General features: G+C 43.8%; 3 protein-coding genes across 3 annotated transcripts; 2 read left to right on the top strand and 1 right to left on the bottom strand.

Moving 5' to 3' along the window:
- The first annotated feature begins 10,519 nt into the window (after positions 1-10,519).
- On the top strand, positions 10,520-19,640 carry LOC108922308 (ATP-dependent RNA helicase DDX18-like). The gene is made up of 14 exons (XM_018732363.2): positions 10,520-10,661; positions 10,898-11,089; positions 11,255-11,488; positions 11,973-12,108; positions 13,401-13,501; positions 14,410-14,609; positions 14,706-14,820; positions 15,116-15,255; positions 16,486-16,647; positions 16,812-16,964; positions 17,601-17,714; positions 17,853-17,909; positions 18,079-18,256; positions 18,773-19,640. Exons 1-14 carry the CDS (start codon positions 10,550-10,552, stop codon positions 18,916-18,918), a joined length of 2,040 nt encoding a protein of 679 aa, XP_018587879.1. The 5' UTR covers positions 10,520-10,549; the 3' UTR covers positions 18,919-19,640.
- An 81-nt stretch (positions 19,641-19,721) lies between these two features.
- Positions 19,722-41,816, bottom strand: LOC114910930 (coiled-coil domain-containing protein 93-like). The gene is made up of 23 exons (XM_029253470.1): positions 41,721-41,816; positions 40,925-41,038; positions 40,669-40,763; positions 40,140-40,251; positions 38,769-38,867; positions 38,621-38,677; positions 37,671-37,771; positions 33,802-33,838; positions 33,629-33,718; positions 33,322-33,372; positions 33,080-33,166; positions 32,827-32,943; positions 32,344-32,406; positions 31,440-31,513; positions 28,441-28,522; positions 28,163-28,237; positions 27,999-28,070; positions 26,110-26,218; positions 25,788-25,870; positions 25,249-25,286; positions 20,696-20,780; positions 20,027-20,140; positions 19,722-19,832 (listed from the first exon to the last, which is right to left on the bottom strand). Exons 1-23 carry the CDS (start codon positions 41,802-41,804, stop codon positions 19,776-19,778), a joined length of 1,896 nt encoding a protein of 631 aa, XP_029109303.1. The 5' UTR covers positions 41,805-41,816; the 3' UTR covers positions 19,722-19,775.
- Positions 41,817-55,564: 13,748 nt separating this feature from the next.
- Positions 55,565-58,857, top strand: LOC114910195 (insulin-induced gene 2 protein-like). The gene is made up of 4 exons (XM_029250289.1): positions 55,565-56,507; positions 56,661-56,827; positions 57,049-57,148; positions 57,686-58,857. Exons 1-4 carry the CDS (start codon positions 56,373-56,375, stop codon positions 57,725-57,727), a joined length of 444 nt encoding a protein of 147 aa, XP_029106122.1. The 5' UTR covers positions 55,565-56,372; the 3' UTR covers positions 57,728-58,857.
- The last annotated feature ends 7,443 nt before the right edge of the window (positions 58,858-66,300 follow it).

The raw sequence follows: 66,300 nt of genomic DNA, 5'->3' as shown, positions 1-66,300 counted from the left end.
CGTTTCGGAGAAGATTAATAAATGTCAAGCGGTCCATCACTTGTGGAGTGCAGTTAGTGCTATAACCTTTCTGGAACCAAACTTTCTCTGCTCGCTCATTACTAATCACGTATCTCCCAGGTCTCACAAGTCACCGTTTCCCCAGCTCGGTCTACAGGGCACGTATTTCAGAGCTGTAGCACAAGGACACTTGAACTTCTCTTTAAAGCCTTCCTCTGTCACACACGCGCACCAAAGCAAGTCGCGGCTCTACATGGGAGCAGACAAAAAAACTGAAGGTGTAAGTCGCAGGGTCCCCAGCACAACGAGCCCTGTTTCAGCCCGCTGCTCCTACCTTTGCTTCGCCTGTAGATCTTCTTCTGCACGGCTGCGACGCGCCGGCGGTCTGGTTCATCTTTCAGCACCTGGACAGCGACCCGTCGGCGCGCTTCTGAGGGCGGAGGCGCGCTGAGCGCGCGGTCCCTCTCTTTCTCTCTCTCCGTTGTGGGCCGGTCTCTCTCGGGGTGGGTGGTCTCTCCGCGGGAGCAGTACGGGATCTGGAGTCGAGTCTCAGTACTTGTTTCTACTCGCTCAGCCCTGAGCAACTTACAACTTTTCATCATAAGCCTGTTTGCCTTTGGGTTTTTTTTTATGACATACACACTTTGTTTGTCACTAAATCTGTGCCCAACTGGAAATGAACGGGTGACACTAAACTAAAGTAAAAAGTATCAAATGAAACATTCACAGAGCTACAGACACAAACACACGAATCGAATGGTATCATTTCGTGTAAATAAGGTCTTTAGTACTTAAATTCCTTGGATAAGTGTACAACTCATGGTAATGACTCGAAATGTTGGATAAATTTGACTACGAAAGTTTACATGTAATGTTTGATTAAAAAATAACACATGATGTATATTTTATTAACAATAGCGCACCGAAGTTTAGATGGAAACACGGAAAATGGGATGTTTTCAAATACAGCCCCAGGGTTAAGCCTCGTTTCTCAAGCAGGAGCACACTGATGTGCCTTTATTAATATTTCTTTATGTTTTCGTTTATTATTCACAACTGGACTGCAGTAATGTTAACAAACACCCGCAATTCCACAATTTTTAAGTGGCACTTTTTCAATCCTGGTTTTGTTTTGTTAATATTTTATCTGATTTTTATACGAAGAAAATGGTAGGTTTAATCGCGCACACACACACACACACACACACACACACACACACACACACACACACCGTCTTAAGCCGCGTGTCCCGGGTGGGGTCGCGGCGAGCGGGAGCCTAACACGGCAACACAGGGTGCAAGGCTGGAGGGGGAAGGGACATAACCAGGACGGGACGCCAGTGCGTCGCAAGGCACTCCAAGCGGGACTCGAACCCCAAATCCACCGGAGGGCAGGCAGAAGTCACCGCGCCCCCCAGGTTTATTTATGTTATATAACTTGTGAAAATCAGGGATCTGCTCTCAGTGCACTTCAGTAGCTTGCATTAAAGTGACATTTAAGTCCATTGGCCATATATGATCAGTGGGGTTTTATCTTGTCACCTTGTGCAGTTTAGCCTTTTAAAGAATTATGTCTCTTTGCGAATACAGTACAGTTTTGGTTTCCCACCATGTGGAGCTCGATACTAAGGGAAAGACAAATTTAGTGAGAGTTTTCTACCATGAATGGATTGAAAGTACTGATCCGTGTCAACAGGTGACACTGTAGTAACCACAGATGAATAAGGAACTCTGAAGTCACTGAGAGGCAATAAATACACACACATTGACTGAAACCACTTGTCCCGAGCAGGATCGCGGCGAACCGGAGCCTAACCCGGCAATACAGGGCGTAAGGCTGGAGGGGGAGGGGACACACCCAGGACGGGACGCCAGTCCGTCACAAGGCACCCCAAGTGGGACTCGAACCCCAGACCCGCCAGAAACCAGGACTTGGCTAAACTCACTGTGCCATTGTGCCCCCTTGGAATAAATAAATAAATTAAATTAAAAACAATTCAGCTATATCAATTAGGGGTGTGTCCCTCCAGCCTTGCCCCTGTGTCGCCGGGTTGGGCTCCGGTTCGCCGCGACCCTGCTCGGGACAAGCGGTTTCACACAGTGTGTATGTAAAATGAATTTATTTTTTATGCAGAAGTAAAGGGCAAAACTCGTCCAGAAATGTGAAAGTAGAAATGCATCCGGTTACATGAAGACAGTTTCTCCAGGGTGTCGGCAGCACTGTTTTATTTGTGTTGTCTCCCCTTTGCTCTTCACACTTCTCAGTGAACATTTAACTGAAGTTTTTCAGAGCAGTTGTGAGACACCCAGCAGATGTCACGTCCACGCCCACAACTCATCCGACAACACCTGACTCTGCTCCAGCACCTGATTAACCGCTCACCCTTTAAAAGACCCTCCTCAGCTCCCATACCTTTGCAGAATCTTGTCAGGGACAACCGCCCTTCCTTGTGACTCCTCGCTTATACGTATCTCCAGTTCTCAGTTCACCTTCTCCGGTTTTGACCCCTAGCTTTGGTTCTCAACCACGTCCACGGATCTTCGTTTCAACTCTGGTCGCCGTTCAACCGACTCTTTGCTTCATCTCCTGACCACACCCATGGATTCCCGCTCTGACCCCGACCGCTGATCAACCGACCCTCCGCCTGCCCCGATACCGAGAACTTGCCTGATCCTCTGACTCCAGACAAATAACGCCGCGCTTGGGTCTTTCCATCCCAGTTTTCTCGGCCTGTTGTGACAGTAGAAGGGTGAAGAGTTATACTACAGACCTGAAGTTCATATCCCACTATAGTACAATTCCAGCTCATAACCTTCATTTCTGTAAATTGTTCACCGTGCAGCTGAATATCACTCTTAATCCCACTTGTTGTATCCCCTTTACAACTGACAATCTGTGGTTTTAGATACCTAGGAATTTTTGTTTCTCCTAATCTTTATCACCTACCACAACAACTATTTGCCTCTGAATAAGAGGAAACAAACAGAATGAATATGCCTGAACTCCCACAGGACATCAGTGATCTCGAGCAACCCACCACACTCACAATACACTATTGGGCCATTGTGTTATTGTAAAATTGTGCTGCATTTGCAAAAATCTTTACTTGCTGGTGGGGAGGCGTAGTGGTGCAGTGGGTTTTGCCAGGTCCTGCTCTCTGGCGAGTCTAGGTTCGAGTCCTGCTTGGGGTGCCTTGCGACGGACTGGCGTCCCATCCTGGGTGTGTCTCCCCCCCCTCCAGCCCTGTTCCCTGTGCTGGCGGGTTAGGCTTCGGTTCGCTGCGACCCCGCTTGGGACAAGCGGTTTCGGACTGTGTGTGTGTATGTAGTTTGCTTGCTCTCAGTTTCCACACATCTTGTCATTTTTATGCCTCTTACTTGAAGCTGAAAATACCCAAATATTATGTCCACCTGTAATGTCAGATATACTCTTTTATTGCCTTGTCTTTGCACTGCTGTATTGTCCTATATTGTCTTATGTCTGTATTTTGTCTTATTTCTTTCTTGTTTGTTTTATATTTCTCCACTGACCCACCCCCACCACCACCAATGTATTTTACTGTAGGAAAGGACTGTACAAGCACAAGAATTTCATTGTATGTCAAATTTACATGACAATAAAATTTCAACTGAAGACGTGAAATTTGATTAAAAACTAATCTCACGGCAGAGGATTTAAGCATTCTTTATGCAAGTGCTTGTTATTGTAAGGCTTTGTACTTGTACAGTACAGACACTAAATTTACAATACAGTAGAGACACAATCCAATCATATGAGCTTCACTATGGACTTCACTGTGATACAGTATAATGCAACTGAGTAGTTTGTATACTCAATGAAATTTACACCCAAACCAAGGCTTTCCATTTATTTCTCCCAAAGCATCAATAACAAATCTCAGGTAATTAAAACACATTACACAACGCAACAAAGTTTTTCAAATTTCTTAGTAACATCAATTTTTGCATTGATTTTATAAGTTAAAGTTTACTGATTTCAAAAATACCACTAGTTCTTCTAGAGTGTCAGTTTTACTTTGGTACTTTACAGTCACTGGAAGATTCCAGAAGGCATCAGAACATTCTAGAATGTTTTAGTACTTTGTAGAAAGCATCAGACCCTAAAAGGTATTAAAATATTAGGTGCTTGAGACCCCGGTTTGAGAATGTGAAATATTTTTGTAAAAACTGACATACAGGTGATCCCTGATTTGCAATGGTTCAACTTGCGATTTTTTTCGACTTTACGATGGTGAGCTGGAGATAGATATTCAGTAGAAACCATACTTCAAGTTTTGAATTTTAATTTTTCCCTGGGCAAGCGATATGCTGTGTGATACTCTCTCACGATTCTGGGCAGCAGCAGCAATCAGCATCTCCCAGTCTGTCACGCAGAGGTGTGTATTAGGTGTATTAAATGCATTTTCTACTCACGATATTTTCGACTTATGATGGGTTTCGTGGAACGTAACCCCATTGTAAATCAGGGACCACTTGTATAGTACAAACCAATACCTAAAGTATGCTTAATCTAAGAAAACTGAATGGAAGATGCAATAAATAAATAAATAAGACATAAAGTTGTTGCATTGTGTTATTGAATATGTTATTAGTTAAATGTTATTTGTCGGTTTTAAGTGAGCTGCATAAGTGAGTAATAATCTGCATTGAAACATATCTGTGGATCCTACATCCGTACATTAAGAAAATTACTTTCCATTCTTGAACCAGCACACCTAAAAGCGAGCAAATGACAGCGAAAGAAAGATGAAAGAGTTCTAATGTTCACATACTGTTCCTAAAAATATTCATTCATAATTATTCATCATGTAATTTTGAGCTTCGGTTCACTGCAGTTTCCTTTAATTTATCCTGGTGAAGGTCACACTGGTAACAGACTGAGCAGGAAGGCCCAAATCATCTTTTTCCTAGCTTTAGTTTTCAGCTCCTCCGGGGGGTTCTCCAGGTCTTCCCATGCAAGCTGTGAGATATAATCTTTCTAAAGGTTCCTGGGTCGTCTCCCAGTGAGACATGGCTGGAATCACTCCAGCTGGAGCCTACCGTGGAGCCTTCTTACTAAATGTCTGTGTCAAGTCACACTTCTTCATACAAAGGACTACTCCAAGGCTTTTCCACATGCTGGAACTTCTGTCTCTGCTATGGACAGTAATCCCAGTGTTCCTGCGGAAAAACATCATTTTGGCCAGTTGTGTCTCACTCTTCTTTTGGTCATTAACCAAAGGTCATGATAACAGGTGAGGGGGATGTGGACTGAGTGGTAAACTATGTGTCTTTTTATTTATTTATTTATGTATTTATTTATTGCATTTTCCATTCAGTTTTCTTAGATTAAGCATACTTTTGGTGTTGGTTTGTACTATACAGGTGGTCCCTGATTTACAATGGGGTTACGTTCCACAAAACCCATCATAATTCGGAAATATCGTAAGTAGAAAATGCATTTAATACACCTAATACACACCTCTGCGTGACACTATGAGCTTTGTCCGAAGACTCAGCTCCCGCTTCACCACCACAGATTGATAGAGCACCCACAAAACTGCTGATGGTGCACCAGACTATCTTTCAATCTTCTGTTACTCGAGCACAAGACTCCGTCATACTTGAACTCCTTCAGTCAAGTGTGTCTAACTGTTGACTGGCACTCCATGTAAACCCATCGGGTCGATCCCAGAATAATCGACGTGAAGCCATCTTGTGAGCTCGTCATCAGCAAGGAGAAGTATTGTATTTGGATGCCATGCCAGCCAACTGACAGGCATGAGCAACACAGACCTATATGGACTAGGCCCTGGCAATGTAATATTTATCATGTTAAAAACAGGCAGGCTGTGTGCTGGAGACAATGCAAATTTATACTGCTAAAGTGCTATTTTACAGCAAAGGGAAAGAGTAATGTCAAAAATAAGTATATGACTCAAGTATCTGACTGTTACTCCTAGTGGGGTTTGCCATCTGCTTTACTGCGTCAAGCACTTACAATGTAATTGTGTTAAGAGCAATATCCCTGACCCACATGGTCGTACATTTTTTATGTATTATTTCCTCGAATTCTTGCATATTCCAAAGACTAGGTGAAAGAATGCTTTTAATATCTTTCTGTGCTATAAATGTGCCAGTGTTCTGTGAGCTTTCTTTTAAATAGAAATGCTTCTGCTATTGAGGTTGCATATAAACCGATATGAAATAATTGGAACACAGAAACAGAATGTGCGAAAATTCTGATAGCATTTTTAAACAAGGTTGAGTTCGGTGATAATCTTAACAACACATGACTTGGTAAACTCTCTTCAGAGAACAACACACAACTAATTAGTATCTGGGGAAATGTACCGATGCACAGGCTTCACTTCACTCCAGAAGCATGGGACACCAGAACTCCCAGAGGAAATTCCTAGACTAATCCGCAGAGGCACCATCGGAAGCTATTTTTGTTCACATACCTCAGGAAATCATATCCTTCCCCACAGCTCATTGCTCCCCCAGTGATATCAGCTGCTGGACACCAATCACAAAGCATCTATTGACCTCAAAAATCACCCAATTAAGTTGGAAAAAAATAACTGTCACATCAACACAAGTTAATAGTCTCCGGGGGGGCAAGGGCTGGCAAGAGAAAAATATCTTTAATATTTGCTGTTGGAATGTGGATGTTTAAAGTGAAAGTTAATTGTTTTATAACCATTTTGGCCTCATTTCATTATTAAAGTTGCAGGAACACTAAGGAAGTCATACTGCGCAAAGAGAATGAACCGTTTCATTGGTTTGATCAATAACATGCCCATCAAATGATACCTCAGTAACTATGACTGTTTTTCCCGGTACTAGTGCCAGTAAAGCAGTTATACTGTAATGCCCCAAAATTGTGCAGCCATCATGTAGTGTCATGAAAGCCAATTTAATCAATACACTTAAATCATCACTTAAGGTCAAAAGTTGTTTTCCTAGATCAGCTTTAGGAGTTTTGTTCATCTTTCTTGCTTTTCCCCTCACATTTTTAAATGTGCATTATTAATCTTATTGCTTATCCCAATTATTGCACTGTTTTATGCCTGTGTTGTTGGGTTGGCTACTAAAAAAATAAATAGAATTATGTTCAACTGAACTGACACCAGTGCATCTTTACAAGTGGCTCTACTGACTTTTCAAATGCAGGATTTGAGCAGTGGTTTCACTGAACCGAATGAAACAGGACAGGCAGAAATCAGAACAATAAGGATTATCCAGCTTTGTCTCATGCTATTCAGTTCTGTGTCCTGCTGCGTTCCTTCATCATTCAGTCTTAATCAGACCTGAGATTCAGTCCCAGGGCCCTGCACTGTCATCTAGTTCCTATTTTATCCAGACCCATAAATGCATTATGCAATAAATCACCAGGCTCAATTAATCCTACATGCCCAAGGTATTCAATAATGAATGCTCATGAGATACTGAGATTGTGCGGCAAGCCAGCTTTCCAGATTCACTTTGTCCGGAAGACTGCACCTCTGCCAGACAGGGAAACCCACCTCCTCATCTCTGCACTACAAATGAACTAAGCCCTACAGACATTCGCAAATACAACACTCACACACACCCTAATAATAAAGTTACAAAGGTGGGCCAAGTGGGAGTGACGCCAGCTGCATATTAAGTGTAGGCACCATAAAACAAATGCATCAAGACCTACATTTGTAATAATTTCCATAAATCTCGCTTCGCTCTGTATGTTGTGGAGGTGGAGTCGGCCTTCCTTTCAATAATGGACTACAAATAGCATTTACTGTACATAGTTCATAACCACAGAGCACAGTACATTAATATAAATGCATTGTGACAACCCCAGGGGGAAATAGCCTGCGAGGGGTGCAGGTCTGACCTCTGACCTTTGACCACATTTAGGCTCGTTGTACAAACCAGTGCTGCGTTTTAAAACAATATAAGGAGATGAGCTTCGACGACAAACAAATTGCGGAATCTCTTGGAGACCACGCGCCCTTCGAACTGTGACATTTGGATCCCCTTGTTGTTTGGATAAAGACCCTTCAGACCTTGACCCTCACTTCCTTCGGATCACAATCACCGGACTTCGACCCTCGAAATCGGGGCCCCAACCTAGATCACAACTCGGACCTGTGTCCACAGAATCAGACCCTACCCGGACCATGTTCTCCTCTGTGACGGACCCGCGCAGGCCTGCATGTCTTTGCGCTACTGCTTTGGGATTTGTGCACCTGGGATGATGAAGTGATGACATGTAAAAACAATGTGTGCGTTATGAACACTTCTCAGTTGAACTATGTATAAATCTTTAAATATTCTCTGCTATACATGCGCAACATATTTACAGCTGAGCTGTGTTGAGCACTTAGCTGCTCCCGTATGACTCACACACACTGTCTGAACCGCTCGTCCCATACGGGGTCGCGGGGAGCCGGAGCCTAACCTGGCAACACAAGGCGTAAGGCAGGAGGGGGAGGGGACACACCCGGGACAGGACAGGAGAGGACACCAGTCCGTTGCAAGGCACCCCAAAAAGGCATCCCAGTCAGTCGCATCACGAACCCCAGACCCACCAGAAAGCAGGACCGGGTCCAATCCATTGCGCCACCGCATCCCCCACTCCTGTATGACTTCCATGTGCAATTTATTTATTTTTTTTACAGAAATTCTATTTTACTTTTTTGAACTTTTATTCACTTTATTGCCAAAAAATAGCAATTACAAAACTTAGTTTCATGAATAGAAGAAGGAATCAGATCAAAATATTACAACAAATGATGCCAGATAGAATATAACAAAAAGAAAATAAAAGGATAAATACAGTAAGTAGAAAATTTTAAAAAATACACACACACACACACACACACTTTCCGAACCGCTTGTCCCATACGGGGTCGCGAGAAACTGGAGCCTAACCTGGCAACACAGGGTGTAAGGCTGGAGGGGGAAGGGACACACACAGGACAGAATGCCAGTCTGTCGCAAGGCACCCCAAGCAGGATTCGAACCCCAGACCCACTGGAAAGCAGGACCCGGTCCAACCCACTGCACCACCGCACCCCCTAAAAAAAAATATTCAGCACAAAAAGGGTTTTTACAATTTACAATAGTGTTCTTTCTTCTCCCATCTGGCAGGCACTACAGATCACTGTGCACTAAAACAACCAAATACAAGAAGCTTCTTTCCCCATGGTGTTATGGCCATGAACAGCTGATTGCTGTTGGTCTGTGCAATACTTTCTCCCTCTTACGTATTCCCTCTCTCATTATTTATTCCTTCCCATCCCTGCACTTGTTGTATGTATGTATCTTTATTTGTGTGTGTATATGTTGTGTTTTTTTTTTTTGGTTTGTTTGTCTACTCTACACTACAAACCATTGTGAACAGAAGCCGAATTGCTTGTATGTGTATGCATACCTGACCAAACAAATCAGATTCGGATCTGATTCTTTCTTTCGTAAACGGGAAAGAAAGGGTTTGAATTACCGAATTTATACTTATGTATGTAATATTTGGCTAATAAGGTTAATTGTGTGGCACCTATTGTGTCTCTCATATTTGTAAAATCCAAGTAATACATGCTTGATAGAGAAATCGAAGAAGAATCAAGTTTCCACTACATTAAGGTCTGACCACAATTTGTCTGTCTCTTCGGAACCAAAATATGTGAAGAGCTTTTTCTGGCAGATGTCGTGTCAATGTCTTTAAGTCTTTGGATGAAACATTTACTTGAGGGAAGCGCTTCGTACGCCTGAGGGCGAACTGGCACGGCGGCACGGCGCACGAGTGCTGTGAGGGGACGTGGGTTCCATCCCCGCTCAGTCAGTGTGGAGTTCACATCACCCTGTGTCTGCGTGGGTTTCCTCTGGGTGCTCTGGTTTCCTCCGGGTGCTCTGGTTTCCTCCCACAGTCCAAAGTGATGCTGTTCAGGTGGACTGGTGCCACCAAGAATCACCCACAGTGTGTGTGTGTGTGTGTGTGTGTGTGTGTGTGTGTGTGAGATAGACAGAGTGTGTTTCACTGGTGTTATGTTATCTGGCATTCGTAAGTCTCCTTACGAAAAACTTAAGAAGTATTTGCTAAACGAGTCCAGTCCACCAGAATTACAGTACAAAGCTGCCATACTGATAGAATGTAATTTTAACCCACTTCTCAAGAAATATTGACTTTTTTATATAGAGTGTACCTGTTGTTCCAAATAACAGAGACGTTATGTTTATTCGGCCGAAAATTAATAACAGCAATTGACTCATTTCGTTCTTCACGCTCGTACACAACGCCACACGTACATGTAGTGTACGCACCGGAAGCAGGACAGAGCATTACCGTGCCGTAATATATGTTTAAATATATAATACTTTTAACGTGTTTTTTTTTTGATACTGTATTTTTGTTTTTTGACGTCCTCGTTGAAAACGTGTCGGTCGTAAAAATTTTCCGTCAGGCAAAAGGAGAGACACCCTGTTTCATTTTCCTTCAGGCGGTCAAATGGGTCCTACTCTACAGAGGGGTCCTAGCGCCCGCACGTGCACGTGTCTCGCAAACATGGCAGACCTACAGATGAAACTCCTTCGGAAGAAAATTCAAAAAAGAACTGAAAAAAACAAGAAACGGAAGTTGTTAGAGAAACAGACTGAAGAAGTGAATGCCGACAACGGTAATTATTCTAACTCTATTACTGCAGTTTTAAATGAAATAAATGGTTTACTTGTAAACTAAGCGCGCCGGCCCGGTCGTGACACGACGGACGTCGAATGTGACGAGCAGCCGAGGAGTTCCGCCGTTCGTTTCTGTGCCTGGCCACGTTCTTCCAATTGAACTCGATAAAAAAGTATTTTAAATGCTAACATTTATGAAAGATGTAAGTGTCTTTTCTGCTTCTCTTCTGTTCAGGAGGATGTGCCTGCGATTTAACGGAAGAACTTGTTGTTGAAACGAGGAGGGAGCTGCAATCAGTGGCCCAGAAGCTCTCAGAAACAAGGAAGGAATGTGAAGAAGCTGCAGCTGAGCGCCAAAAAGCGGCCAGTGGGTCTCCCGTGAAGAGTAAGAAGAAAAGGAAAATAAAGCGGGTGGATGAGGCTGCAGGTTTGTCTTCACTGTTGTGTTACCAGCCCACATCCCTTTTTCACCAAGGTGACTTACACTGTCTGCTACATTACTTACTACTCATCCATACAGCAGCGGAACACACACTCACATGCTGTGGGTGATCCTGAACTGTATAACTCCATTTTTCAAATTGTTTTTAAGGGATTAAAAAGGCTAAAAAGGAGGAGTATGAACTGCAGGAGAATGGAGACATGATGGAGCAAGAGGAGGAAGATGGTTCTCACAGAAGTCCCAGAGGTGCAGAACAATCTGGACCGGGGTCCAGGAGCAGAGAGGTTCACAGCGTGGAAGGGGAATCGGAGACTGAAGAGGAGATGAGCAAGAATGATGACAAAGAGGAAGAAGAAGAGCAGCAGCTTCCACTAGGACTTACTGGTATGCATCTATAGAATGAAGCCCAGAGTGCAGTGCTGAATGTGCTGTATGTTGCACCAAATGATTTGTAAATGGAGTCCAGGAATGTTATGTGATTGTAGCTTGCGTATGATGGTATGTAGCCAGTAATACAAGGTAAACGTGCCAATACTAGTGTGAGGAAAGAATCCAGCTTGGAGCGTTGTAAAGCAAATCATTTCTGTGTACCTGTCCGTTCCTCCATGCATGTACTGTATGCGACAATAGATGAAATGAGTTTCGAACTGAGGTGTTGATGGAGTACTTTGGTAATTGTTTGACAGAGCTAATTCATGATGCAGTTGCTGTAAGTTTTCCAAGCATCACTTAAATGCACATTGCAATGTGTGCACTTACTCGTAGCTTTGACTCATGGTTCAAGTGGTGTTTGTATATTGCCATAAGTGTTCCAGATTTTCTGTGTAGTTGCCACAGCCAAATGTTTTCTTCTCCCTGTGATGCCCAGGTGCTTTTGAGGACACGTCCTTTGAATCTCTGGCTGGGATGGTGAGTGAGAACACCCTGAAGGGAGTGAAGGACATGGGTTTCCAGCACATGACAGAGATTCAGCACAAGACCATCCGGCCCTTGCTGGAGGGCAGGTGAGTTTGCAACAGACTTTGCAACAGTCACTACTTCATTAGTTGCTGCAGGTAATGAGGAAGCTCAGCAACTGAGGCTATGCCAATCCATTTCCTGTTCTTTTTCCATTAGACTTGCACTTTCCACAGTGCATCTGTACTTTCGGAACAAAAAAAGATAGTATTTGAAATAATCTGTGTAGGTGTCTCATCTGGATGGGCCATGGAGCCACACCCATCACATTTACCGGTGAATCATTGAGTGTAGGTGGCACAGCAAGTAACGCTGCTGTCTCAAAGTGCCTGGGTGGTGCGAGAGGACATGGGTTTGATCGCCACTCAGTCTGTGTGGAGATTGTGTGTTCTCTCTGTGTTTGCGTGGATTTCCTCTGGGTGCTCCGGTTTCCTCCCACAGTTCAAAGACATGCTGTTCAGATTCCCCATAATGTGTGAGTGACAGAGAGAGTGGGTTTCACTATGTATGAATGAGTGACCCATTGTAAGTAGTGTATCTGGCAGTGTAAGTCACCTTGGTGAATGAGGTGTGTGGGCTGATAACACTACATAAAGTTCATTGGAAGTTGCTTTGGAGAAAAGCATCTGCTAAATAAATGTACATGATTTCTGTTTTTTAAAAGCTTCAGTTTGGGAGAAATCTTCTTGTGTGACAGCTCACTTTCCACTCACAAGGACATGGGGAGTATATGGTGCCAGATGTCAGAGAAAGCCATAATCTTGTCATTAAGCTCATAATATCGACATGAGCCACTAGTCACAATGGTGCTTTTAATAGATATTTGATGTTTTTGTGCTGTTATTTGAAAAAGGCATTATAACTATTATTATACTTGAGACAGCAGCGCTACGTGGTTTAAAACGTACAGTTTGCCGGAAAAGATGCATAAAGTGAAAGTTTAGGCTTTTCTGTGACTTTGAATGTCTTCTTCAAAATCTAGTTTTTCCTCAGTTGTGTTCTTTTTTTCAGCAGTTTAATTGCTTCTGTGTTTTTTTCCTTTGCATTATCAAATTATTGTACCTCCTTTCTTTTTACTAAAGTCTCCAGCAGCCAAGAGGCACTTATGGACATCTAATGGGTTGTCTCCTCCAGTCAGTGACTTTTTTAGCCAATTGTCCCTCCTGACTTTAGCTGTAGAGATGATAAGGCTGTATTTCAAAGTGTATGGGAAGCTGAAACAGACTTTTCCTTTCTTATATAACCTCAGTTCCACACAGGAAGCTCCAGTGGATTACGTGTTAGACTCAGCCCAAAGAGATCTAGACTGCTTTGTGACTGCATGTTTTCTGTTGCACAGGGATGTCTTGGCGGCTGCTAAAACTGGAAGTGGGAAAACGCTGGCCTTCCTCATTCCGTCAATTGAGCTCATTTACAAGCTGAAGTTCATGCCCAGAAATGGTAAGACTCAGTTTTGACTAAATGTCTCACTCATCAGAACACCAATGAGAACATGTTTGAATGTGTCAATGTAGAGTTCCAAAAGTACAGCTCTAAGGACACTCCCACGCAATAGTATGCAACACCTTGACCAGTTTTCCAAATCTACTGAATCACGCGCACAATATATTTACATTATAAGTGATCATTTAAAAACACCAAAAGTGTCCCATCCATTTGTTATGTTTTAGCAACATGCTCATGGGAAACAGTACAGAGCTGCCGCCACTTGCTTCGCAGTAGGATTGGTGGTTCTTTAGCCATGGAACATGGGCTGTGTTGCTTGAGATTTGCGCCACACATAGCATTTTGAATATTGCCTAAAGCTCTTGCTTGAGCCCACACGAACATAACACCTCTGCCCCACATTGCAGCCGGCTCGTTCTCATGCTTTCTGTCAAACTTACGATGTGTTTAAAGCTGTCTTTCTGGAGAGTTAGGGTTTGGCTTCTTTTGTGCCACTCTGCTACCAAACTGTGTGGTTCCTTCAAAGTGGCAAAGTTGCTTTCTCTCAAGTCTTGTGCTTTTTCCATGCTGAGTTTTAAAAGTCTTTTCTAAGCACTACCTGGATTGTGTGCGCTGTAGTTTCCCATGATGGCAGGAGTGAAAGCTCGAATAATGGAGAATGTTTAAATACCCTTTACCTGTGGTCACATTCTGTTTGCTGACAGCTTAATATAAGAGTGTATACTGTGTGCTTCTTGTCTTAGTTCTGGGCATCCTAAATGGAGCAAGGCTGCACTAAGCTTACTGTATACACGAGTCTTGTTTTATTTCCTTGTTGTACACTTACAGTTGATCTCTGTGTCACTTGGTTTTAAAAGTTGTGTGTTTTTGGACATTTTTAATTTGTCTACCTTTGGTTTCAGGCACGGGGGTGATCATTCTGTCACCCACCCGAGAGCTGGCCATGCAGACGTATGGGGTGATGAAGGAACTGATGGCTCACCATGTGCACACTTATGGCCTCATCATGGGTGGCAGCAACCGCTCTGCAGAGGCTCAGAAGTTGGCCAATGGCATCAACATTCTTGTAGCCACCCCAGGGAGGCTGCTAGACCACTTGCAGGTACTGTACAGTTGTTTTGTTTTTCCACTGGTTCTTAATAATAAGGTTCTCTGCTACAGGTGAAATTTGCTAAACACTGTACTCTGTGTCTTGAAGAACACACCTGGGTTCATGTACAAGAACCTCCAGTGCCTGATCATCGATGAAGCTGACCGCATTCTGGAAGTGGGATTTGAAGAGGAGCTCAAGCAGATCATTAAACTTTTGCCAAGTATGTAATACTAATCGGATGCATGCACTGAAAGTTTTGTGAATTCTGCAATTATTTATTTTATAATCTTCATCATAGTAAAGAATTCATTAAAAATCAATTGTCAGTGTAAAAAAACTGTGTAGGTATGAGTAGATTTTTTTTCTTTGTTTGTAAGTACAAAGAACTAGTCAGCAGTGATATTTAATCCAGTATGCTCCTCTTCCGTACTATTTTTGATAGTTGGCTGTCTGCCGTGGTATTACACGTTATTGAAGAAACTCTGAACAGCTGTTTCTCCATCCCCTACCCTCAGAGCGAAGGCAGACTATGCTGTTCTCTGCCACGCAAACCCGCAAAGTGGAAGATCTGGCCAGGATCTCTCTGAAAAAAGAGCCTTTGTATGTAGGTGTGGATGACAACAAAGAAAAGGCAACAGTGGATGGCCTGGAGCAGGTAACGGTTGTTGGGGTTCTGTGTTTGCGTTTTCATTCCTGTGGATTTCCCATTGAACAGTGTGTTAAATATAATCCTTTGGAGACTTCTCCATTGTTGCATAATAGAGGTTTTGAGCAGCCAAGTACCTGTGTCCTTCGACTTACAGTGCTGTGAGAAAGTATTTTCACTCTTTCCAGTTTTGTGTTTTTGCACCTTCTTGACAGTGAAGATGATCAGATCTTTGTCAGTTCTGCACCACTGTGCTTTAATTTTCAAATTATTAATTTCTTCAAATGTGACACATAGTCTTCCTCTTCCTCATGACAGTTCACACACAACATCACTAAACTGCTGTGCTTCTGCTATGCTAGTATTTGTAAGCGCTGCAACCCTAGCACAGCTCAGTTGGACAAATGTAGGAAACTCTGACCTTGAAGTGCGTTCAAGCCTAATTGAAGATCTTCATTTTGTAGGTTTTGGGGTTTATTTAACCCTACCTGGAGTTTCATTCAATAAAAGTTTTGCGTTTATTCATGTAGCCGAAGTTTTTTTCTCTATAAAGTGTCTCCACCGTTTAACCAGCATACGTTACAGGGGTACCTGCATATAGAATCGGTAGAGTGCAGTTTATTTTAAACAGATAATGAAGTGCAAATTGATGCAATAGATAGCAGATGATGGAAGAAGTGAGGCTGAAAGATGTTTTGAGTGGGATTCAACAGGGAGAGAGGGAGCTAATTCCTCTTTTGGTATTGGACCTTGTGTGTGTGTATGTGTGTGAGAGAGAACTGTCATGAGCAAGAGGAAGGATATATTTCACATTTAAATAAATGAGTAATTTGAAAACTAAAGCACAGTGGTGCAGAACAGAAGATGCAAATGGAAACATGTATGTATGTGACACCATACAATGCTAGGCTGTAGCTGAGAGCGTTGGTACATAGTTCCCACAGTGCATTGTGCCTCGCAGTCTCTCACTCTCTGGGTGCAATTTCCAAATCCGATCTTGATTTATGGCACCGGACCAAATGTCACATCCTGGAGCAGGTGTGGCTGACAAGATGAATAAAAATTCAGACTGATTAACAATAAGTGGTATAATAACTGCAGACCAGAACTGGATATCAGAGGATGAGTCCTGGAAAAAAAAAGCATAATAGGATAATATCTTCACTGCATGAAATTAAGTTGGATCTAGATTGTCTTTCAGAACTTACATGTTGCACCAAAAAATATGTGCCATTTCAGGGCTATGTGGTGTGTTCTTCCGAGAAGAGGTTCTTGTTGCTCTTCACCTTCCTGAAGAAGAACCGCAAGAAGAAGCTCATGGTTTTCTTCTCTTCCTGCATGTCAGTCAAGTTCCACTATGAGCTGCTAAATTACATTGACCTCCCTGTCATGGCCATTCATGTAAGTGACTGTGTTCCTTGTGTCATCAGTTCAGTGGTAGTATAGAATCTATGGTCTATGGGTGTATGACCTACAAATTGGCACTGGAGATACTAGAGCATCTTTGTCTCTTAATTAATACTTTTAAGAGTGTTTCACAGTATAATGGAATTGTTGTCTAACAGGGTAAGCAGAAGCAGACAAAGCGAACCACCACCTTCTTCCAGTTCTGCAACGCAGACTCTGGTATCCTGCTCTGCACTGATGTGGCAGCCAGGGGCTTGGACATCCCAGAGGTTGATTGGATCGTTCAGTATGACCCTCCAGATGACCCCAAGGTAAGCACAGGGCACATATGATGTGTGTGCTACTGAGGTCCTCAGTGGGAGAAGATGATTCACTGCTGTGTTCTTTGGGTAGGGTTTCTCAGCTTGCTCAAGAAAAATCCAGCTAGTGGTTTGAATTAGTGGGCCAGTTGTTTTGACTACATGTAGTGTGTATTTATCTGTGCCTTTCTTGTCTGGTCAGTGAATACATTAAAAGGCTCTATAATGGAGTACTTGGAAAGTCACTGCAGTGATTTTGTGTGCCAGTTGTGCTGTGGTTGGTGATGATTTTAAATTGTTGTTAAATGTCCATATTTGTGAAAACCAAAGTAGCTCAAAACAAGTGATTCTTCATGGGTAAATTTTAGACAAGGAGTTGTATTATTTCTACACAATACTTAGTGTTTTCTTTTTATTTTACTTTTGTTTTCATGTATGCATAAATGAGAACAGTTTATAGTAGTTTCATTTTGGTAGGGGCCTCCTAGGGGCATCTCATGGTGGAGCTCCAAGTGGGAGGATAACTGGGTCTTTTCAGTGTAACCCAGTGGGTTTTACTGAAATAGACTGAGAAGGTCTAATGATAAGGCATTAAACATTTATATAACTATGTATTATATAACATTTATGTAACGTTTCTCTTGTTAGGAATACATTCACCGCGTTGGTAGGACAGCTCGTGGGATTAATGGAAGAGGCCACGCCCTCCTAATCCTCAGGCCTGAGGAACTGGGCTTCCTTCGGTTTCTGAAACAAGCGAAGGTAACTCTCAGGATTCCATATTCAAGTTCTGCACACCATACTTATCTAAAGACTAAATACTGTTAGGTAATTTCAAAGTTATTTTTTTATTCTTTTATGCATTTTATAAAAATGCATTCTGATTTATCCTCATTTCAGGTTCCACTGAGTGAGTTTGAATTCTCCTGGAGCAAAATATCAGATATTCAGTCCCAGGTAGGCTCTTTCACCCAGCTTGTGCAGTAATACAGGTGGAAATGAACCACTTTTGGGGCCCTCTGGCAAGTATGACATTAAATCTGGAGGCTGTGGAAGAACAATGGTCTGAAGTAGATCATGAACTTGAGATAAACGGACTCAAGTGCACTGATTGTGTCCCTTGCAGCTGGAGAAGCTCATCGAGAAGAACTACTATCTGCACAAGTCAGCACAGGAGGCATATAAGTCGTATGTGCGAGCGTATGACTCTCACTCCTTGAAGCAGATCTACAGTGTCAACACCCTGGACCTCCAGAAGGTGGCGCTGTCTTTTGGCTTTAAAGTTCCTCCTTATGTTGACCTCAGTATCCTTTCCAAACATTTCAGCATTGCTTATTCTTTGTGTATATTTTTACACTGCTCTCGGAAGTGCTTTTTATTCGTTTTCCCAGGAATTACAACTGGCACAGCATATTTGTGCCCTTGTTTTCATGAGTCACTTGGTTGGATTCTTTCTTTTTTAAAGGAAGGCCCTTACAGGCATGCTAGTTTAGTCAAACAGCACAGTGCTGTTTAAGGTATAAAGGAGGTGCATCACCTGCATTTCTGTCAGTCTTATTGTTCATGTAGCAGACACATTCAAAGAGACCTGAAAGCCTTCGGGTTGCAGGGCAGTTAAAATAATGTTCATTTGGTCTTTCCGTCATTAGAACATGACTGTTCATGTGTTCTCATTGACCTGGAACCAATTAATTTACAGTACAGGATGAAAATTTGAGTACGCCTGCCAGAAACGGAATGGAAAGTGGTGGTAAATTGATTTAATGAGTCTTGGCAGAATTGTTGCATGCACAATTCTCCTTAACTGGCGTTCCTCCAAGATGTGAACAGCAGCAAGGGAATAAAGCTACAGAAGAGAGGTGGAGGCGGTGGCTTTGGCTACCAGAAGTCCAAGAATGTGCACAAATCCAAGATCTTCAAGCATGTGAGCAAAGGCAAGAGTGACAAAAGACAATTTTCCCGCTAAGTGTAGGAGGAGCGCCTCAGTGTCATCCAGGACCAATATGGAGATGTAATGCTTATGGCAGCCCACTGCTGCAGGCTTCTTTCAGACATGTTTGCATTCTGTTTGTCAGTGACAGCTGTATGTCTTTATTGTGGCTTTCTTTCCCTTCCTGTTGTTCTGCTGGTTTAGGAAACATGCAGTAATTTCTCCTGCATTTGTATTCATGAACTGTAAACAGATTGTAATAAAAAAAAAAACTGCCACCTGTTGGATACCTGGGCCTCAAATCATTGCAACAGCAGAAACAACAGATTCAGAACCTCATGTATACCACCTTGTTTGATAGTGGGGGAAGGGGAAAGAGGCTTCCAATTTCTGGTCATAGCACCCTTATCTAGAGGGAGTGTTTCAAGCTTCGAGATCCATAAGATGACAGTGGCAATTTTTTTCCTTTTTGCTTGCTATGCCACCACGATAGACTGGACGTGACACGTTTGTTGCTATGAGGTATTGTATTGGCATTGTTTTCAAAATAATTACGTAGCTAGGGGAACATAAGGGGTTTAGTTATAAGTTCTCACAGATTGTATGCAATTACTTTGAACTTTTAATTTTAAAGTTGTAACACAGGCAGAGTTAAAACAACTCAAGGCAATGTGTATTTTCATATATGTCACAAGGTCTTCTCTTCAAAATATTAATGTAGCTCTCAAAACCTAAATTAGGTCACATTGAGATGTAGGAATGAAATTAGGGGGAGAATAGATATACTGGTGAAGGCAAGATGTGATTGAGGAACCAGGCAGTGAGAGAACACAAATGGCTGACACTAAGGCATTTTACATGTAAAAGCATGATTCGCAGCTTGCAGTCAAGTACTACGAGGCACCCTTGGCTCGCAGCTTAGAAAGCAGCATTTCATTCTTCCTGCATTCCTGTGGGTGAAAAGGCAGACAGCTATGGTTACACAGTAATATTGAAAAGTGTCCTCTATTCACTGGAGGAGAATATCTGCCATATTTTAACTAAAATGACCTCTGCACTAGACTCCGGTAGCAAGAGGAGTTTGCAAACAGGTTGGTTCTGGAACATCTTTGACAGTGACTGTTGTACATTCATGAAAGCTCACCTCCTTGAAGTCCTTGATGGTCTTAAAGTAAAGCCTCTGCTTCTCCAGTAGCTCCAGATACTCATCATTCAGCTGGTCTCTCCTCATCTTGTTCTCCTGTTTCTTCTTCTCCATCTGAGAGGAAAAATTAAAAGTTACATGGTCCATTTCCAAGGTGTGGCACTTCCTTCAGGTATGTAAACTGCTCCAGTGGAACAGCCAGCATCATAAGTCGATAAAAATGTTACTTTAGGTAGCTATTAGCAAGGCAACAGGTTAACCTCAAAGACATGAAACTAGAGTTTTTCCATTTTATATTTAGGGGCTGTCAACAGTGTTGTAAACTTTTTCTCTTAATGTACCTCTAGGTCTCACTGTCATTTGTGCAGTAAGAGGCTTCATTTCCATACAAATATGAACCATATGACCCTAAAAATGAGTTTCTAACTGAGTGAAGTTTCAGGTAACCTTTGGGGTGCATGCAGCACCACTTAACACAACACCTGAAGTGCTAATGATTGTATTACTTATGTGGGTAAAAGAAATAGGTTCCTGTGAGCAAATGTGTTCACGTGTGTAACCGCAGCACGACAGATACAGGAGGGACTGGTCTTCCATCATGCATCAGCATTTATGCCGCATTAACTGGCAAAAAAGTGACTGAAGAAAATATCCACTGGAGAAGCATACCTTCATTCTGTTCTGTTTGATTCCCTCCACAATCTGCTCCATCTGCCTGAGGAACTGCTCTTTGGCTCCGGAAGATGCCATGGCTCTGGGGGGGGGGTAGTAAATATTGCCTAAATAACAGCGGGCTCTTGAATGTGGGATGGATCCCACTCATAGACTGACTCGTGTTCCACCAGGCAAAGTGTAGTTTCTCATTCTGCGTTTGACCATCTTGCGGTGTTTACTGCTGCCCACCTGACTGTCCAACACCTTCACGCCACAAGAAGTGTAACTGTGTCTTCGCAAAAGTTACAAAGAACTTTCTCTGGCATGTCCATCTTGTGAATGTACTCACCCAGCACACAGGCCACACTTCTATAGTCATGTCTGATCTTGACTGTTACTATCGGACCTAACTGATTCCATCGAAATTATTTATTTTTATTTTTTTTAAATCGTCCCATCTATCTCTTTCATTCGCACATCTCTGCTAAAATTCTTGCAGCCATTTTTGGCGGGAAGAGAATGACAGGTATGAACTCACTCATGGCTGCTCTCGTAAGTCTGGTTTGCTGCTGCACTTGTTGAACTAATCAATTGCAGAATATGGAAGATTGACGCACATGGCTGTTTTGGATTGCGCAACGTCACAAACCGCTCCCTGTACGAGTGACGCGTTTATCTCTCACTCAACTGTCAAATACAGGGAGCTTAGATCTTTTCACATGCTTTTCTCAGTTCACGCTATCCGTGTACATATACAGTGCCGTGAAAAAGTATTTCTTCTGTTTTTGTATATAGTTTTAGATCTTCAAATGAAATACAACATAAAACAAAGAAAATATGAGTAAACAGAACAGTTTGATTTTTTTTTTAACTGAAGCAAAAAAAAAAAAAAAAAAAAAGTTATCCAACACCTATCACGCATGTGAAAAACTAACCCCCCCCTTAAACTTAAAATCTGATTGTGCCACCTTCAGTAGCAATAACTGCAACCAAATGCTTCCGATAACTGGAGATCAGTCTTTCATAGCACTATGGTAGAATTTTGGCCCATTCCTTTTTGCAGAACTGCTTTAGTTCAGCCACATTGGAGGGTTTGAGAATGAACTGCCCGTTTAAGGTCCTGCCACAGCATCTCAATTGTATTCAAGTCAGGACTTTGACTAGTCCACTCCAAAACTTTAATTTTGCTTTCTTTGAGCCATTCAGAGGTGGAGTTATTCCTATGCTTTGGATCATTGTCTTGCTGTATAATCCAGTTGCGCTTGAGTTTCAACTTACGGACTGAAAACCGGACATTCTCCTTTAGGATTTTATGGTAGAGAGCAGAATTCATATTTTCCTCTATTAATGCAAGTTGTCCAGGCCCTGAAGCAGATAAGCATCCCCATGCCATCACACTGCCACCACCATGCTTGACCGTAGGCATGATGTTCTTTTTGTGGAATTTGTGTTTGGTTTATGCCAGATGTCACGGGACCCCTGTCTTCCAAACAGTTCCACTTTCGACTCATCAGTCCACAGAACATTTTCCCAAAAGGGTTGAGGATCATCAAGATGTGTTTTGGCAAAATTCAGATGAGCCTTAATGTTCTTCTGGGCGAATTTCAAAGTTGGTCACTCCACTGAGACCACCCTTCTGGCAGTATCTGATGCTCTCCCAGCTGCTAGAGCTGCCTCCCTCTCCTCAGTCCTCATCCTCCTCGATCTGTCTGCAGCATTCAACACTGTCAATCACTGGATTCTACTCTCCTCTCTTAACCAGCTTGGGATCAAAGGTGCGGCACTAAGATGGTTTGAGTCCTACCTATCTGACAGATCCTATCAAGTGGTCTGGCGGAGCTCTCGATCTTCTCCTCTGCCTCTCTCAACTGGTGTTCCGCAGGGCTCGGTATTGGGTCCCCTTTTCTCCATCTACACCTCCTCCCTCGGTCCGGCCATAGCCTCCCATGGATTCAAATACCACTGCTACGCTGACAATACCCAGCTCTTCCTCTCCTTTCCACCTGGTGCGTCACATCTCCGTACGCATTGCTGCCTGCCTGTCGGACATCTCTTCATGGATGTACGATCACCACCTCCAACTCAACCTCTCCAAAACAGAGATTCTTTACCTCCCAACTGGCCTGTCCTCTTGTCAAGACCTCTCGATCAAACTGGACAACTCACTCATTTCGCCTAGCTCCTTTGCTAAGAGTCTGGGAGTTATGATTGATGCGAGTCTGTCATTCTCTCAACATACTGAAGCCACAACCCTGTCCTGCAGATACATCCTGCATAATATTCGTAGGATCCGTCCCTACCTCACTACTGACTCCGCCCAACTACTTGTCCAGGCCATGGTGATTTCCCGTTTGGACTACTGCAACTCTCTTCTGGGTGGCCTTCCTGCTAATGCCATCAAACCTCTGCAGCTTCTACAGAATGCTGCTGCACGAGTTGTTTGATTTGCCAAAGCGCTCCCATGTATCTCCTCTACTCATCTCTCTGCACTGGCTTCCTATAGCTGCCTGTATCAAATTCAAAACCCTAGTTACTGTGTACAAATGCATCAACAGAACTGCTCCCGGCTATTTACAGGACTTGATCAGCCAGTACACCCCAACCAGGCCCCTTCGCTCATCTACTTCTGCTCGCTTGGTGGTCCCGCGCACGAAAGGCAAAGCTTGGAGGTTCTTGGTTCTGGGTCCGTTGTGGTGGAATGACCTTCCCCAGTCACTCAGAAGTGCGGAAACTCTGTTTTCAAGAAGGGTCTGAAAACCCACCTCTTCCAGATCCACTTTGCCCAAGATCTCCTCAGATCATCTATGGTGTAACTTTTCACGCATTCTAACTCCAGAAGCATCCCCAAATTCAACCTTTCTTCAGCCATTACTCTGGTACTGTACTGTTCATTTGTGTATAATATTTAATTTAAAAAAAAAAAAAAAAGTAAAAATTGGTGTGGGTATTGGGATTTGTCTGCGTCTTATGCACCTACTTGAACGACGACCCTCGGCGTAGCAACTGGTAGGGAACAAACTAGGTTTGCTTGAGACTTTCACGTCTGCAGCTATGTCTCCTTCTCTCAATGTAATGCATAAATTTTACTTTTGCTGAGATGTACGTCGCTTTGGACAAAAGCGTCTGCTAAATGAATAAATGTAAATGTAGTGGTTTTCGCCCCTCCACTCTTCCATGGATGCCATTTTTGCCCAGTGTCTTTCTGACAGTGGAGTCATGAACAGTGACCTTCATTGATGCAAGAGAGGCCTGTAGTTCTTGGCTCTTTTGTGACCTCCTGTATGAGTCGTCGCTGTGCTCTTGGTGGAAATTTGAAAGGTCAGCCACTTCTGGGAAGGTTCACTACTGTGCTGGGTTTTTTACATTTGGCTCTCACTATGGTTCTTTGGAGTCCCAGAGCCTTTGAAATAGCTTTGTAACCTTCCCAGACTGAAATATTTCAATCACCTTCTTCCTCAGCATTTCTGGAATTTCTTTCAACTTTGGCATAGTGTGTTACTAGGGAAGACCTTTTAACCAAATTCATGCTGTTTTGAAAAACGTTCTATTTAAGTATTAATTTGATTGAACAAGGCTGGCAGTAATCAGGCCTGGTTGCATCTAGTCCAGCTGAACCCCATTTTGAATGCAGTTTCATGGATTTGGAGAAATCTAATATGGGGGCAAATACTTTTTCCACACAGGCCCAGTTGGTATTAGATAATATTTATTGAAGCAAAAAAGTTATCATTTAAAAACTATATTTTGTTTACACTCAGGTTGCCTTTGTTTTATGTCAGATTTTCTTTTAACTTCGAAATAAATTATGAGATATACACAAAAACAAAAAAAAAAAAAAAAAAAAATCACGATGGGGCAAATACTTTTTCACAGCACCGTAGATACACACACACTAAATTTTCTTACGCTGATGTCAAAAATGACCCAGGTGGCAGAGAAAGAAGCGGAAATCCACCAAAAAGCGGAACACTTTTCATCCCTGATGGTGGTATTAAGGAACACGCAGATGGCTGGAGTGGAAACAGGTGGGTTATCAGTGAAAATATTTTGAAAAACTGTATGTCTATGTGGCAGGCAGGAGCCTGAAAACACCCACTTCCTGCCTCACCTGACAGCCACACCTGGAAGGGACTCTATATCAAGGAAGGAGCAGCAGGTGCAGCCAGTTAAGGGATTCTGTTAAAAACCAGCTGGTGGGAGGGTGCTGAGCACACTTTACTAAAGAAGAGTTTATTTTGGTTTAAGCCATCATGGTGGTTTTCTCTGTTCATTAGTTTGAGCAAAATGGCCCTTTCTGTTGATTGTGCTTTAATAAATTTGGTGACAGTGGCCGCTAAGAGGGAAGAGAAGAACGAAAAGAACTGCCAATCATCCCACCACCAATGTCCCCTTCCTGTTCACTCCCAGTTTTGGAAACCCAGGATGCTACAGTCTACAAGGTTAATGGTACACTGACTGTGCCCTTTATTTTTCACTTTTATTTTCTAAAAGGGAACATGTTCTGGAAACATCAGATACTGTACTTCTACCATGATGATGTGTAGTGACACACAACCAGACATACTCACTGCTGAAAGTTGTCATGGATGGAGTTCAGCAAGTTCACCTAAGGGAGAGTGCAAAAGTTGGACAATAATTAATAATAAATAAGCCTCACACGCAGTTCTCTACTCAATTTGTTTTAATACTGACATATACTGCATTACAAACACAACGTGAGAACTTCTGAATCGTACCAGTGCAAGTGAACTCATTCCAAAGGTGTCAATCCAAGCTGAAGCTCACAATCTGAATAACTGTCATGGCTGCAACCCCTTCAACAGCTGTTCACATGACATAATGTTAAGGGGGTTTGAGAAAAACTGATATTCCTCTCGAAGTTATTACCCATCTGCAGACACCTGCAAATATGCCTTTGACATTGACAACAGCTCGTTAAAGGTTAGCGGGCAAATATTTCCGCTGCACCATGCAGGGGTGCAATTTCATGACAGCCCAGGGGTGTTTGTCTCCTGACAGTCTGTCTCGCTCCACCGTCATCAACGAAAGGCATTTATCCATCAACAGTGAAATGCACTGGAGAGACAAGGAGCCCAACTCAGCTCACCTCTTTCTCCAAGAACACCTTCTTGTCATCCAGTGTGTTGTAGAGAGTGAAGAACTGTTTGGTCTCCTTGTGAGTTGCTGAAACTATGAAAGAAAACATGCTTATTTAAACATGTGCAGGGAGACTGCTGGGAGCAGTCTTTGGTTAGCATTTTAAAAGATTTAAAAGACTTCAGCCGGACAATGATGGCGAACCCTGCACCGCAGATAAATGTGTGCACGTTGCAAAGCAGGTAACACAGGAGAGGGCAACGAGGAGCTTGTGCCCTGACACTTGGGCTTTACAAATAAGTATGACACAAAGCAGATGACTGTGTACGTACCCTGCCCGTAGAGTTCAATAAATCTCTTCTGATACTGGGTGAGCTCCGCCCGACTCGGCACTTCATCAATCTTCCTCTGCAGGATGGCAATTTCCCTGTTCCTCCGGGCCTGCAGTCGAGATCAGGCTTAGGGGCGAATGCCTTCAACACCAAACCGGACTGTGCTGGCAAGAGCGAACTTGGTGGAACAGTGCTAGTTAGGGGAAACACCCAACCCGGTTTATAGAGGTATAACTGTATGCTGAAAAGGCATTCTCCTGTTTACATGTTTAATTCCAAAACATCACAGTGCCTGGTAGGCAACTTTGGTAGTGTGTAAACTTGTCACTGAAATGCATTGTTTAAATTTTTTTCTGCGCATTAGCATTTGCAGGCAAAAGCGTAAGTCCCAGAGGAACTGAGGGATTCTTTCTGAGGTCTCGTATTCATAACCAGTTTCAGATGAGAGATGTCTCTTTTGCTCCCAGTCTTTCTCGTGCTATGAAACATATGGACTTTGCAGAAAAGCAACAATACAAGATTAAAATGAGTTAATGATGTAAGACTGGTTTTCATTCTGTGGTTGTTCAGAAGTTCTTGAAGGTTCATGCGACATTTTTTTTGCAGCCTGTGGTTCAAAGTAACCAGATTGTGGTTAGTATGTCCCATTTTTTTATTTCATATTACCTTGGTATAGATACAACTGAACCATAAAATTAGTCTCCACTTCAATCTGGCAATTTGATTTTGTGATATTCTTTGGAATAATAGAGGGGAAAACACAGCCATAACTGACGCTGGGAGGGACCACTCACTATACTGCAATCTTTTGAAAGAGGTGTAGCATCTGGCAGAATTCCAAATTAATAATGCATTTGTTTGTCAAGGAAGCTAATATTATGACACCTTTATTATTTATTTATTTATGTGATACTGAGTAGTTACTAACAATTACCCATTTAGAAATCTGCATAATTTTTACAGGAACAATACAGGTGAACTATAAGCTGTTCTGCTATAACATACTTTATGTAATTTTGATGTAACAAATTGGATATAACACAATGATCAAAGAGAAAAAAAAAACTATTTACTTAACATTTGCAAATTATGATGTGAAAACACCTGATCCCATTTGGAAAACTGTAGATGGGGCCCGCATATCTGAGGCGAGGGATGTTCTGTTTGACACAGCGCACATTTTATGCTCTTTCTTTTATTTAATTCTAATCTACTATGTTACAGTTAAACACGACTTCCTAAAGTGTTGAACTTATAAAACTGTTTTGGTGGTTCAAGTACCGAAAGGCTGGAACAGAAGCTGGATGTTTTTAAGACGCATTCAAAGAAATTAAAGTGCCACAATCTGCATATTCTTTCACTGTCGTCATGAGTTTTATCATATATTTCAGACAGATTGCGTTTTCTGCTACGTTTGCATCCTTTTTGATGCGATATGAGGTTTTTTTGCTGGTGATAATTATTTTGTGCGCTATTTAATGTACTCTGTCCTTAACGGCATTTAGAAATTTTACACACTACCTGAATCAGAGCGCTCGGTGTGTTCGCAGGCCGTGCAGAAGAAATGAAAACAGTGCTACACTGCCCACGGCACACTGTGCCACTCTGTGTTCAATTCTCCGGCCCCTAACTGATCCAGTGTTCTGGCTACTCAACTTAGGAACACAAGAGACACCTGTTCCTACTGTGCAACAAGCTATTATATAAAGTCTCCTTTATCACTAAGGCACAATCGACAAATGCTAAATTCTACAGATGTCCCTCTATTTACAAAATCCATTTTGTAAAAAATCTTGGATCATAATTATAATAAACGCAAAGTAGGTTGTAAGGCTGGCTTTAAAAATTCGTAATGCTATGAGCCGATGTACAATCATCGCGCTAGTTACCAGCAACAGTCTGATCTTCTGCAGCTTCTCCCGGTCCACGTTGTACTGCTTTTCTATCAGCTTGTTCTGCTCCTGGAAGGAGAGAGGAGGAGAAAAGGGTTATGGATTGGCGAGTGCTCAAAGCCATCCTCAAAGGAGCAGCTGAGCTTGCAAGAGCAGACTACCTTCTCATCGCTACCGTTCTCCCCCATCTCCATCTTTAGGTTCTCGATGAGTTGTTGCAGACGTGTCATCTCCTCCTGCAAGAAGGGAATCTTTCAGCAAGGCTCTCGTATGATGTTTTTACCGAGAGGCAAATTCCTTGTTCAAACTAACATGAGGCATTATGGATTTCCTAACAGCTCAAATCTTGTCAGACATGCACAATTATGGCATTTTTATGGGTTTCGCAGATCATATAGACATGAGTGTCCAAAAAAATGAGTCTGTGTTGGACATTTACCCTGCAGTGGGATCGGAATTCCTGTTCTTGATTCTTCAGGTTCTCATTCATGGCGACCAAGCCTCTCAACTTCTCCAGCACACTGTAACACACCAGGCAGACCATCAACATCACACAACTTCTAGTTTAATACCAATGAATTGCATTGGTACAGACAGAGAGCAGAGAACTGTGCTTTTGTCACAGATGGACGATAGAAAGAATCTTTATTACATTGTTATGTCTTTAATGTACATTATCAGAGTAGTTCACTCTCAGACAGGTCAACAATTCCAAAATGTAAAAAAAAAAAAAAAGGTCTGAAAAACCAAAAGTTTTCTCTTAAATTTGGTGCCAGAACGATGGCAACACTGATGTTTCATCTTCTCCAAGATCCTGAAGCAACCAGATGTCATCAATATTTATTGCAGGCATATGTACAGATATTTATCTTAGCTTGAACTTACACGTTTGAAGTTTTCCTAAGAAATAAGTCATTTCTGACCTGTATTTTCCCCATTATTTCGTTTAGCACTTTTATTACTATATAAATACATTGTAAACAAATAAACTGTAAATTTCTAGTGTTTATTTATCCCACTTAGCATGAATATTCCTACGTTCGCTATGGAAATATTGTGTTTCTTTATGAGGTGCTGCCCAGTAATATACAATATTCGCATTATATTAACCTTTTTAAAATCCAGATAATTCTGAATTCCAAAACACGTCTGACCCGGGGGGTTTCACATAAGCCATTGCTGACATGTGTACGTTTGCCTGGGTTTTTGCCAGTACTTCACGCTGAAGTTTTACAAAGCTTTAAGCTACTTACAGCTCCTCTTAGTAACTCACTTAATGCTCAAAATAATCTAAAAGGAAAAAAAAAAAAAAAAAAAAAAAATCTTTCAACAGTAGTTCACTGTTGCTCTCAGCACCTGTGACTTTGTTACATTTTTTCCTGACAAATTATTTCAGAAATAATTTATAGAAATAACAAATGTACCTTTACATTTATTTGTTTAGCAGATGCTTTTCTCTCGTGTCCTACGCTCAACATGACAACACCTAAAAGCATTTATTCAAAATTCCAAGTCACTTTTCAAACTGTAACTAAAAAGTCAAAAAAACATGCTCAGAGAAAAGACAAAGGCAAATTCTCCATTAAACTATAAATAAAATCAGTTATTTTAAGCTACATTTCATTTGCATTAATAGCTGTCTCAAAGCTCTTGAACCATATCTAAAATTGTAACTGAGCAAGTTGAGACTTTTTCAGAAGGTACCACATGAATTTCTTCTTAGTTTACATATCAAAGACCTGAGTTCATTCCACCTTCAGGCTCTTTCCAAGTGCAACTGTGCAGAACCACGTCCAAGGATGCCTGTAAAGCATTAGTTACATATCATCAATTACAGACCTTGTCACTGCACTTTTCAGTGCACAGCTCCGAACCTAAAGGCCTAAATATAACACTTTCATGTGCTCTTCATCTGACGCGGCAGATGGTTCACACATTCATCCTTCAGCAGTGCCCCGGTGCGCACACTACATTTTATTGCGTACCATTTGCTGTTATTTTACTTCAGAAGGTTAATGTGCACTTCATCACTGCAGGCCTTTGAGCATATACATGTTTGGAATGCAACATTCAGTGGAGAGACAGAAATACACACACACAGTGCAGACTTGCACACACCATAACGTGACAAGCATGGTGGGGGCTTTCAGCTGAATTCCCGGGGGGTCCCACAGTGCTTTGGCAGTGATGAATGGAGTGGAATTTGAAAGAATTCCAGAGAGAAAGACCCTGTGAGACAGGGGTCCTGGGATTTCCATGGGTACTGGGTGGTCTGTAGTTCCTGAACACAACATGTAGAGATACAGAGCAGCAGAAGGGCCTTGGACAGCTGGAGAAGAGAAGTTTCCAGCAGCCATGAGAACCCCTGTCGTTGCCCACGTTTAATTCACCTTTTTCACTTTAATTTTTTAATAATCATTTAAAACTACACAGCAGATCCCCATTAAACGGCTCCCCGCTATAAAGTACATTGTTCCGCAGATAGATTGTTCCACATCTCACTATGTTAATCTTGCTGGGATTAATAAAAGCATTTTACTATCCTCTCCTACAAGACACTAACCCCACAGATCTGTGGCATAAAGGGCTGCACTTCAAAATGGCAGAGAAACAAAAACATGTTCTCATATTTTCATTTAAACATTTAATAGATATACAATGTGTTTTAGAAGAAATGTGTTTTCTACAGCCATGGGAAGTCATGTGCTGCTACCACATTGTACTTCTGCATTTCATTCACTGTGCTACCATAATGGATGTACAGCAGCCTAAAAAATGCACCCAAACAGAGTAACTTGTTTATAATTAGACCTATTAAACAAGTAAGAATAAAGATCAAAAATGATCAAAAGAGAAATGTAGTGGATGAAGCATTTACGGCATTCTATTGAATCCCATGTGGCATCCCTTCACTGCATTGCACATGCATTACTACTGTGTGTGTGTTTTTTTTTTTTTTTTAAACACTTTTTTTGTCCATATCAATTCCGTTTCAATTCACTTTATCAAGTGCCTTTTTCAGCAGCCGATGCAGAGCGCTGAACAAGATCGATATAAGCAGGACTACAGAAATTACACACACAGTGAAAACATATGGCAAGGAGAGGAAGGCGGGGGAACCAAACTCTGGGGGTCCAAGTACCAAGTGGCTGCCCACCACTCTGGAGCATCCAGCTCAGACTGGGGACCATCTGTATAACTTTCAGCAGGCTCACCATTCACTGCTCTGTGATACTGAGCTTCAGCTCCTACGTGCAATAAGTCAACATATTGGATTTCTCCGCTTTCCCTCTTACTGAGAAGTTTGTGGTTTTCCTAAACTTTGAAGATACCCAACTAGCAGCAGAAAAAAGAAACCCATCAGACACCTCTCTCTGGGACAACACTGATTTTGACATGTATGTGTTTCCGGTTTGATGTTTCACACTAAAAACCCACCTAGAATCAGCTTGGGCCTCCTCTTCCTCCAGGGCACTGAGCTCCTTGTCCAACTTCTCTGTCAACTCTGTAGCCTGAGGGGGGAGAGAAAATAAAAAAAAAAAAAAAAAAAAAAAAAAAAAAAAAGTATTATCCACCAAATGGAAGAAGCGGTATGAGACTGTAAAATACAATGGGATTACATGCCGACTTTTCAAAAGTGCTTTGCCTTACAGACATATGGTCACTTTAAAGTAAGTACAGACAAAGCTCTAGCAACTGCATCAACACATACTATGCGCAAACTAAGCTGTTAAGAAGTCTGCCAAGAACCAGTTGTTTTTGAGCAGTGTGATTAGCTAAACTGCATTAAATATTACTTGTTTGTGCAGTTTAGCTACACACAGAGTATTTTCTGGGCTGTGGCATTAATTGCAGCTGTATGCAATTCAGAGGCAGATAAAAAATTCCACCAGTCATCCTATTTTAGTGGAACATTTCCAAAAAAAAAAAAAACCCCATAACAGTGGAACAACGTGCAACACCAACTAGTTCTTGTCACAGTCTTGACACTAAGGATAATAGTAATTACAAAACAACTTGATTCTGTTTGTATTGCTTGTAACAAACCAAACCTGTTAAATGACCCCTTTGCAACTGGCTGGTGAGATTACAGAGAAGCGACGCTTCAGCTCAGTGACACCCGTGCCTGTATCTGCCCAAACACGCTGCAAAGATTACTTCTGAGTCTGGCCTCGGGAGACTGAAATAACCCTGCGAGTGTCTCCTCAGGCCACAGCAATCAGCTTCCATGCGTTCACTGCTGGCAGGAGGGTCCAGACGCAACTCCAGAGGCAGCTTCAAATCCGTTCTGGCTCTTTTCAGAGTTTTACATTACCAAGGACGCAACGTGACATCTGCTCACCTCCATCAGTTTGCGCTCTGCTTCTCTGCATCCCACTTGCACTTCCGAATGCTTGGCTTGCAGCTGCAAACACAAAAGAGAAATTCGGTAATAATGGAGTTCCCATTAGCCCTAGGGGAGTAATGCTGGACAAAGAGTAATGGGCTTTGGGTACGGAGACCTGGAATGCTTGCAGGAGACGTACAAATGTGAGAGGACTTTGGTGGAAACCTTTGACACTTATACTGAAGCACACTGATGAATCATGGCCTTAACTAGTCATGCTGTGGCTAACGCAAGATTTAGAAAAAGCTAAAAGGTACCATCAGCCAGATAAGCATCACACATTTCACCATGAAATATCTAACTTGGGCAGTAAAACCGAATTTTTGGGCCCTGAACAGCGAGAGAAACACTACAAATTTGAGGAATGCAGCGAAGCACGGACGTGCAGAGGAAAGACGCGGTAAGTATGAAGGCAAAGGACAAGACTTCACGCACTACCTCTTCCAGGTGCTTGCTCTTCTGTTGGATCTGCTTGTTGAGAGATGCCACGAGCCTGCGGTGCTGCTGGGCCGGACCGTACCGCTCAGAGCGGTCCTCCAACAGCCGCTCCGATTGCTGAGCCACCAAAACAGGAGACGTGTGACGAGGAGGCCATGTGGAAGAGCGTTCTGTCAAGCGCCGTCGCTGCACCAAACTGGGATGGCTCCAGCCCCACTGTCTTATGCAAGCACGCTCAGATAGCAGCACTCACTCTGTCTGCATAGTCCGAGGCCATCAGCTTGATCTCCTCCGACTGCATGCCCACAATGTGTCCCACCGTGCTGGCAGTCAGCCTCCCCTGCATTAATGAACACGTGTCAAATCTGAAGCAAAGTTTTACAACCTGTATTGTAAACTACGAATGTCAAGTTACAGCTCTTACAGAAAGTAGCTGGTGAAGTCACCGAGTGCTTTGCGTTTCAGTGCTATTTTGAAGAATGCTTATAGTCTTACCTCCTCTGTTGCCATCATGGCCATGCCAGTCATGAGAGTTTTAATGCGCATCTGGATGCAAAAAAACGCCAGATACACATTTACATGAGCAAAACACGTTAAAAAGTACGCAGGCTTTAACTCACCTGGGTGGCAATATGTCACCACCTGTAGTCACCGTTACTTGTTGGTAGTTTAGATGATAACAAAATGGTTTCTTCCATCGGCATAAAAATTTAGAAGTAAACCAGTGAGAGACTTCCGTTGTGAAAAGAACAGCAGACAAAGCCATTAGTGTATTTCAGAGTTCCTTATGTGAAGGACCAACCTCCTCTGCAGCCTGGAGGTCCTCTTCTTCTGAGAGCTCCGTCAAGCCTGCTGGAAGAGCCTGTCCCAAGGACGCCTTTCTATCCTCTCCCTATAGGGAATAATCCTGTTGTTACAACTACGCCAAAAGGGAACCCAGCTGTTCTCTTCACCAAACATCTCTGAGCAGCTCACCTTTTCTTCTTTTGACTTGTTGCTAAATATATAACGTCTGTGGGGAAAACGGGAAAAAAAAAAAACATCACAATTTTTCCATGGAACAGCAGACATGCACAGAGGAGCGGTCAAATCTGTAGGAGGTTAAAAATAGTATGTATGTGTATCTCATATGTGACTCAGGCAAAACTCTTTTTTCAGGGCAACATTTTTTAAATATGCCAATACAAAAAATACAAAAATATTAAAGGTTTTGCAAGAAATACATGTTGATATTAAGCATCACATAACAGGATACAGCTATTCAAGGTTTTTTGAAATTTGCAACCCAGAGCTCACAAACCACGTACGAAAAAGAATGAATTATAAGACCTAACATATCAATACCTAAAACGACATGTTACAGAATTCATACAGTGCAGTTAAAATACTTCTGGATATTTTAAATTTTGTTAAAAATTTGAAGGAACGATGCTACGTGTTCCAGTGCCACATACACAGCTAAAGTGTAAATTTAAATTTTAAAAAAGGAAAAGAAAAAAAAAAATTAGCCGTCCCAGGATTTGAACCTGCAACCTTGGGCCACATGTTGCTTCATTGTGCCTTACAATGTGGTAAACATAGGCATAACCAGTGTTCCATTTTGTCCAAATTAAATGCTTTGTGGAATTACCCTTTGGGATTCATGAAGGCTCATTCATTCATTCACTCACTCACCATGTAGGGAAAACCCCACACACACACACACACACACACACACATTACTCTGTCCTGAGAGAAGAACCCAACAACATCCAGTAGCAGGAGATGTGGGAAGAAAAACGGCACCCAGGGGTCAACACAAATGCCACCTCCCACAAAACACGTGACGGAAGGCGAGGACTGTAGCACTAATGGCGGAAGAGCCTATCGACAGGAATCCAGCTGGAGCAAAGATAGGGGCAACATTAAAACTGGCCTCCATAGCAACACGTCAGAATTTCCCCCAAAACGTACACTGTTGTAACAGCAGGTTAGTCTTTATGTTCACATCAGCTGCTATGTTAGGAATACCCAACAAAGAGATCTTCATGGCAAGTGTAAAGTTGTGTGTTAAAGCTTCAAAGGTGTGCGGTGACGGAAACTAGAGCACACGTCACTTCTTACCATACACTCCTCTGCTCTCCTGCTCACATGCATCACAATGCAAGATACGGTTAGAGAACCCTTGCAATGGGTCCCTTCTGCATTACTCACTCACTGAACGCCAGGCTGGAAAAGCATGCGTTTAGTGACTAGTCAACAGCAATAAGCTCCACCAAACACGTCCCGTAGCGGCCGATGAGACCTGCGCAAGAGTCAGAGGAATCTTACAAAACCCCTTCAGCTCACTGATATTTCTGGGATTCCTTGCACGGACAGCTCTCTTCAGGTCAGAGGCCGCTGCATCTCAAACGGGTTTAGCTCCACACTTGAACCCAGCTGTTCCAGAACACGGTCACTCTTGTTGCATCACCAAACTTCTATTAATCTTCAAGTGGCAAACTGCTACCCTGACATTCTCCTCTAAAAATTCTTGATACCATTCTGAATTCACCGTCCCCTCTATGACAGTAAGCTGTCCAGACCCTGAAGCAGCAAAGCCTGATGCTCCCACTACCACCGCGCTTCATGGCTGAAATGAGGTTTTGGTGCCGGTGTGCAGCGTTTCCTTTCCTCCAATCATAGCTCTGTGCGTTTCTTCCTTAAGAGCTAAATTCCTGTCTCATCCGTCCACAGAACATTGTCCCACAGACCTTGTGGAACATCCATGTGGTCTTTTGCAAACTTGAGACATGCAGAAATGTTTTCAGAGAGCAGTGATTTCCTCTGTCGTGTCCTTCGATGAACGCCATTCTGGTTCAGTGCTTTTCTTAGTGGACACATGAACAGACCAGATTTCTCCAGGTCCTTTGCTGTTACCAACAATTTCTTTTTCACCCCCTTTGGCAGGGAATGCTGTGCTCTTGCCGCACAATAGCTACTCCTCGGACAGCAGCAACAGCGCGGAATTTCCTCCATCTGTCGACAGCCTGTCTTACTGGATCGAGGCACACCCAGGCCTTTAGCAATGCTTTCGCTGCCTTTTCTAGTTTTATGTACAGTTCTACAGTTCTTCTTCTCAAGTCCTCTGAAATCTCTTAGTTGGAGTATTGTTCACATGAACAAATCTTTCTTGAGCAGAAAAGACTGTCAGTAACCAAACTTTGTGGCCATTTTTAGGCAGGGCACCTTCAACCCACACCTCCAATCTCATCTCAGTGGAACACCTTACCCCCATTAGCTTTCTGGAGAAGTCTTTAGGCTTGAGGTTCACATACTTTTCGCAGCCTGGACTATGAAGGTTTACATGATGTATTCAATATTGAGATGAAGAAGTTCAATTCTTTGTGTGTTCTTTGTTTAAGCAGATGGTGTATGTTGATTAATGTGATTTAGCTGAAGATTAGGTAACATTTTACGAGTCATTAATGCAGAAATCCAGAAAATTCCACAATTTTTTCTTGCATCTCTATCCCTGAAACGCCTAAATTAACACCATGCAAGCATGCTTAGCTCAAATGGACCTTTGGCCAAAAATGGTCCGTACCGGGACCTCTGACAGAGTGATCATTTCCCTCCCAGACAGGAACCACAGCAAAGTTACCCTTGTTCTCAGCCCACACAGTAGGAACCAGCGCAGCCCACCAGCAGGTGAGCAGGTGAGGTACACCATGGTATCGGGCTTTCTTCATGTTAACAATGCGCAAGCATTTAGAAGCACACTCTGAGCATACTCACAGGACCAACTCAGGAGCCCTTCGGAGGGACAAGAAACCACACTGGTAAGGGCATGAGCAAAAACACAGTACTGTATAGTACAAGAGTGACAGCGCTGAGCTGCAATGTTACTTTCTAACATCCTGCACGTGTAAAAGAAGCCGACACACACTGCTCCACTGTGTATCCCACCCTCTAAGTCAGAGGGAATTTGTCATCTCATATCGCGTTCCTCCGGCAACAAAATACACTCATCCCCAATTACCTTGTCCCAATTTGTTTCTAAAAACAGACCAAACATCCAAAAAAACTGAATAATAAAATTATAACTTAAGGGGCCCATCCCAAGTTCACCACAAAAATCACCTTATATGATACTTAATATCATAAGAAAAAAAATTTAACTTCAGTTACACTTTTTCCTCGATTTTTCTTTTTTTTTTTAAAAAAATTAAATTCTTTTTAATCTGTCACTGCCTGAGCAAAGCATTTTTTCCAATCATGTCCAAGGCTGTAGTAGCAAACATGGGCCTGAATATAAAAAGGTTCCTCACCATTATACATCTGAGAGCTTTAAGTCTACATTTACATGCTTCATTTAGCAGCAGAAAATTTTCTCCAAAGCAATGTACATTTCAGAAAACAATACAAAAAAAAAAAAAAAAAATAGACAGAAGGAGACATTTGAATGGAGACACGTGATTCTATAGTTTGGTCAATTTCTCACATACCACCACATCAATGCATATAGGCATCTTTTTTTCTTCTTTTTTTAAAATACATTTGAAATAAAGGTAAGAACAATGAGTTCTTGTTGCATACTCTGTTTCGCCTTTTTCTTCTACTTTTAATTATGAATTAATTTCAGAATACAGAAATTAAGCATTTGCTCAATTTTCAAACTCAACACATTTGAACAAAATGTGAACAAAAAACACAACAAATGCACATTAAGCGTGACTGCTTTTCCTCCAAATGAGACACAGCCTGCACTGTTTAAGCTCATCTGACCTGAAGGTATGACGCTACGCTGATAACGTCAAAGTTTTTTATACGGCTTTACTGGAGGCTTTGTAAGGAGGAAGGAAGAGGAGAACATCATCTCTTACCTGCCATACTCCAGCAGAGTGGAGTGAACCCTGGACTCCTCGTCCAGCAGCACACCTGCATCGGCATGCCGTTTGTATTTCCTCTGTGGCTTATACACCTCCTGGCAAGAGGTAGCGAGCAAAGCCCAGTCAGTTGCCTGAAAACCAAGTTACAAACCTTGCTTTTTTTTTTTTTTTTTCCCCTACAGAAACCTTTTTAAGCTGGGAATAAGAGTGGAGCTAAAGAAACTTGTAGCACATAGTTACTGTTACTAGTGACACAGTGACATCGAGGGTAGTGCTGGTGCCTCAGTCGCTGGGTCGAACCCAACTCAGTCTGTGCAGTTTGCATGTTCTCCCTGTGCTCATGTGAGTCTCCCCCCACAGTCCAAGAAGTCACCAAGAGTCATCTTTGGCTCAGTGACTGACCATTACCCCCTTCCCCTATTACTTTTTATTATTAATTTGCTTAATTGTCATTTCCATGTGAGGGGCGCAGCGGGCTTGGCTGGGTCCTGATCTCTGATGGGTCTGGGGTTCAAGTCCTGCTTGGGGTGCCTTGCGATGGACTGGCGTCCGGTCCGGGGTGTGTCCCCTCCCCCTCCAGCCTTGCACCGCTGTTGTTGGGTTCGGCCCCAGCTTGCCACGACCCCGCTGAGGACAAGCAGTTTCAGCCACTGTGTGTTTGTGTGCATGTTTTTTTTTGTAATTTAAACAATTTTAGCATAGTAAGGCTGCAACATAAAAAAATGTGATAAAAGTGAATGGGTCTGAATATTTTCTGAATGCTCTGTATAAAGGGCTATTTAATGGGAACAATTGTTAATTAGCCTGTTCACAATGTGCAGTTTTTGTTCAATATGTTCATAAAATTGTTCGCCACACATTACCATGTCTCAGTCTGTCAACAGTCTATGTGGTCAGTAACCTCTCTATTTAATAAAAAAACACTTACGAGACACTATACTTACAGACACATCCACAAGTGTTTTAACTGCTTTTTCTTTCCTTTGAACAAACTCATCGTCCTAGAAAAAAAGCGAGAGCTGCTCAGTAAATATAACCGTTAAGGAGGAGAACGAGGACTTGACAGCGAACAGTCATCTTGCGCAAGCTGACCTCCGGGGTGCTGTGAGTCTTGTGGAACTGGGACACGGAGTAGGCGCGCACGTAGTCGCCCATCTCCTCCTTCGTCTCTATGGCGCACTTCACAAGCCACTGCGGTGACGACACGACAGCAAACAAGTGAGCAACCAAAGTGAGCTACGCCAACCGACATGCAAACCCGTTTAGAGAAATGGCCTTATACAAAAACATGGAAAATGGAGGAGGAGAGAGGAAAAAAAAAAAAAAACCACCTCCAGACCATTTTAAGCCCTTGTGGAGTCAAACGGCTGGAAAAACCCTCATTCATAATGAACTATTCCAATAAAGGTGACAGAGGGATTCCTAACTGGCCACTCTGTTTTCTAAAGGCAAGAGCAACACATTACAATTCCTCATAACTTCCAATATAACGTTACACAGAATACTCACAGACCAGTTAATGTCGCACGTGAACAATCGAGCCATTTTTGGACCACGTTGAGTAACGTCGATAAACTAATCACTACATTCTTAGGTACCGTCTAATTACATTTAGATCATTAATCCTCTCATTTCTGATCCAACCTGTGGCATCGACACATAATATTGGGTTGCACAGCTCTCATAGATGTATTGCTTACAATAACTATGAAAACCAGCCAAGAAATATCAATACTGGTTAATGATTTGCAAATAGAGACCTAAAACACACATTTTAATCCTCTTGACTGTATGTACTACAACATAAGATATCATGGATCATATGTTGCGTGGGAAATTATCACATTTTAAAATGCATAATATTTTTAAATATTTAAACTCATTTTCCAACTCTGGAGCCGATTTTAAAGGTGTAATGTGTTGCTTCAATAAATTTAATAAAGCAAAGACGGGAGAGCGCACGCAAGATTACTAAAATGGTGGCAGTTTTTCGTAACGGGGGAGCTCTGTTTTGGCTGGAAGTTTCATCAGCGTCAGGTAACCCTTGGAGGCTTCCTGCTGAAACGTGTCCATCCCGGTACGTTCACGAGAAATGTAACTATCGCTCTAAGCTCATTGGCCTCATATGTACCAGGGGGTTCGGAGCGCCAAGCCTCTAACCCGATTCCTACGCTAAGTTGAGCGCGTCTTCAGTTTTCCATGCATGCGTTACGTCAACAAATTTACACTAAAAGAACGACATACCGCTAGTTCCAAACTGACTGAAACGTTACCAGTTACAAGACCTCATATGATGAGGACATGTAACCGGTGGGGCTACTAGCAGCACTTTGGTCCTTAACCGTGACGTTAACCATGCAAAGACGGTTTGCGGGGAGGAAAAAAAAAAAAAGTCAGCCGTTAAGTCAAGCGTCGAGTGTGAGGACAGGCCCCCCCGCCCCTCACGCTGCGACTGTCTGCTACCTGCACAACGGGGAAGATGTGGATGAAGTCCAGCCCCTGAATCTGGTGGGGCTCCAAGCGGTGGGGACACTTCATTTTGGGCAGGACTGAGACGAGTTTCTCGGTGAGGGCTCTGCAACACATGGGCACAGACAGAGGCACGGTGCTGTTATACCGCTACAGTACTCTGTCTGTGTGTGAGAGAGAGAGAGAGAGAGAGAGAGAGAGAGAGAGAGAGAGAGAGAGAGAGAGAGAGAGAGACAGACACACACTTGCCATTTCCGGTGGCCGACACACTGTTCAGCTTATGAGTAAAACACTGTAAAACTGTGAGTGTGACTCAATAACTTTGAGCGTGTGTTAACATTCTGTACAATGGCAGCAAGAGTCTCTTTTTTTTTTTTTTATAAATCATTAAGGATTTTTAAAAAAATTAAAACTCCACCACAAATGTCAGTTCATATGTTGAAGAGCCTCGCTGGCGAGAGGAAGCGAATGCAAACCTCGGTCACGTATCCAGAGCTTCCGAGAGCCAGGGGTGCCAACTTACATCTTTTGACCTATGGTTGAATTCTCTTGGAAAAGAAGGTCCACGTCAACGTCGAAGTTGCAGGTAGTTATGCACCACGTCATGCCTCCCACGACCTGCAGCGATGGAAAAGGAGGAAAGCGCACGTTTCGCCGGCAACTTTTCTCCACATTTACCGCTCAATATTGTGACGCTCTTCCCCAAAGCGTCAGCCCGCCGGGGGTGCTCCTCGGACCCGGGACGCTCACAAGCCCCGCCCACCGTCAGGCTCCCTCACCTTGTCGAAAGGAGACAGGCCCTTGATCCGCGCGCGGAAGTAGCCGGCGGCCAGCAGCAGCTCCAGGATGTCGGCCAGCTTGGCCGTCTGCTCCTCGTCCTCACGCGTCTCCACCTGCGAGACGAGAGGCACTGCGCCTGTTTACCACTGTGTCCATCAGCGTTTCCCGTGGTTACCACTGCCTTACCCTACCCTGCTCACCCAACCGTGCTCCTCACCGTATTCTGCATTTCCGAGCACGTTCACTGTGTTTACCAGCCTAACCGGCCGGCGTTTACCAAGTCTAACAACCCCACGTTTCACCATGCTAGCTACTATGGTCACCCTACCATGTTTACCGTGTTCACAAGCACATGACACAACATCACCGCCGCTGATCATCAAACTCAATCATCAGTTCATATTACATCTGGAAGTACTAGCGGCAGCAGCTCGTTCTCCATCTCTCTATATTTTCCTATCTCTTCTTTCTCATCATCTCTCTCTCTGTTCCTATATCTTCTTTATTTCTTTTTCTCTATATCTCCCTCTTCTACTCTTTCTTCTTTCTTTCTTTTTTTCTGCCTTTTCTCTCTCTCTCTCTCTCTCTCTCACACACACACCTCATCCTCTGGGCGCCCAGCAGTTTTCACGTCGCACGCAGTAGTCTGTCGCGTGAAAGTCAGGAAGACTCGCGCGCGGGCTGTGTGTGTGTCTGTCTGTCTCGCGCTCACAATCGTCGATGCGAAGTAGAGCGAGCGACGGAGAAAGGGAGAAGAGAAGTTGAAGGCAAGAAGGAATGAAAGGAGCGACTCACCTGAATGACGTTGCCATCCTGGTCGTACTGCGCCCCGATCCTTGAGCCCGTCCGGACTCTGTGGAACACCGAACTGGCCGCCATGATGATTCGCAGCTCCCGCGTCACTGTGACGTCACGGTCACGCGCCGCGTCTTCGGGCGAGGTGTGGTCTTCGTACGTCGTGCAAAATCAGCTGGAAAGGAGTGGAAAAGCTTTTTTTTTAAAAAAAGGGGGTTCGAGTTCGGAGACAAAAATGTCGTAGTAAAGATATAATGAAAGAGGTAAATTTGTGGAATTCCCACGTGACGGAGTAGAGGAAGGCCCGCCTTGCCCTCCAGATAGTGGATGTGTCTTTTTTCAGCAAATAGAAACTTTCCTTTACTTATTCTTTGTTTTCTCACTTGTTCAGTATGTCTTGAGGAATTACTATATATGGAGATTATATATGGAGAATTTTCTGATCTTCTGTGACGCATATACATTAGTAATTCTACTCCAAAGCTGTGTCTCTTTCTTTTAGAAAAGTTCTTTTCCAGTTACAGTGAAACACATGTTGCTACAGTGTGACACTTGCCATGACCGAGTGCGTGCGAGATGTCCACACGTCCAGGTGTCAATGTGTTTGAGGTGTCCACACATCCAGGTGTCAGTGTGTGTGAGACGTCCACATCCACTCCAAAGAACCACTGTAGCATTTACCCGGAACTGTTGCCCTGAATGGGGGGCGCAGTGGGTTGGACTGGGTCCTGCTCTTGGGTGGGTCTGGGGTTCGAATCCCGCTTGGGGTGCCTTGCGACGGACTGGTGTCCTGTCCTGGGTGTGTCCCCTCCCCCTCCAGCCTTACGCCCTGAGTTGCTGGGTTAGGCTCCGGTTCCCTGTGACCCTGTATGGGACAAGTGGCTCAGAAAATGTGCGTGTTGCCCTATGAATGTGGTTTTTTGGCCCATTTTCACAAGGTATTGGGTGACTGGCACCCAGTGAGTGTCTCAGTGAACTGTCATCTTGCAGTGGACAGCAGTGTATCAAGGCCACATGAGCACAGCCATGTACGGGACAGACCCTTGTCAACAGTCATTCAGGTATAGCCTGTGTGCAATGTCCTGTGTGCATCGCTTGTTTTCTTTTTCATTGCTATAACTGACAACATGTCATTTTACTTACTTTTTCAAAAGATAATTGCATCAGTTAAAGCTACATTGTATCCGTTAGTTTTTTCCAGAGCAACTTACAATGTTAAGGTATTTACAATTATTTACCTATTCATACAGCAGGGTAATTCAGGGTAAGTACGTTGCTCAAGAGCAGTACAGCTGGAGGGGGGGGATCAAACCTGCAACACCAGGGGCCAAAGGCAGTAGTGCTAACCAGTACACAAGCAGCTATATCCCTCCTGACTGTCACTGTAAACACTGACAGTGGTTCGGAGTATCAAAAAGCTTAATTTAAATCAGCGTAACAGTATTAGTGCTTTTTCCCTTTCTTCACCTAATATTTTTTAGTTTTTCCTTGAGTCATTTTTTTTTCTGGTGGGGGGTGCAGTGGCGCAATGGGTTTAACAGGGTCCTGCTCTGCGGTGGGTCTGGGGTTTGAATCCCGCTTTGGGATGCCTTGCGACGGACTGGCATCCCGTCCTGGGTGTGTTCCCTCCCCCTCCGGCCTTACGCCCTGTGTTGCCGGGTTAGGCTCCAGTTCACCGCAACCCCACTTGGGACAAGCGATTTCTGACTATGTGTGTGCATTTCTTTTCTGAGTAACAATGCTTGAGCCCGAGTGTCGTTCTTCACTATTCTGCCCACTAGTTAACCTCTTGTCTGGGGTCATAGTGATCCCGAGCACATCCTGGAAGAACAGGGAGCTAGGCTAAGTAGTTTACTGTACACTGTGCACAGGATGCCAGTCCATCAGAGGGCAGCCTCTTACATGCACGCGCACACATTTAGTGCCACGCCCACGGTTTCACCAGAAACGCATATTTGCCCCGTGGGAGCAAGAAGGGAAAGTCACACTGACCTTCCCTTCGGAACTGGAAAGCCAAGTGCACACTGACTGCGCTGAGCTCGGGTCCAAGCGCTGTGAAGCCCCGCGCTACCCGCTGCGCCACCGCGCCTCCTCAGTGCCGCGAACAGTTCCGTGCTGCGCTGCGCGCCCTTCGGATCGATACACTGTGTCCGCAGCGCTGCCCGCATGTTTCCTACTTATCCAGCAGGTGGCGCACAAATACAGCAAATGCTTCCGAACGTTCCGTTCCGGTCACTTTGGAAATGTTCGTTTAAATACGTAAATATTGTTGATTTCCCTTTTCCTTACAGTAATCACCGAAGTTGTCCAGGTTGCGTCTAATGAATAAAAAGCGCATCGAATGACAGCGCTCTTTCCAAGCTCGTGACACTACCAAAGAAACTTGGCTTAAAAAAATCCAAATGTAAATACATGAGCGAAAAAATAAGCAAAATGCTGGTTGGTTTTGATTAAAGACAGACCGTTTGGAGTGACAAAGAAATCCAAGGTTGGGTTTCAAGGAGCCTTAGGTGTTGAATAGATGCTAAGCAGGCAAACAGTGGAAAATGGTAGCAGTTTCTGCATGCGGCCAGCAGGTGACATCATGGTTAGAGATGCCACCTCCCACCTGATAGGCTCAGGTTTCAATCATGCTATATAAACAGGTCAATAAATGAAGGAAACGTAACAGTGCAAAGTTGTCTTCTGATGCAGCATTGAGGCCGTGGCATATTAGGCTCTGCTGTCACAGGCCTTTTTTAAAAAGTGCCTTTAATACATAAGTGAGGTTTTTTGGGGTCTCTTGCCATTTTTACTTCCCTGATGCCAGTTCTATTTGTGCTACTTGAAGAGGGCAGTGCACCATTATCCCCAGTATTTCTGCTGGGCACAGTGAAAAATACAGGTCTTTAGGGGTGAAGCAGCAAGTCTCCACATGGTATCAGGTGGTTGACGAATATGAGCTACCATGCCTGATGTGTGTGTGTGTGTGTGTGGGTGTGTTAAGGAAGACAGACATTCCATTAAAGCGGAGCCTCCTGTAATGGACTATGAATGAGCGCAGCGGCTAATAGAGTTCCCTCCCTCCCCCCGCACAGTGAGTGCAGGCAGCGACGCTTCCCCTCTAGGCCTTTCCCTTCCATCAGGCCTCCTTGTTTTTGAATCACTCGTCTCTCTTCCGGGCTCTCGAGCCACCTTTCTTTTCAGCTGGTCACACACAATTATCACAGCGTAATGCCCCGCCGCGCCGCGCGCGTCTATGTATGGGCGCGTGCGTGCGCGCTCCCGGCCTGCGATAGAGCACAACTGCGCAGCCTGTGACCGAGGCGCCGAAGGGGGCGGTTCGCTCTGGGTCTTTCTGACACTCTGTGCTAAAAGAACGTGTTCTACCCCACCCCCCGCTTTATTTTATAATTTAGCGAAAAAGACAAAGAGAGGAGTCAGGTGGCCGTTTAATTGTGACAATTATGTGAGGCGGTGGGCTTCAGAGAAGCGGAGCGCTACACACCCCCTTCCCTCCCTTGAGCTGCAGCTGCGCGCGGAACTTCGATCGATTTCAAATGAGCTGCTGCGCGAGTGAACGAGCGCTACGGTGTGCATAGAAGGACCTCCAGCCTCCTTCGTTTGCCATTTTATTGCCCCGGAGGCTCTTTGTCCGTGCGGCAAAATGCAGCACAAGACAGAACCTTAAATATACCGAAGGCTCTGTTTGTGTGACACACAGCTTTTGCGCGAGCGCAAAAAACAGCGACTCGGGACTGAGGTGCCGCTTCCTGCGCGTGCGCGGGGGGCGCGCGCTGTCTGCCTGAGCGCCTAATGACAGGTGTAAGATTAACTTTGTTAGGTGCCGGCCCATTCATGCACACCAAATTAAATTAATGGAACAAATTTCCCACTTAATTAAGATAAAAATTCGTGTCAGCTGTAACCTTGCTGTGCACTAATTATGTACAAATGATTTATCATCTGTTTCGCCCGGAATATTAATCTTCACCTCATTGATACGAGCAGCCGCTGTTAAGAGATGGGCCTTGATTAACACTGACAGGGCGCGCGCGCCCCTCACGCAGCCGCTTCTCCAGCCAATGGGGCCTCAGATTCCCGCCATAATTAGCCCGCGTTCGCAACGCGCATGACCGTAACGCAGCGTTTCCCATTTTTTTCCTCCTCTTTTTTTTTTTTTTTGCAGCGCCGCCTTCAGCGAACAGGGGGCCTTATGGGATGAGCGCTGAGACTCATATGGCGCAGAGGAAACTTAGCAGCGACGCGCATAGAAGCCAGATGTGGTCAAATGCAGATCAGTAGTCAAGTTAACCCCCCCCCCAACGTGTTTCAGTCTTTGTGTCCCTGGATGCGCTAATTGGATTCCAGTCACATGGCTGCGGGAAACCAGTTAATGGTAAAATGATTAATTGTGTTGCAGGTGCTAATAAATTGGTGCTCAGCAGTGTTTAGCTACTTTAATAGACAAGCAGCTGCCGTCATGTGGGGCGGCTGTCCTCTTGCTGTAACATTCTCTCTCTCATAACAGTTCAATTTTCACGAGACGGGCTTCCACCGCTGTCCGAAGGGCTGTGCGAGGAATCCCCCCCGTTGCCCGGGTGCGCTGTCCACACAGGGACATACGTGTTTGCATTTCCTGCATTGCACTAGCGATTCATGTTCGCTTGTCCAATTTGTTGAGGAGTGGCGCACCGGGGCCTTAAAGAGCGGACAGCCCACCGCGAGGAGGGAGTCCGTCCAGCGGTGGGGCTCCACGGAGCTCAGTCCGATGGCGAAACGGCACGATGGCGCTAGAGCCCCCGTGGTTTCCGGTGCTTGGCCACGGGGGGCGCCAAGGAGCCGGGGGAAGAGCGCTCGGCCCACATTTCAAATTCACTTTGGGAGACAATCGTTGGGGAAGATACGCAATGCTTTCGGCCTCTCAAATAAAAGAGCCCATTTTTTATTATTAAATATATTTCTGGCTTGACTGGTTTATTCATTATGTGTTGCTCGCATATGAGGAAGTGTTTCTGTAGAGTACTAACAGTTGCTGTGTCCCCACGAACCTGAGCTCCCTTCACAACTGCTCTCTATTCCCCCATGGGTCACTGGAGCACCTGGCATTTTCAAAAGCACTAAAGAAAACATCGAGCCAATATGTGGCACCATTATTTCGTGTAAAATAAATTAAAACAAAACGGATCCATTCAACGCCCTGGAAGGAAGGCATAAAAGACTCCTGGTATGTAGTCGGGCTTCTCCTTCGCTCAAGTGCCCCGTGATGCGGACATGGCCGTGTGTTCTTCACGCCAACACGTGGATGTACTCTGGTGTGTCCGCTTTTTACCTCTGCTCCTCAGCAGATGCAGCAGCTCTCATGCTCGGTAGGTGTTAGCACCGCGTAACACGTGTGCGTAGAACAAGCGAAACAGTCCCCTGATCCCTAGCGCTCGTTCCCAGTGTTTGTCAAGGCTCTTTTCGGCAGTTCAACGCAGCGCTTTTCAATGGCGCTCAAGTGAGAGTGAAAGATGTGCTGTTAGAGGGTCATCTCGCACATCGAAAGGGGAATTTGTGTCTTTCCTGCGCTGTCACAATGGGAGGGGCACCGTTACTCGCGTGGCCATGAAACAAGTTCAACGAGAAACGGAAAAGCATGTCATCTTCTCTCTCCACTTCCCACAAACACAATTTTGCACTTGAGATGAACTCTTTTTCTCCTGCTACATCTGTGCTTTGGACAGAAGTGCCGCCAGAGCTCTTCCCGTCTCCGCGGGAAATGTACGATCGCTCTTCTGATTAGAGCACCGATAATGGTGTGCATCGTTCAGCTGCTCGGCACTGGCTCGCTGCAACTCGCCTATAACTCATATTTCTCTATTAATTCCAGCCTTGTCGGTTCCCCTCCGCTGCTTTCTCACTAGAGCTCTTTCTGCAAGGCCCAGCAAATCTTCGGGGCAGAACCCAGGCCTGTCACAGCTCGTTTGAATGATTGCTTGATCTGCCCTGGCCACTGGGGGGCGCACTGCTTTGCCTCAGATTGGAGGTGAAAACATGGTTAAGAATCTGCTCCACTGATTTAAGAAAACATGAAACACAGTACTTATGTTGTTATAGGTTTGCATGAAATACATCCTTGAATTCTTAACTCTTCTTAAATATTAATTACTCTTTTAGTTGATACCTTTCTCAAAAATGACTTGCAATCTTGAGCTGTATGCAGTGATTTACCTCTTCCTAGAGCTGGGTCATTTTTACTCTGTCAATTTAGGGCAGGTACCTTGATCAAGGCTACAACAGCAGGAAGTGGGCAAGGAATGTGAGCTGGTACCTCCAGCTGCTGCACCGTACTTTCGTAACGCTGTAATATTTTAAGAAAGACAGTAGGACTCAGCAGAACTTAACTCACTCAGTCCCTCCACTGGGCCACGTGCAGGTTTCCCGGTGTAGTACCTATCACACATACAGTATATATACTCTGTATTATATATATGTGTGTGTGTATATATATATATAAAATTATGACTCCAATAATACACTTCAAGTAATTAATGAATCAATTCACTGTGTGCAGGACGCTATTGTTGACACTGTCCGCATGCCCTTCTTGGAGGAGCTTAAATGTTGCCGACACCTCAAGCGTCCATTAATCACCAGTGGGGAATTGGTTCTAACACTGGGGGTGAGGGGTTAATGTGTAACAACATAAAGGTCAGAGGGAATGAGGCGATGATGGTCACCAGCCTAATGGGTCAAGGGGGGGAACCATTTGAACAAGAGTACCTGACACAAGATTTATATGAGGGTTATGACACTGGGACAAATAGCACTAATAACAAAAAGGAGCTCAATATTGGCCAGAGCAGGATGATGAATTGTGGCTCCTGCTGCATTCGCTGAGCGCTGTGGCCCCTTGCCGTGCTCCCAACACACAGCAACTCTCTGGAGCATCTTCCCTTTTCCCTTGATATTATTATTATTATTATTATTATTATTATTATTTTTATTATTATTATTATTATTATTGTTGTTGTTGTTTTTATCCATACCAAATTTAACCAGTTTATTCAATTGAATATATAAATGGAGCCGATATGGTCACCAGGTTTTAGGATGGGGCTTGGGTTAGGATTATGTATTTGATAAGCAGTTGATACAATAACGATAAGTGATTGTTTTGTGTTACTGCAAATCGTACAGTAGTTATACTCTAAGTTAGACATGGATTGCACTTACCTTGCAGACATAGTGTGCATTGTTGTATATTATTTATTCCTATTGTTAGTGTAAAAAGACAAGAGTTTGTGTTAGATTTGGGGTCAGCATCCCGCGTTTGCTGTGATCGCCCAACTGACAAGCTTATTCACCAAAGTCATGAGCCAGGCATGAACAGAGGCTTCGCGTGGTTGAGACCCTTGCAAAGTCCCTGTGATCCTCAGTGCAGAACTGGGCGAACACAGTGACTGGAGGCCGGCTCTCGCTGGCTGTGCTTTGCACCCGCACCTCGTCTCCTTGTGCTGCTCCACACACACGTGAACAGTGGTAATTGCCTCTGCCTCAATCCCGCCACTCAGTATGTTATTTACGGGCGACGCTCCTCCTGGAGCTGCTTGCGCCTGTTCGTTCGGCACGTCTGCCTTGCTCCGTCGCCTGGACTAATAGGCTTATGTTCTGGAAATAAAAGAGTCGCAGTGGATTATGGAAGCCTTCCCATCATATTTCCACTCATAAGGCCATGATGCAGTACTCGTTGGCTGCTGAGACATGGAGACTTCTTTATCCTCAATAAAACATCCTGATATCCTTCTGAGTGGCTCAGTCAGCTGTGGGTTCAAATCTGGTCCTAATTTTCTGTGGAATTTGCATAGATTAAAGCTGATCTGAACATCGCCGTTTCACTGCTCAGAAATGACAGCATCTCCTCCTTCCTCAGTTTCTCTGAAGCTGGAGATGTCATCTTGCCTGATGCCGGAACGTCCGTGAACAAACCTCTGAGCCCTGCGTGCCCAATGATCAGTCTAATGCTCTGCGGCTGCCTGTCTCTTCTCTTACTTGTACGTCAGTGTCTGCAGGCACTTTTTACAACACTATGGTATGGTGCGGTACGGTACGGCACAAACAACCATCCTCTTCATAAGCATTGGGGCTTTCAAAATGATGACTTGTAGTGCGATTAGTTGAGGGCTCGACTAACCCTAACCTTTTCTGTTCTTTTAAACACAGATATCTGGGTAATTATCACTGTTGCTCAGGCTTCTCCTAAACTTCTTTTTTTATTTAAGTGTTTGTAATTTCACAAAACTCCTTTGCACTTTCACCCATTAATACAGTGGTATACTGTATTTATTGAAGCTCGCAAGCTTAGTTATGAAACCGAAACCTGGACTTGTTCCGCACACTCTCTCGGACCCGTGCGGATAATCTGTACAATACAGGCAATGGAAGGAAAGATTTGGATCCAGAGATGTGACACAAGTGCAAAGCCAAGTTATCACATACTACCATTTGAAAAAGTATACAACACTCAAGTAGCTGCATAAACTTCTTTTTTTCAATTGATAGAATGTTCTAGATCTCAGTATGTGATGTGGGAGGCTCTTTGAATCTCTACTGACAACTTCAGAGATAACTGCATACTCTAAATCCATCCAGGTAGACTGATGCCCAGAAAGGGGGTAGATGATCTCGTTCACCTTTATCGTTGTGCTGGATGACCTTGGCCCCCAACACACAGTGTAATGTCTCCAGGTTCATGTCTGTATGGAGCTTTTTTCCTTCTCCTCTGTTACCTGGCTGGTCGCTTCATCATTACTTCAGCATCTTAAAGTACATCACTGATGATTCTCTTTCCTCTATTAATTTATTTATTTTATTCACTTGTTCTACTGCTTGCCTCAGTTACCTTAGCAATGTTTGACAAGAGTGACATCTTGTACTGTATTGTCACCTTGGTGAACAAGGTGTGTGGGCTGATAACACTACATAGAGCTCATTGGAAGTTGCTTTGGAGAAAAGCGTCTGCTAAATGAATGTAAATGTAGATGTATTTTGTCTGTGGCGAGGTTAAAAGACTGCTTCAGATATAAGCTTTTTGAAACGTAGCCACGTCAACTAGTCAACACGAAGGGAAAGCACCCGAGTCTGTGAAGCGACAGGTAGGCGGTCCCTGTAGTTGGCCCGGTCCACTCGCACCCCTAACCCTAAACCTTAACCCCAACCCCCAAACTCCAAACCTTAACGCTAACCCTAAGAAACAGCAGGGGAGATCAATGTGGCTGTCATTTATAGGTAATTGCCTACTTAGAATATTTTGTGCACTTTTAGCCTTTTATATTGATGACTAATCATGTGAATGTCTGCTTTGTATTTATTTGTCTGGTTTTAGGGGTATGATAAAGTTTTATACCGCAATTTAGAAGTATTTTATGTGTTTTGAAGGATGCATGTATGTGACATGATGACTTGGGTTGAGCTGCTATTGGAGGACAGACCTTTCGTGGGTATGTTGGTGTGGGGAAGACATGGGTCAGTTATATTTTTTGAAGCCAGGAAGGGGGATTGTTATGGGAAAGACTCTGTCACTGTCTTGATAATGTATTTTATGTAATGGCTGTTTAGTAATTTTGTTGACCAGCTGTAGGAAAATGGTTCTGGGTTCGTTTGACTGTGGATTTTTTGATGTTTGTTTTGGTTGTGTATTTTATTGATAATTTTATTAAACAAAGTTTTATTTTAAAAAAAAATTGCCTACTTAGAATATTACACGTATTATCCTCTTATGTAAATTTAAATCAAGATGTTTCCCGAATTTTCAATTTGGTAAGTTGATTTAAAGTATTCAATATTCTATTCCGACTGAACGTTGCTGCTATTGTTCCCCCCGTTGTCATTGACGACCATTTCTATGGCTCCTGCACGGACTGCGTTTGCGCGTTGCTGTAAAAGGAAATGACGTAACTCCTGAAATCCGATTGGATGTCAAATGCTCGACTCTTGTTGGTGAGTGTGTGACGGCGGAAGGATGTGGTCCCTCAGCTGGAGGCTCCGAAATGGCTCGGACAGGTATTTTTGCCTGTGCGTTTTTCTCACCGAGCGTTAAAAAACGCGCCGGAGAGTCTCCTCACACCGAGCACAAACTCGCACACACACACACGCGGTAGCTACAGATGGCGCAGGACGTCGTGGTGATTGACGCAAGTAGTAGCTAGCCTGCGGAGCGGAGGCGCGGGGGGGATGATCCCGGAAGTGAGAGGCACGGGGAGCCCTTTCATATGTATTACAGAATTATATTAGTATGTGGGAGTTCGCTGTGTCTGTCATGTCGCATTGAGAGTACTAAATGGTGTTGAAGTTAATGGTGTGTGTCACGTTCCTCCTCGCTCTGTAACTCAATTCTCTCTCTTCACTGCGTGTCTATCATGACACACTCTGAACACAGTGGGAATGATCCCTGGAGAGGAGGGGGGGCCACAGACTGCAGCCCTGTCGAGGGTGGGAAGTGAATTGAGTTTTCTGGGTATTGCTGTACGTGTAAGTGTGAATTTAAATGTGAATGTGTACCTCTTGTTACTCCAGACAGGCTCAAAGATGTATGATGTGTGGCTGGAGAAGTTCAACTTGCACCTTTTGCCATGAAGTGCTGCGTTCTTCCTTGTACAGGTTGTCCCCGAGTTACGATGGTTCGGCTTGAGATTTTTTTCGACTTTACGGCGGTGAGCTGGAAATAGACATTCAGTAGAAACCGATCTTCAGATGCTGAATTTAGATTTTTTTTTCCCTGGTAAGCGATATGTGGAGTGATGCGATGCTGGGCAGCGACAGCGATCCGCATCTCCCAGTCTGTCACGCAGAGTTGTGTATTAGGTGTATTAAATGCGTTTTCACCTTACGATATTTTCGACTTGTGATGGGTTTTTCGGGGAACGTAACCCCATCGTAAATCGGGGACCATCTGTTTTTTGGAGGGAAACGCTTTTTGGGATTTGTAGTGTAAGGTTTTCAGAGGCCCTCTTTGTGCTGCAGCTTTCGCCGCACAGGACATGCAACAGAAGTATTCCCAAAGATTGTTTTACGTCACCGGGGCACGGTGGCGCAGCGGGCTTGGCTGGGTCCTGCTCTTTGGCGGGTCTGGGGTTCGAGTCCCGCTTGGGGTGCCTTGCGACGGACTGGTGTCCTGTCCTGGGTGTGTCCCTTCTCCCTCCAACCTTGTGCCCTGTGTTGCCGGGTTAGGCTCCGGTTTGCCACGACCCCACTTGGGACAAGCGATTTCAGACGGTGTGTGCATGTGTATGTTTAACTTCACCGCTTCTACATCACAGTTAAACTAGAGTCAGAGTCTTGTTTGTACTGCTGTATGAGAGTCGTTGATCTCACGTTGCTGAATTTGTAAGGGTGCTCATTTGTTCACGTCTGTGCTCTCGTGCTAAATTGTGATATTGAAGGGGTCTTTTTCACCACACGTCTGTGTGAATCAGCATCTCGGGTTTGACTACACAAACCAGGTGAAGTGACTACATAATGCCAACCTGTACTGCGAAGGAAGAACAAGTACTGTGGAAAAGTTCTGTACACAGTAGGGTTTTTTTTAAAGATACATACTGTTTTTTTTTGTTTATGTTAAATAAAGCAAAGGAGTTTCATGAGCTGAATATACAAAAATCCTGACTTCTGCAATGCTTTCTTTCAGGGTCATCGTGATGTGCAGTAGCAACAGTAAAAGGTAGAGGCCTCGCTTCCTTTTGCCCCCTGCCAATGCTTACGTGTATAAATGCCTCGAGGGAATGCAACAGCGTCGAAGGCCCTGCGGCCAGAGGCCGTGCCCCCCCGCCAGGGCTCGTACAATGCAGCCATCGCTGACCAGACCGCCAACCTGGCCATCCGTGGGCTGCTGCTCTTCTTAATTGGTGTCTTCCTGGCTCTGGTCCTGAACCTGCTACAGGTTCAGAGGAATGTCACGCTCTTCCCACCTGATGGCTTTGCCAGCATTTTTTCTTCAGCGTGGTGGGTCCCCCCCTGCTGTGGAACTGCTTCAGGTGGGCTGGTGTTTTGTGCACATCCTCCTGCAGTAATACTTTCTGGATTTTACTAACGTCAGCATAGCCATTTATACAGATGGATCTCTTTGTTCTCCAGCTTTTTGTTGGACTAACAAATGTAAGGAATTAATTTACACTTACATTTATTCATTTAGCAGACACTTTTCACCAGAGCAATATACATCCCATAGAACATACAATTTGTGTATTACCTTAGGAGAAAGAGACAAAGCTGCATATGTGAGAGACTTATATTGATACATATTGATACCTTTATAGTCTATAACCAGGGTCTTAAATTTGATCCGGGAAGCTGTGGGAAGCCAGTGCAGAATTACTGTAGTGTAGCATTTCTACACTAATTTCAAAAGGGGATTTTGAAACAATCACCGATTGCTATAAACACAGGTAGTTCTTTAGAATTCAACATCAGAGAAAGACTAAAAGTTGTCTGGCTTCATTGTAAAGTTTAAATTAAGGTAAACTGTCAACAATACTACACTCCACTGTACACTTGTTCCATCCTTATTAACTGGTCCACTTTCTTTCCTGAAAAAGGTTATTCATTGCATACATACTATTGTGCCTTGAACCAGAAGCAGATAAAGAGTTGTGCCTCATCTTATAAACACAGTTGGGACTGAAAGTCAGTTTGTAACTCGACATTCTTGATAAATCCACCCAATACATCATAGTCAGTAAAAGCTTAGCGCAGTAAACCAAAACATTACAATGGTAACATAATACATTTATTTCACTTTACAGTGGCCCTTCTGTTATAAAATGAATTCTGAAATACAATAGTATTTCATAATATGAAAAATATGATTGATTTTTTTGGGCCCTGTATGTATGACGGCAGAGATGCGAATGGAGTGACAGCCAGTCATTGATAAAAATGTAGTTATTCTCAGCTAATGAGCAGCAGCTGCCTTATAAGTTGTTGTATCTTGCTGGTGTGGGTGGAATTGCCTTGCCGTTTTTCTGACTGTGGTGGAAGTGGTAGTGCTCCAGTTGTGCTGATTGTGACCTTTGCGAAATTTATTCCGTACAATTTCAAAAACTGCTTTTCCTGATCAAGGTCACAGTGAACCAGAGCCTATCCTGGAATCACTGGGCAAAAGGCTGATGAGGTTTACACCCTGGACAGGACCATTGCTGGGTAGCCACACATGCACACAGTCACTCACCCATTCACATGCCAAGGGAAATCTTAGCATAACCAGTACACCTTAACTGTCTTTGGACTGTGGTAGGAAACCAGAGTACCCAGAGGAAAGAGACAGGAAGAACATGCCATCTCCACACAGACTGAGTGGGGATTGAACCCGTGTTCTCTCACCCCCCAGGCGCTTTTGTGCTGTGTGTAGGTGCTTTTTCCTTCGACGGTTCAGCTGAGCTGGGGAGGGTCATGCCGTGCCATCAGCGTCTGCCCCCAGCTCTCCGTTCTAAGGGCTAGTGAGGATAAAGGAGATAATATGAAGCAATAAAAACTGTCAAATGGCAACCTGTGAAACTACCTCCTGTTGGTTAGGCTAGCAGCTCGCTGATCTTGGACCTTCTCAGATCCAGGAGCTGTGGGTGCCCTGTATTGGCCCTGGACACAAAAAGAGATGGAGACCCACAGAAAAGACTGACGCTTCTCCCTATGAGTGTCTTGCCTTCTCTGTCAGCCACCCAGTGCTCAGTGCGGAGCTCCAGCTCATTAGCTTAGGATAACACGGGTGCTGCCTGAAATTCTAGTTGTGTTCTCTGTTACCAACACGTTCTTATGCAGTTCAACTCTTGAACAAACTGTTATTAAATCCAGTGTGTTTAATGTGATACTGGTCAGGGAACAGTATCTCTGGCTTTTGGTCTGTTATATTTTGTATTAGTGTACAACACTTTATTTGTAAATATGAACTAATGGTGCAGTGAGTTTCTCGGATGAATCAGAATTAATTGTCGTTTCAAATTGTCTACAAAGTAACTAACTAACTTGATTGCTAAATTTTAAGCACCTCAAATACACAAGGCAATGACAAGGTGTTCTCCCAGTTGACTGCAGTTAAATTACATTAATTTGTCTCCATTAGTGCACCTCATCATCTTAAAGCTGCCATCTACCTTTTAGAGTTATGTGTTCATTGAGCATTAGTGGGATTACAATATTTTTCTGCTCCAGCAGCATGTTGGAGAAACTGGGTGTTGATCAAGTCTTCATATCAGGTTTCTCTGCCTGTCCATCCTGTGTTACATGAAATGGGCAGCAGGTGGTGTAGTGGTTAGAGCTAGCTTGCACTCGAAGGACTCCAGTTCAAAGCCCATCTGATGGTGTATAAGTAGGTTATTTATTGTAAGTCACTTTGGAGAAAAGTGTCAGCTAAGTGAATAGATTTAAAACAATTTTAAACGCCAAACCTTGAACATCAGCAGTGGAGTGTGCGGCTTAATATAACTCAGATTTTTCTGAAAAATAGCTTTTCATGTTTAATTTCTGTTAGCTAAATACATCAGATTTTGTTTCTGGCATGCAAACAATTTGTGCTTTAACTGTGAATGCTTTTTGTTTTTTTTTTTTCGTATCTCTCTTGCATTGAAAACGAAACAAAAGATATGATCTCAAAAGTAGTATAAAGTGTGTGGCTCAGCCTTCTGACTGCATGTTGCTTTCATGTGCACAGCTGTGATCGGTCTCCTGTACCCCTGCATCGACCGCCTCCTGGGTGAGCCACACAAGTTCAAGCGCGAGTGGTCCAGTGTCATGCGCTGTGTGGCAGTCTTTGTGGGGATCAACCATGCTAGTGCAGTATCCTTTATGGCTGCTTCTCTCTTTATTGTTATGTGTTTAGGTAAATATCTACTGTAAGTACATAAATGCCACTTTAATTATATTACTGTCTTATAGTGTGTATGTAATGTTTTCAGCACTTTCGCGAGTTTTCTTTATCTGGTGTCCTAGAAGGTGGATTTCGCAAACAATGTCCAGCTGTCGCTCACCCTGGCCGCCCTGTCCATTGGGCTGTGGTGGACCTTTGACCGTTCCTGTAGCGGGCTTGGCCTGGGCTTTGCCATTGCCTTCCTGGCCACCCTCACCACTCAGCTGTTGGTTTATAATGGACTTTTCCAGTAAGTTCTCGAGGAACACGGCGCTCTTTGTAGCAGTGCACAGCTGAAGTCATGAAGGACATTGCTGCTGTTCAGAGAAGTTTTGTATCATCACATTCCGGTTTTAAAAACTCAATGACTTTGAACAGTCACTTTCTTGGCATCTACGCTTGCCTTTTTAGTGTCAGCTAAATGAATGTTTGTGGTTTTCCTTCACCTTCCACGCTTCTGTTTTATTTCAGGTATACTTCTCCTGACTTTCTCTACGTACGTTCATGGTTGCCGTGCATCTTTTTTGCTGGAGTAATAACCATGGGAAGTATAGGACGTCAGCTAGCTATGGTAAGATAAAAATGTTCTGCATCATTCCCCAAAAAACATTACTCGTGTTAGTATAAGGTGGGAGCAGTAAATTGTTCAAATGCTTCATTTAACAGCGGCTGGAGTGCTAACAACTGGTGGTTAGTTGATGCTACAGTGGCAACAAGGGTCTTAGTATGATGTTTTGGTCCTTTTTTAAAATTATGTAATGTGCACAGAATCAAGTGCAGTATGCCTCGTCTCCTTGAGCTTTCTGGAAAATACAATGTGAAAAATTTGAATTGATATTTACTGCTTACTGTCATTTAGTGTCACCCAAATGTAGCTCACATTTTTTTGGCAAACAAGAACCAAAGAGAAAAAATTGTCCTTAATTTCTGTAGAAGCAAGTTCATTAAGCATTGGAAAAAAAATCTGTTTTTTTTTTTTCTTGAAATTAGGGCTTTCAGCCATAGTGGCTGTGGTTTTTAGTCCTGCAAGGTTGACACCTGTAAAAGTATTTTCATACTGCTTTGTTTAACTTGAGGTTTTCTTCTAATACTATGTTCTTTCTTTCAGTACGAATACAAAGTTGTTCAAGAGAAGACACATCAAGATTGATAAAGTCAGAATTATTACTTGTTTTGTTTCATTTTTGAACTGGTTTAAAATACCAAATTGGGCTATTGTATTAACAGTATATGCAAGGTTCATCTAAGTAGTGAAGCCGAAAGCTTCACTATGTGCTCCCGTGCAGCCTGTGATTGGAGCGTTACAGGACAGAATGACACGGCCATCTGTAGTATTTCTTTTCAAACTTGGCTACATTGTGCCAAATTGGCTTTATCAAGAAATCTGTCGTATATATTATGTGGGAATGCCTTCCTTGTTAGTGTTTGTGTTGTTTGCTCAACGATATGTGTGGCTAGCTGAATAGCTTTCAAGTTATGGACCTGTTTGGATCATTTTACTACTGCAGAAAAGAAAGGCTGTTCTTGTTAAGATCGTTCATGTGCTGCAAGCACATGGCAACATATACAGTATGTCGACAAAAGTGCAGGAAAATATTTTCATGTTTTAGGTTAGAGTAGTATACATTAATTATTCAGTGGAATGGTCTTCAGTTACTGTAAAATAAATGTCTATTCCTGTGTATTTTATTGAGAGGAGAGTAAGACCTGCTCATAGTCTGCTGCCTTTTTTGCAGCATTTTAAGCATTTGAAGTTTCCTGAAAGGGACAGCCGTAAGTAGTTTTAAGTGCAATGGTAAGAAACTGTCTGTTTTTGTTTACAATCACCACCACCGTTGAAGTACCTTGGACTGAAAGGAACCTCACCAGTCACTCTAAGATATTTATCCAGAAGAAGGGGTGGATTGAGATAAAGTTGAAGGGAACTTGTTCAATTATTTTTATGTATTTAATTTAAGAATTCTGGATTGTGGATTTATTTTATTAAAAATGTCCAAGCCAAGAAATAACACGTAGCAACCAGTGAAACTGCTTCCTGTTGGTTGTTTTTCTACAGAACTAGTGTAATCTGGTTCTGAATGTGTATGAGATTTAGATGTAATACAGGTGTGTTGTTGGCAGACATGTATCAAAACTGTAAAAAGACCCATCTTAATCCTGGTTTTCCCTTAATTTGTTTAATCAAGCAGAAAGGAGTGTCTGGTAATTGAACAGGGTGGTTTTCCATGATTGTAGATTTGAATATACAGTGTACTGATTAAAAATTTTTATTCCAGATCATCTTTGTTCTTCACATATCTCTACCTGTTTCACAATTAAAATGATAAATTATGAAAGTATGATGAGAATATTCTCAAATGGGACATGATGAAAACTTTCTTAATCGTGAAGGAAATTGCATGAGGCTACAACAGCATGCACAACATACTGAGAAGCATACTTAAAAACAAATATATTTAAAACAGAAAAATATGGTGCGGGTGAAGTGGACAAAGGTTGGGAAGTCAAGTTATACTAGAAGGAAGGAAGTGTGTGTGTGTGTGTGTGTGTGTGTGTGTGTGTGTATATATATATATATATATGGGGTTTGAGTCCCGCTTGGGGTACCTTGCGACGGACTGGCGTCCCGTCCTGGGTGTGTCCCCTTCCCCCTCAGGCCTTACGCCCTGTGTTGCCGGGTAGGCTCCGGTTCCCCGTGACCCCGTACGGGACAAGCGGTTCTGAAAATGTGTGTGTGTGTGTATATATATATAAAACAAAAAAGACAAATGGGATTAATAAAGGCAGTACAGAGGAAGGTCAGTATGACTGCAGCAATGAGATGGTATCATTGGGATGTCCTGAGGACTCATAAAGACCAATGGCTATTGGCAGAAATTACCTCAAGAAGCTCCTTGGAGCAGCACATCTGGACCACACTGTTGTGATATGTGCTGACTATGCTCTTCTCTATGGGCAGGGTGACATGAAGAGGGCAAGAGTCATTGTCCATGATGCACAGGGGTCTGTCCTACTTTCTCCAGAGACTCCAGTCCCTGCCCCTTGTTAGGTTACTCAGTCAGTTGGCATCACATGTAGGAATGCCCTTATGCCAGAACACAACTGCAGATATGACCAAAAAATTACAGTATGCAACAAAATGATGCATCCAAGCATTGTTGTAATACACCATTGATCAGAGGAACCATTGGGCAATTTTAATAAATGATTGTGACTTTAAAACGAAATGGACTACTTGACTCGTCTGCTCATGATTTGTAAGACTGATGAGGTTTAGCATTGAAGAAGCTCCCAAAGGTAGCTCTAAGCACTGTAGTAAATGCCATACCCTGTTTCACTGTGCAGGTTCATAAAACACACGATGGCCATAGTAGAAATTAAGAAATTTAGGGAACCTTGCGCCTTGTCACATCTGGCAAAAGCCACATGTGGTGTTTACAAGTAAGAACTTTCTACCAGCAGTCAAACATGGTTGTGGCAGTATGATGGTCTGAGATGTTTTACTGCCCCAGGACCAATTCAGTTTTCACACCAGTGATTGCACATTCCATTATATTCTCATTGTTTTGTATGAATCAAATAACATGAAAACAATACAGGTGTCACTTTTTATTTCTCAGGCTTCATTTATACAGTCTTCCTTCGCTTACCGTCTGTGTTGATAATGTTTTGTTGTTATAATGCCGCTTCATTTTTAACACCACTTTGTCACGTAACATCCCATTTTCTCACTATCACATCAGCAAGAATGTAGAACTTTCGATATTTTGAATCATGCGCAATCATGCCGCCATTTTGGGTACACATTATCCATAATGCACTTTGAAGAAGTGATTGATGCCAAGGCAAAATATCTTGCTTTCACAAAAGAAGTAGGTTTTGCAGACCTCAGTGACAAAGATGTAGAGGAACTTTTGCAATCTTACAGCAAAGAGTTAACGAATGAAGAACTTATTCAGCTAAATACGCAATTGCTTTCTGAAGAGAAGATGATGGCACACAGAAATGCAATAATAGAGATTATCATTGAATGCAATACACATATGATGCAAAGTATGTAAGAATGTGTTAACATCTATCGTGGCTCTGTATCAAGAAATTTTAGACAGAGATGTGAGATAAACACAGTTCTATTCTCCACTTTTTTGTCCTGCATTGAAGACTGGAGAAGATCCATCCATGCCTTCTATTTCAGTAGAAGAGTTTCAGGCAGTTGCAAAGTGCAAAAGATTCAGTGGTGATTTAGCTGAGAAACGCCGACGCAACGATAAAGCATCTTCAAGTCATGATGATGTGTTACCAGCGCTTGCTCCTTCGCCAACCCTAACCATCGCCTTGCAAACAGCGGAGAAGTAATCGCCATTCTCGCCTTCCGCCTCTTCCTCTTTCGACATGGCAGATTTCACCATGTTTGGTAACTACCGTTAGCGTAAGGAAATTGCTTTTTGCATTTGTCAGGGAATGTAATCCGTCTTTTTACTTCTTTTGATTAGTTTTTCCTTCCCCTTCCCATTTATTTTGGTGTGCCATATTGTAAATGTTGATTCTGCATCATCTATTTATTATTTTCCAGCTGCATTAATTTCTGCTTTTGGTAAGCAAATATCATTTACATTTACATTTATTCATTTAGCAGGTGCTTTTGTCCAAAGCGACTTACATCTCAGCAAAAGTACAATTTATGCATTACATTAAGAGAAAGAGACATAGCTGCAGATATGAAAGTCTCAAGCAAACCTAGTTTGTTACCTACCACTTGCTGCACCGAGGTTCATCGTTCGAGTAGGTGCATAAAACACAGGATAGACAAATCCTGATACCCTCCTGCTATTTTTTTTTAATATTATAAGATACACAAACAAGCAAATACAATGCCGGAGCAGTGGCTGAATAAAGGCTATATCAGGGGATGCTCTTTAAGTTACGGTGCATGAAGAATTACAACGTAAATGAGCTAAAGAGAGCTTGGGTGAAATAGGTCGGGAAAAGGTGAATTTTCAGACCCTTCTTGAATGTAGACAGAGTTTCAGCAGTTCTGAGTGAGAGGGGGAGATCATTCCACCACAACGGAGCCAGAACCGAGAACCTCCGTGCTTTACCTTTCATGCGCGGGACCACTAAGTGAGTAGAAGTAAACAAGCGAAGGGGTCTGGCTGGGGTGTAGCGGTCGATCAAGTCCTGTAAATAGCTGGAAGCAGTTCTATTGATACATTTGTAGACAATAACTAGGGTCTTCAATCTGATTCGGGCAGCTATAGGAAGCCAGTGCAGAGAGATGAGTAGAGGAGATACATGGGAGCGCTTTGGCAAATCAAACACAACTCGTACAGCAGCATTCTGTAGAAGCTGCAGAGGTTTGATGGCAGTAGCAGGAAGGCCACACAGAAGAGAGTTGCAGTAGTCCAGACGGGAAGTCACCATGGCCTGGACAAGTAGTTGGGCGGAGTCCGTAGTGAGGTAGGGACGGATCCTACGAATATTATGCAGGATGTATCTGCAAGACTGAGTTGTGGCTTCAATGTGCTGAGAGAATGACAGACTCGCGTCAGTTGTTACTCCAAGACTCTTAGCCAACGAGGTAGGCGAAATGAGTGAGTTGTCCAGTTTGATCGACATATTGTGACAGGAGGACAGGCCAGCTGGGAGGTAAAGAATCTCTGTTTTGGAGAGGTTGAGTTGGAGGTGGAGATCATACATCCAAGAAGAGATGTCCGACAGGCAGGCAGCAATGCGTGCGGAGATGTCTGACGCACCAGGTGGAAAGGAGAGGAAGAGCTGGGTATCGTCAGCATAGCAGTGGTACTTGAATCCATGGGAGGCTATGACTGGACCGAGGGAGGAGGTGTAGATCAAGAAAAGAAGAGGACCCAATACAGAGTCCTGCAGAACACCGGTTGAGAGAGGCAGAGGAGAAGAATGAGAGCTCTGCCAGACCACTTGGATCTGTCAGATAGGTAGGACTCAAACCATCTTAGTGCCGCACCTTTGATCCCAAGCTGGTTAAGAGAGGAGAGCAGAATCTGGTGATTTACAGTGTCGAATGCTGCAGACAGATCAAGGAGGATGAGGACCGAGGAGAGGGAGGCAGCTTGGAGAGCGTCAGATACCTGAAGGGCGATCTCAGTGGAGTGGCCAACTTTGAAACCAGACTGATAACCATTGAGGAAATGGTTCTGGGTGTAAACCATTTTTACATCCTAAAATTACTGTTTCATTCATAAACAGGTCTTTTACTATGTGTTACTTCGCTTGTAGGATATTGGTTGGAAACAATGTAAATTTTTATTTCACTTAATGTTTAACGTTCCGATTTTCAGGAACAAATGAGTGACTTTGAATAGGGGAAGGCTGTATACTGCTATAACTAAAGATCTGATCAAATTTGATGTAAAAAATTAACAAATAAAATTAGAGAAAATTACTCTTTTACAGCATGTTAAATATCAAAATAATTTTTCTCAAACCTTCCATGCTGTCCAAACATAAGAAATGAAAGGCAACTGACTTACTCTAATTTATATTGTGGTCAGGCAGGTAACAAGAACTTCCTCATACACAAAGGGGTAAAGTAAAAATCCGGATGAAAATATTTAAATGTTCAACCATTTATAGGACTTGAATCAAAAGATTTGACCCACATTTATCTGTTTTTCTTCTTTTTTTTTTTCGGAACTGTGTATCCAGCTATTCGCTGCTCCAGCTGACAAGGAGCCGAGAGCAATTACTCTGGTGGCACCAGTGTGTTTGTAGATCAACTCCAGATGCCATCACCTTGGTAACTGGGCAGGAACATGTGAGAGGAGGCGGGATGTGAATCAGCATAAACTACATAGCTACGCCTCTGCTGTTCTACCGTAGATTAATGTTTCCTGCCTATTCCTGGCTGCTCTAACAGCGACAGGTAATTAAGATTCATCATGTGGATTTGGAGCGTCTTTGTGTGTGTGTGTGTGTGTGTGTGTGTGTGTGTGTGTCTGTGTGGGGGGGGGGCCGTTGCCTTCCTTGAAAAGGCGGCATGGAAATTGAAGCATTTCCAGCAGAATGTTCTTGGCTCTCTTTATGCTGTTCATTTGACTCTTATCTTGGACATTAAATAAATATAATCATGTAGGGTGTAGGCTGTTACACATATCCAATTTACTACGATATGTTAAATACATCACTGTTAATGAGTTCATCTCTATTCACTTCTGACATGCAATTATCTTAATCCAGTTAATTAAGGTCACGAGGCTCGGTGGAGAACACACGTTTGCGCCACTCAATGCGCAGATGCTGCAGCCTTAGACCAAATGGGGGGGGGGTGGTGGCCCACAGCATGGTGACGGTGTCACGGAGCTTCTGCGGGCCCACAGTGTGTTTCCAGTCACCCCCTTATGATAATCTGTGTTTAACAGCAATCCCTGCACAGCCACATCACTTACTATAGAACCACTTTAACGAGTTTCTGAGCCACCGCATGAACTCATGTGTCAGGGTACGAATATCCTAAACTGTGCTGATTCAGGCGGCAGGAAGGGACACGGTGCTATACGTGCACCGCTGACGGAGGGCGCTGGTCATCTGTGGAGGCAAAGAGAGATTCGGAGACACAGGTTTCTGCGATCAGCATTGGGACAATAATTGAGCAGCGCAGGAGTCAACGTTGTGCCTTAAGCAGAGAAGCGAACGGCAGTAGAAATGACACCTCTGACATACACGCAACAACGTCGGGTCAGGAGGCAGCGCTTACCATGGCGGTCCGGCTCGGCCCACAAGAGCGCGATGTGTCGAAATGTTTTCGAGAGCCCCGCCGACGTGGCCGCTGACGTTCAGCGCGACACAGAAAGGCCTCCGCCGTTCGTCACACGGATCACGGAGGAGGCCGAAGCTCTGCCCATGTGGCGTCTCTCGCTGGGGAGGCTCTTCCAGCCACGCTGCTCTCCATTAACTGAGCATCGGTGTCAGAGGAGGGTGGCGAGGGGCGGGTTTGAGCTCCAGCGCGCTGCCATTGGCTGCAGTGTTTACACCAGAGCTGGCAAATCCATTTTTAATAACGCGTATAGCTGAAAATTGTGCTGGCAGGTCAGGGTCATCATATGTTGTGGGGAGGGGGCGGTTCCAGCAGCTGTTTGCAGCATTTGTGCCAAGAAAGTGTTTCTCTGTCTGTGTGTATGTGTGTGTGAGAGAGAGAGAGAGAGAGAGAGAGAGAGAGAGAGGTGAGACTGAAGGATCAGAGTGGGAGGTGGGGGGTAGCAACAGCAGCCGTCCTTGAAGAAAACAAGAAGCAACAAAACACTTGCAAATGAGGCCAAGAAATTGCCCCCCCCCCCCCCACACACACACAAACACACACACACACCCTCCCCTCCGCCTCAAGTTCATTTCCCACAATCACTCGCACTTTGCGTCCGAGGTGTCCTGACATACATTTTTAAAACATGACAGACTTTGCAGTGATGCGCGTTTTTATCACAACGCACGCGGTGTGCTGTCTCGCGGCACGAGCTGCAGTGTTTACTGCGCGATCCCGCCCAGCAAATCGGGCCGCTTCAGAGAGAGGAAAAAAAAAAAAAAAAAAAAAAAAAAAAAAAACAAAGAAAGAAAGAAAGAGAGAAATGGCGAATGAAAGTGTAATGGCGCGCGCGAGACACTTTGTGAAAATCAGTCTAATCTATTCGCACAGGTCGCTTCACACTTTGTGCACGTGTCACGCGGTGAGTGGCTTCCGAAGTGTGTTTGTCCTCCTTCGGAGGGATTTTCACACTCGGCAGGACACGAAATCTCTATAAGTGACTTAGTGAAACAGAGGGAAATTGGAAGCGCCGCTCCGATCCGCTCCTCGGCGCGCGCCCCGCTCTCGCGCCCCGCGCGCGCTCCTGTGTGAAGAATGACGGTGGAAATGAGATCGGGGCACGACTCGACACACTCCCCTGTAATGGTGTGACACAATGAATCACGGCTCCTCGAGGCATCCATCACGGCGGGAAGGTGACCACAAATGATCTGTGAACCACTATATATTGATTACGCGCGCACTACAAGTGTCGGCTTTAATGTGCGCGCGGCGCGCGCGGGCGGCGCGGACAGCTGGAGCTCTAACTCTTCTCTGATAGATTTTAATGGTGAAATATTGATTTCTGTCTGGCCAAGGTCTGGCGGCAGGGGCCAAAGTCATTTGTTGGGTAATGCCGGACACTCGGCTTGCTGGTCACAATCAATCATCGTGGCACTGGAGGGAAGAGCGCGCGCGGCTCCGAGACTCGCGCCACGCGTCGCCCCCCCCGCACTCGCGCGCTTGTAAAATAACTGCGGCGAAACGCCGATTATGGAGGGAAGGAGAGAGGGAGAGAGAGAAAGAGAGGGAAGCTGGGGAATATGAAGAGCGCGCAGTGTTTATTGAGTCGGGAGCGGAGCGGAGGTGAAATAGCGGCGCAGAAAACGAGCTGAAAGCCTCTCTACTGTATTTCAGTGCGGCCGCGCGCCCAGTAATGTGTTGTGTTACAACTCAGTGCTCGTCCTCGCCATCCGGAGAGATAACAGAGAGGCGCTAATGGGAAGCCATCAATCACAATCACTTTCCAATTCCGCCCGTGTCCGCGCGCTCCCCGCCGCCGCCGCAGCCTCGCGCTCGCGGTGATAACATAGTTGTGTGGCGGCGATAGCGGCGCGCGCGCCCGCAGCGGGCCGCTGCCAACTCAGCATCTCTTTTTAGCATGAAAACGAATAAGGGGTGGGGTGTGG

The sequence above is a fragment of the Scleropages formosus genome, chromosome 1, assembly GCF_900964775.1.
Source record: "Scleropages formosus chromosome 1, fSclFor1.1, whole genome shotgun sequence".
NCBI lineage: Eukaryota > Metazoa > Chordata > Actinopteri > Osteoglossiformes > Osteoglossidae > Scleropages > Scleropages formosus.
Note: the sequence above shows the minus strand (reverse complement) of the source record. Positions and strands in the feature narration are given on the sequence as shown.

Excerpts from the sequence above, each read along its gene's own strand:
- LOC108922308 (XM_018732363.2), top strand. The coding sequence starts at position 10,550 with ATGGCAGACCTACAGATGAAACTCCTTCGGAAGAAAATTCAAAAAAGA. Across the intron at positions 11,489-11,972 it reads GCTTCCACTAGGACTTACTG|GTGCTTTTGAGGACACGTCC; the intron begins GTATGCATCTAT and ends TGTGATGCCCAG. Across the intron at positions 15,256-16,485 it reads CAGTGGATGGCCTGGAGCAG|GGCTATGTGGTGTGTTCTTC; the intron begins GTAACGGTTGTT and ends GTGCCATTTCAG.
- LOC114910930 (XM_029253470.1), bottom strand. The coding sequence starts at position 41,804 with ATGGCGGCCAGTTCGGTGTTCCACAGAGTCCGGACGGGCTCAAGGATC. Across the intron at positions 38,678-38,768 it reads AGACTCACAGCACCCCGGAG|GACGATGAGTTTGTTCAAAG; the intron begins GTCAGCTTGCGC and ends CTTTTTTTCTAG. Across the intron at positions 28,071-28,162 it reads AGAACGGTAGCGATGAGAAG|GAGCAGAACAAGCTGATAGA; the intron begins GTAGTCTGCTCT and ends CTCTCCTTCCAG.
- LOC114910195 (XM_029250289.1), top strand. The coding sequence starts at position 56,373 with ATGTGCACAGCTGTGATCGGTCTCCTGTACCCCTGCATCGACCGCCTC. Across the intron at positions 56,508-56,660 it reads GGATCAACCATGCTAGTGCA|AAGGTGGATTTCGCAAACAA; the intron begins GTATCCTTTATG and ends CTGGTGTCCTAG. Across the intron at positions 57,149-57,685 it reads TAGGACGTCAGCTAGCTATG|TACGAATACAAAGTTGTTCA; the intron begins GTAAGATAAAAA and ends TCTTTCTTTCAG.